The 72089-nt window shown below is 42.1% G+C and overlaps 1 protein-coding gene across 2 annotated transcripts; it reads left to right on the forward strand.

Annotated features, from left to right (window-relative positions):
* Positions 1-785: 785 nt before the first annotated feature.
* OCRL (OCRL inositol polyphosphate-5-phosphatase) lies at positions 786-48491 on the forward strand. 2 transcript variants are annotated; one of them, XM_045537990.1, is made up of 24 exons: positions 786-1344; positions 1601-1680; positions 5680-5759; positions 9024-9062; positions 14951-15061; positions 15475-15564; positions 16217-16337; positions 16422-16583; positions 18176-18277; positions 18813-18927; positions 20017-20133; positions 20233-20420; positions 22392-22503; positions 23876-23985; positions 25489-25624; positions 30611-30721; positions 31375-31540; positions 31804-32039; positions 39872-39895; positions 43043-43159; positions 44058-44142; positions 44804-44931; positions 45729-45840; positions 46041-48491. In XM_045537990.1, the coding sequence occupies exons 1-24, from the start codon at positions 1306-1308 to the stop codon at positions 46163-46165; spliced, it is 2706 nt and encodes a 901-aa protein (XP_045393946.1). In that variant the 5' UTR covers positions 786-1305; the 3' UTR covers positions 46166-48491. The 2 variants fall into 2 exon arrangements, with proteins under 2 accessions (XP_045393946.1, XP_045393947.1); XM_045537991.1 differs by lacking the exon at positions 39872-39895.
* Positions 48492-72089: the final 23598 nt, after the last annotated feature.

Genomic DNA, 72089 nt, shown 5'->3' on the forward strand with positions numbered 1-72089 from the left:
CTAAATACATCATTCTCATTCCCTATTCCAGGATCATAAAGATATTTCCCTATTTTCTTCAGAGAGTTATAAAGTTTTGCTTTTCACATTTAGATCTTTAATCCACTTGGGAGTGATTTTTCCTCTATGGTTTGAGATAGGGATGTAATTTTATAATTTTTCATATGGATAATCAGTAGTCTCAGTACCATTAAGTGGAGAATCCATTCTTTTCCCACTGATTTGAAATGTCACATATGCAAAATATCAACTTTCCATATATGTGTGGGTCTGTTTGGGGCTCTATATTCTGTCCCATAGGTCTATCTTCATAATTAATATAGATTTTAAACCAGTCTTGAGATCTAGTCCATTATAGATTCTGGAGCAAATGAATAACACAATTGAAAAATTACTTTGGGAAGAATATTTTTATGGCTGTCAACAGAGTAAAAAGGTCAAAGGAGAGAGTAGAGCCAATGAGACTTATTTGGGGAAAATGCAATAACCCAGATAGGATATCACAATAGAGTGATGGCAGTGTGAATGGAGGGAAAACAAGGAATTTAAAAGTAATTGCAAAGAAAATATTAACCCGGTTTGTCTGCTGATTGATTAGATACAGAGATTAGATAGGAGAGAAGAAAGCATATTGCTTTGAAGTTTCAACCCTGGGTAGCTGTGTGAAACGATGAGTTAGTTTTGTCACAGAGTGTTCTTCTAACAGTGGGGTGTATTAGGTAGGCGGTCGAAGCCAGGGATATATATTTGGACGTTGCCTGCTCAGAGGTGACCTGGAGGGAACCCAAAGGAGGATCAAAGTTCTGCACTTTGGGGAATTTTCTGATTTAGGGCATAGAAGGAAGAAGAAGGGAAGAACATCTGAGAAGTAGAACAACAAGGTGCATTATAACCTTAAGAGAAATTATTTTTTTTTTGACTGGCTAGTTCCCTCATAGGTATGATTATTTTTTGTTTCTGTGGTAATCTTCAAAGTCCTCAGAACAATTCTGGTGTCACAGGTAGCATTTAAGACACATTCCTTGCTGGACGTGGTAGAGACGCCCCCCGTCCGTCGGGTCTCTCGCTGCAGTTCCTCAGGTTGGCCGCAGGGGGCGGAATCTGCGGCGGCCTGGAAAACTGGCGGAGGCGCCAGGCGCCGCTCTCTCTCTCGAGTCAGGTTCTCAGCTCCCGGCTCCCGGAGCCCGGCGCGGAGCTGCTGCTCAAAGGACCCGCAGCCGAGGCGGGTGGGCGTGAGGACGCGGGACGCGGCGTCGTCTGATCAGCCCGCAGTCCGCAGCCCCGCTGAGCCTGGAAGCCGCCGGGATGGAGCCGCCGCTGCCGGTTGGAGCCCAGCCCCTTGCTGTATCCGCCTGAGAGAAGGGGGAGGGGAGGGCGCGCAGGGCCGGGGGTGGGGGTCGGGGGGGGGACTGCGGAACACGGCAGGGTGGGGGGCCCGTTACGCCCAGAAGCCGAGCAGAGCAGAGGAGGCGGCCGGCGCTGAGGCGACGCCTGGGGGCCGGGGGAGGGTGGCTGGGGGGGGCGGGAGACCCTCTCCGCGCCGCCGCGCCACCCCTCCCCTGTCGCGCTTCTAAAAGAGATCCTTGACTAGCTCCTGCATACTGTCGAGGGTATGGAGATGAAGGGTCCTCTCCGGGAGCCCTGCGCCCTGACCCTAGCCCAGAGGAACGGGCAATATGAGTAAGTAACCACCTGATTCCCACAGAGAAGGGGAGCCTGCCATTACTTCCCAACCCCAAACCGCGACGAGCCACCCACCCGCCTCCCACTGAGGCCACGCGGGCAACAGGTTCAGGCCCAGGTGTGAAGTGCCAGTGCTCTCCAACTCGGGGCTTTGTCTCCAACTTCTAAGCCTCTAGATTGTGCCTGGCAGTGCGGCTCAGTGGAGGGACTCAATGGGCAGGGAAGCAGGAAGCCTGGGTCCTTAGTTCCTGCCCCTTCAACTGACATGTGTTGTGTAACCTTGGCCAAGTCAATAAAGCTTTCTGGGCCCCGGTTTACTCATCAGTTGAATAAAAATATGAACTGCCTTACCTTGTAGCCACAGGAGTTAAAACTCCAAAGGAATAATAAATGCGCAAGTGATTTACAAAAAGCACAAGTGCTGTGGAAATGCTTCATTTAAATGTTAAAGACTTGTTTTTCCCAACCCCATTCAACTGGTTCCTCCAGTCTCCTCACCCTCTTATCCCACTAGCTCCAAGGCATGTTCATTAATTCAGTAATGGTTTAGTGTAGGCCAGTAACTGCCTCACTTATTGACTTGACTGTTGGAAAGAAAAGGTAATGAAATGTGTAGAAACATAAATGACATTTGGCATTCTATCAGTGTGTGTCACCTTCCACTCAGCCTTGGACATAGGAGCTAAGTAAATATTGTTGACTAATTGATCAAAAGATCATTTTGATAAGCTGTCACCATAGCTGCTAGCCTCACTCCATGGCTGCTAGCGCCTCATCCTAAAAGTATCCATGGTGACCATTACATATCATAGGTCCTGATCCTTGTGTGCCCAAGCCACTTTCCTTCGTTGTTCACTGGTTTCTTGATATCAGAGTCCTTCCCAGTTTAAAAGTTGTTCACTTAAATCTTGCCATCTCCCAACACTGGATTCTGCCTAAAAGCAATTTTTCTCAGTCCCCAATTTTAGATCCTCTGTGTCTATACTGCTTAGTTTACACAGAAGAAATTTCCACTGGCCTAGCCTGCTCTTCTCTGAGACTATTGGTGGCATTCTAACTGGATATCGTCTGGTTCTATGAAACAGCCCTTCCCTACATTGTGCTCTGTTGATACGTCAGCTCTGTTGATCTGGGAAGTTCATGCTGTTTTCCCCAGTTTTCATCAAATCCTGGAAGACCAGTTCAATAAAAGTAAATTCAACAGAAAAATGAATTGAAAATGTGGAACACCACTAACATTCCCAAAGGCTAAGATGGCGTAGAGAGATGTGGCCCTTGGGCAAACCAGTAAATTTTTTGTGCCTTGGTTTCCTCTTCTGTAAAAACAAAATTATGAAGATTGAATACAATAGCCACATTATTGAGATGACCACAGCCCAGGGTCTGGTCCCTTGGCTTAGTAGGTTTGGAGCTCTGTTCAGCTAATAAGGGTGTGAGCAGCTGGCCTTGAGAGAATTACCTTGTCCTGTCTGGGTTCTTGTACTAGCATAACCTTTAAACTTGGCAGTGTCGTAGCTGTCCCGACTATTTGTATCCTCCCCACAGAGGAATCAAATTCTTGTGTTCCCATTCTGTATAAGTTATGGGGGTATAGCAACAAGTAATACTTGATGGCTTGATGTGTGCCAGGTACTGCTGAAAGCACTTTTCATTAATTCATTGAACTTGCATGTGGGGATTACTATGAAATAGTAATATTATCATCACCCCCTTTTACAGATATAGAAATTGATGCAGAGAGAGGTTAAGTCGCTTGTTCACAGTTAGCAAGTAGCATAGCTGAGCTCTGAACCTATGTACATATCTCAGAATTAGATTGAGAAGTTTCTTTTGAAGTCAGTTATTGGAGACACATAATACCATCTGTAATCCTCAAATTCTTATCTCTTGGGTGTCTTCTCTGACTTAGGTGTCTAGAACTTTTTACTTTTGGCCTTTTTCTCCTAGAACTTTAAGTCTGTCTTGATCTTTAGGTCTGTGGTTCCTACTATCAACCGTAGGAGAAATTGGCTTGACAGACCAAAATTATAATTAAAAATAAGATTTTGGGGGGAATGGGGAATCAAGCACTAAGATTCATTTTTTTCAAGGATAATAGATTACGACAGAACCTGTTTCTTGAGCTTTCTTGAACAAATCAAAGTATTTCCTAGGGATGATGCTGAGTCCGCATTCACAATTTGTCATTCTTTTCTGTTCAACAACAACCAAATTCTGATTTCCATTGTTTTGCTGTATACCTATTATTTTTAATCTTTCTGTTCTGAAATGAATAATTACATTTAGGTAGGATTTTTATGCTTATCTGAGCCCTATTCTTTTGCTGTAATTTATTTAGTGGCTAACACATAGTAGATACTCAATAAATATTTGTGGAATTCACTTAAATTTTCAGTTTATTTTTGTTTTGTTATGGTTTTTAACATTACAGCCCAGTTGAAGCTTTATTGCTAATGTTCAACATCATTTCTACTCTACATATTTTGAAATTATAGTGGTCCCTGTTCATTATCCTCAAAGTAAGCTCTTCTTCCTTGACCCTTGCTTTCTCAGCCTTTTATCTAGTTTCTGGCTTCCATCTGGGTTTATAAGACTCTGCTCAACTCATGAACTTTCCAGGTTGAAAGGCTCCTGCCCCATATTCTTGTAATTACCTTAAAATACAAACTCCTGCAAATTAGACAAGCAAGATCAAAGCAGAAAAACAGCATTAATATTTTTATTTCCCTTGCTTCTATCTAAGCACTTGCTTACCCCTTATCCCTTTCAAAGTTAACACATTTGGAAAAAATCCAAGAAGCTAAAACAGAAAGCACCCAAAAAAGACAACAAAATAGAAATCAAGCCCTTCAAAACAATGACAGAAGTTGGATAGTTATATTTAGAAATTCACCTCTGCTTGTAGCTTAAACTAGTTAATTTATTTGATCAATATTTATTGTGCATCTGTTAGGCTGTAGACAAAACTGAATATGATCAAGGCCTTGCTTTCAAGGAGCTCAAATCAGTGAGGAGAAATAAATATAATTATAATGGAGTGGGTAGGTGCTCTATTAGAGGGGCAAGGAAAGGGGATAAGGCCACTGGTTCTGCTTGGGGGATGTTGAGGAAAGCTTCATGGAGGAGGTGATATTTGAGATGGATCTCAGGAAGAATAGAGGAGTGTTCCTGCCAAAAACAAACAACTAAAACCACCTGAAGAGTGCTTGACTAGGAAAGCTAGTTGACATTCAGAATGGCTGTTTACCAGTAGGTTATACCTTGATTCTAGGCAACTAAGGATAAATAATAAATGAAAACTCATATTTCTAGAGTACAATATGAATTTAGAAATCTCACATTTCATACTGGGGAGCCAAGTTCAGTCGTGCTTACATAGAAATACAACATGAAGTTAGAAACCAGAGAAAAAATACAAGGGATCTGAAGGCATTCTGATGTCTGCAACTTTGTTGGTCACCAGTATTTTGACTGATCCAGTTGGATAGGCACCCCCTCTTACTCCTCCATGAGCCTGCATGCCTGTTTGAAGACATAGAAACATTCTTTGGTAGAAGCCAGGGAATATAATTGGAAAGCTGGTTTATGAATTTTCTGATTCATTGATTGAACACACAGGAGCAACTGCTATGTGCCAGGCTCTGTGCCAGGAACTAGAGGTACTAGGGTGAAAAGATAGCCATAGTCCCTGCCCTCATGGAGTTCACATCTAGCTGTTAATTCTTCAATCTGGTATGCATACTCTGTACTTCATGCTGTTAAGCTTGTAAGATGTTTTAAGGACATAAGGCATATAGAACAGTGTGGGAATTCAGATATTGATCACCACCAACATCCTTTTAGACCTAGAGCAATATCTAGCTGTCATGATCCTCAGATCCAGGAAACTAGATGCAGCGAGTCTAATGAATACAGACTAGATTTATGTAATAAGACAGCAAAGCATTTTTTTCCTAGACATTTGGGTTTTTCAGTAGCTATTCTTCTGTTTCCTAGGTTAATAATCCAGTTGCACCAGAAGGAACAGCATGTTCAAGATATCATTCCTATAAATAGCCACTTCAGATGTGTTCAAGGTACTAGCTTTAATTGCTTAGCTAATTTTATAATGTTTTTCCTTGGTCATTATTGTCATTATTGCATTGTACCATACGTATTTAAACATGTCATTGCATGTAAAATGAAATGTATTACTCTTTGCAGAAAAAGATAACATTGAGAAGATGGTAAATGCTTTGTCTAAGAGTGCTGAAGGGTTATATTGAAATATATCTATTATATTGCCTAATTTGCAGGGATTTATGTCTCACCCGTTCATCTGGCTGGAGTTAGAGATATGTGTAGACTGTTGCCTATGTAGGTAGTCTTTTATGCTGACTGACCTGTATATGGATTTAAATGATATTCTTGGGCTTAACGGACACAGTACTCGTTGTAAAGTTATCAAGGTCACTTGGATTCACATATATTCAGCACTTTCTCCCCACACCATTTGAAATTAAGATATTTGGCAACACACTTTGCTAGACTGTAATATCTTACATTCAATTGTGCTGATTCTCAAACATTGACATTGGTGAATCATAAGAAAAGCAATTCTGGGGAGGAAATATCTGGCTCCCTGCCCTCAAATTTGGGGCCTGAACACAGAAAATCTGTTGTTTCATCTGCTACAATGAAGCTTAAAAATTGGGAGGTTTGTGTAGGAGGTGTTGCTTCTGTCATCTCACATTGCTCTAGAAAGGAAATTGATACTAGAGAACAAGTGCATCCTGTTTCCAGCAGGTCTGGTGGTTTCATCAGGCAGAAACATTCTGTATCAGTGATAGCTTCTTGGAAAACTTATATTCTACTTTGCATGGATTCTTTCTTGAACCACCTTGAACTTTTTTGTCCACAAAAGTAAAATATACACATAAAGTTTGGAAAGAACAGAAAAGCATTAAAAAAAAGTCACCTAAATTCCCATCCTTCAGAGATAAATGCCTGACATTTTCCTTTCTTCTGCATATAACTTTCAGGGTGGTGGTACTCATCCTACATAATTTTTTGTCTGTTCCACATGCCCTCATATCATGAACACTTTTCCATGACCCTAATGACTGTATACTAGTCCATTTTGTGAAGGGTCCATAATGTAATTATTCCCCTGTGTTTGACATTTGGGTTATTTTTCACTAGTATAAATAATAATGTGACGAACATCTCTCCACATAAATCTTCCTGCACATTTCCTCAGGATTTATTCCTGTAAGTGAAAATACTAAGTCAATGGTTATGACTTTTTAAGACAGCATGTACCAGCCTGAGCAAGAGCGAGACCCCGTCTCTACTAAAAATAGAAAGAAATCATGTGGACAGCTAAAAACATATATAGAAAAATGAGCTGGGCATGGTGGCGCGTGCCTGTAGTCCCAGCTACCTGGGAGGCTGAGGCAGGAGGATCGCTTGACCCCAGGAGTTTGAGGTTGCTGTGAGATAGGCTGATGCCACAGCACTCTAGCCTGGGCAACAGAGTGAGACTCTGTCTCAAAAAAAAAAAAAAAAAAGACAGCATGTATTAAGAATTAAAAATACCTTCAATGAATATTGTCCACATTGTATTGAGGAATGAAGTCATAGCTATTAAGCCTGCTCTGTGTGAGAGAGACATATTAAACAAGGAAGCCACATGCCATAGTAAGTTGCTGTGGTTACCTCACTTTTCAAGGCATACCCCTTTATGGAGGAAAAATGCCGAAGAACGTGACTTTAAATTAGTATCCTATTAGCTTTGTGCCTTTTTGTACTAGTCCTTGGGTCTCTTTTACTCTGTTTCTCTTAGTATTGTTTTTAATAAAAAATAGACAGCTGATTTAGATTATACTGCTACTTCTTGGGATCTGGGAAAATATGTATACACATATACCGTAGTTCCTCATGATGAAAGGAACAGTTATGTCTTTTAGTTTTCACCTCCTTTCTATTTCTCAACCTGTGCATCTATTTTGAAAACTATAAACACTCAGGTTTTACAGAACTAAAAGTTACCGAAGAACAATGGTGAACATACAATACCTGTGTTCTAATGCCCTATTTTCTCTTGCTTCATCATGCTAGTGTAGTATTGAGACTACTTTCTAATATTAGACAACTTAGTTCCTTACCAGTTGTTTCTGTTGTACCTGAATAATGGAGTCAAATATGCAATTCACTCTTGGGAGGAAGATACAAAAGGCTGACACTACTCCATTTGACCAACATAGATCCAGGCTAATCGGGTACCCAGAGTTCATTTAGCCCAGAAGGTCTGACAGGTGCTGTTGGTCAAATCCAGAGAAATCAGAGAGGAAGAGATAGGTTGGGTCTAGACACTAGAGGTAAGGAAGAAAGTCCAAGAGAACCATCAAGAGAAAAGAGAACTCTGAACTTGCAAACTTTTTTGTACTTCTTATTGGGTATGGTAGGCCTTGGGCCCACAGGTATTAATTGTAGCCTGAAGGTATACTTCAGGCCACCTTCAGGTATACTTCAGGCTACCTTCAGGTATACTCTGCTCTTACATGGGGAAGGGGCAGAGGTAATGAGATCATTGGGAAATGTTCCGAGAACAGAGTTAAGAAACTAATTCACCTCTAGGTCTTCAGGGTCACTTCCTTGGCTTTCTGTAAGAAGTATCTAAAGGACACAGATTATATTAAATTAGTATGTTATAGTTAAGGGGAATTAAACTTGCCTTCATTTGAATTAACATGTTGTTATGTTATCTACTATTAATTTGCCATTCCTTGATTTGCTTTGAGGAGTTCCATTTGGTTACCTAGAACTTCATGCTATTAAAATCCTTTTTAGGCCGGGCACGGTGGCTCACGCCTGTAATCCTAGCCCTCTGGGAGGCCAAGGCGGGTGGGTCGCTCGAGGTCAGGAGTTCGAGACCAGCCTGAGCGAGACCCCATCTGTACTAAAAATAGAAATCAATTATCTGGACAACTAAAAATATATATAGAAAAAAAAAATTAGCCGGGCATGGTGGCGCATGCCTGTAGTCCCAGCTACTGGGAAGGCTGAGGCAGTAGGATCGCTTAAGCCCAGGAGTTTGAGGTTGCTGTGAGCTAGGCTGATGCCGTGGCACTCACTCTAGTCCAGGCAACAAAGTGAGACTCTGTCTCAAAAAAAAAAAAAATCCTTTTTAAAATATGCTAAGCAAAAAAAAAAAAAAACACGCAAAGGATTTTTTAAAAAAATGTTTTCTAAGATCTAAGAGTAGTGACTGAGAGAAGCAGTTATTTAGTTAGGAATAGTCTTCTTTTTGCTGTAATGAATGGTTTTCTCTTCCCTGATCCTGTTTTTTCCCCCCTCAGAAGCAGAAGAAACTCTTCTGATTGACATAGCTTCAAACAGTGAGTATATTTGTGAATGGAGTTGATTTTCTTTCACCAAATATTTACTTGATTGAATACTCACTATATTTAAGACACCTTTTGGGGCCCATTTTTTATTTTACCATCTTATCCTATAGTCTCCATTTTCTTAAGGCAGCCATACAAATAAGCATTGTCTCCCAAAACCATTTAGACGAGGCTTAAGAAAAAGCAGGTGGCTGGTAAGAATCTTTATAAAAATTAAAAATATGATCTGCTTTGCTAATACTGAGCTTCTTTGAGCTACCAGTATTGTTGCTATCAAATCATTGCTGTGGAATTGATAATTTTAGGAAGGGTTAGTAAAATGTTTAAAGCACATAAAGTTTATGAGAAGTTTTTTGTTATTTTTTTAACTGCCATTACATTTTAAACTTTCCCTTCTCTGATATTTGTATGTTAAATCATAATGTTTTCCTTATTATATTCTTTTGGAAGTCTGTAAAGTCCCTTAAATTGCTTGTTCAGGCATTCCATTTCTTTCTTAAAATAATTTTGGTCTTTTATTTAAGCCCCATCCCCCCAAGGCATCTCCTTATCAGAGGGAACATAGTCTTTCTTTTCACTGTTTCCATTCTCTCATTTTTATCTGTTTGAATCAAATCATCATCGACTTTCTGTGCAAGCTGTTCTTTATATTCTGTGTTATTGGGAGGAGAAAATGGGCACTTCACTGCTGCTGTGACTACTGTGTGGTTGCTATGGAAAAGAGTATCTGAGCACATTAAATTAAGTCAAATGGGTTGCCTTATCTCTTGGTTGAGTCCTTGGAAGAGTGGAAGTTGGCAGTTAGCTTGTGATTATGGGTTAAACATAATTTTGTTTAGACACAGTCCCTGAGCTTGGCACCATTAATTTGTACTGAATGGTTTAGGTAGGCTTTTTCTGGTTTGGGTTTTATCGTTCTTTTCTTTGGTCATGGATTTTGGAAGTTTTAAGGGCTGATCCTGAAAGACTAAACCCAGCGACAGGTATCCAAGAAAGAAAATGCTTAAAGTCTATGTCTTATTGTGCATAGAAAGGAGAAGGCAAAAACAACACTAAAAAAGCAAAATTAGAGCAAAGACAGTTCTGCAGTAATTGACATTGCTGCTGAAACAAGATACTGAAATGTCTTATAGTTGGTGTGGAATGGTATTTGACTCAATGATGAAAGGTTAAAGTGAGCTATGCCTTTTCTCTTATAAATACCTATTTTTTTGGCATTAGTTTTGTTGTAACCAATCCTGTGTAGAAATTAGCCATGATTGTGTGTCCAGAGTTCAAGTTACTAGATTATAGGGGGAAAATAGTTAAGTGACCACTTGAATAAAATCCTGTTATTTCTGCCCATTTAGTAATATTTGCACTGAAACCATATTTTATCTTGATCCTTGAGCTTCATACATGAACCTTTAGAGCACACAGTATATTGCAGGAGGGGGGCCCTGGGTTTGTCAGGCATGCCTGATTTTAATGTAAATATGTATTTTCCCATTGTATGTTGGTATTAAATGCTTTAAAAATCTTTTTCTGATTATAGAGGTAATATATCTTTGTTATATACAATTATTAAATTCAGAAAAGTTTAAAGTATCAAAATAAAATTATTCTCCTGCAATCTGGAGGTAACTGTGGTTAACATTTTGATGCATTTCCTTCCAATCTTTTATTTATAGTTTTACATAGTTGGAATCCTCATGTGTAGTGTTTATCATGCATCTTCATTTAACATGTGACATTTTCCCATGCCATTTAAAATTATTTAATAACATTTTAATGACTAATATTAAATCATAGGTATGTTCTAAATTTTATCAAATTAACTTCTTTATAAAATTAAGTCACTATCAAGGAACATGTTACATCTCTCTATTCAGGTCCTCTTTTATATCTCTCAGTAAAATTTTGTAGTTTCCTCATATATATACACACACATATACACAATATTTTTAGGTTAAGTATTTTATGTTCAATTTTAATTTATTTGCTACTATTGTGAGTGGAACTTTTTTCTGTTTTCTTCTAATTGCTTATTACTAGTATACAGAATTAAGTTGTGGATATTTACCTTTTATCCAGCCACTTCACTAAAATTTATTTTTAATATTTTTTGCTGTTTTGTTTTTTCATCTTGGTAGATAGCCTCAATCATCTGCAAATAATGATTTTGTCTCCTTTCTAGTAGCTACAACTATTAGTTTTCCTTCATGTCTCACCATGAGAATGAGAATTTAGAGGCCAGTGTTAAATAATGATGATGACCCTTGTTTAGCTCCTTATTTCAGTGGGAATGATTCAAGTGGTATTTCACTGTTAAGGTCATTATCGCCTATTGATTTGACAGATTTTTTTTTTTTAAATTAAGAACTGAATTCATTTTAAGCTTGTGTGTTTTTTAAAATCATGAATATATACTGTATGTTATAAAATATCTTTTCAGTTTTTATTGGAGATGGCTATATTGTTCTTCCTTATTTGACCTATTGATGGACTATAGAGATGGACTAGAGTTGGAGGGAAATACGAGGTGCAGGAAGGTTTTTGTTTTTCAGATGGGAAGGACTTAAGATTGCATGGTAATGGAAAGGAGCCAGTGAAAGGGAAAGGTTAAAGATATTGGGGTGTGTCTAGGGAATGGTTGTGAGTATAAGATTCCTTAGAGGATCGGAGGGGTTGTAAGTCAAAGTGAATGTGACCTTGATAGGAGGCATCTTCTTCCTGTATCAGAAGGGAAAGGAGAAGATGAGTACAAATATAGGTAGGTTTCCATGAAGTATGAGGTGAAGCAGTCTGCTTGGAATGAGAGAGCTTGAGAAGAAGGGTATCCAAAGTTGAACAATAAATGAGAAGATATGAAATAGTTAATAGTTGTTTCAGATAGTAGTACTAGTTGACTGTGGAAAGTTAGATTGCTTCCTATGATAGAAGGCCCAGTTGAGGTTGGCAATCAAGAATTTATAATGATAGCAATCTGTGTGTGTGTGTGTGTGTGTGTGTGTGTGTGTGTGTGTGTGTGTGTGTGTGTGGTTTACTCCTTCTGGTTGCTCGGGTATAAGTACAGAGAAGGCAATTAGTTGGATTCCTGAGGGTTGGAATTTAGCCAAGTAGATGCCGTGGAAGAACAGAGGTAAGGCAGCTCTGGGTTTTTGCAAGAGTGTACTGATGGCATCTGTTTCATAAAAAGGGAAATGAAAGCAGGAGGGAACTGATGGTTAGTGAGAAAGTAGAGGAATGGGCTGGAAGTCCCCATGAGGTCGAAGAACAATTATAGTGGGGATGATGAGCAAGTAAGTCACAAGGAATAACAGGTCAGAGTGGGATGTTTGAATTAGAGGTTTATGAGGTGGTGGTGTTTCTATGATGGAAAAGTCCAGGGTATAGCAGAGAGTCCAGTGGGAACTGAGGGAATGGTGGCTGAGGTGGAGAGGAAGGTGTTGACTGGGTTTTCTGTGCTAATTTTAAAGGGACCTAAAATAATGGCAGGAGTTTGAGTAGAATAGAAGTCTTATGAGTCAGGTATTGAATTCTGGATTCTGAGGTTTCTGAGAGGGTGGTGGACGATCTCATAGATGAGGAAAGGGAAGAAGATAGTATAGCCCAATGGGTGAGCCTCAAAGGAAAAGGGATTTTTCCTGAGGGAGGAGAGGGAATGGTCTGGAGGTGGTATTCGGACAAATAAGGACACAACCTAAATTGCATCAGGTGTGAGACAATATAAACAGCTTCCATTAAGACAGTGGTCCCCAACCTTTTTGGCATCATGGGCGAGTTTCATGGCAGACGATTTTTCCACGGACTAGAGATGGGGGGTTGGGGTGCAGAGCTCAGGTGGTGATGCAAGGTCCTTTTCCTAACAGGCCATGGACTGGGGGTTAGGAACCATAGCATTAAACTGTTTCTTATTCAGGGGAAGTGCCCCCATCAGGCACCAACCAGTTTGCATTTGACTCTGATTTTTAATCTGGACACATTGTAGAATTGCCTGGGGAGTATTTTAAAAACCACCAGTGCGTGGGTTTCACCTCCAGAGATCCTGTTTTAATCGTCCTGGGTGGGACCCAAGTGTCAGTAGTTTTTTAAAGTGCCTCTGGTTATTTCAGTGCATCCATAGTTGAGAACTACTGAGAAGTATAGGAAATATTCAGATGAAGTTGAGGATATAGGAATATTGAAGATCACAGAGGTTCAGAGGGTTTTTAGAAGAGAGAAGAATAATAGAAGGTTGTGTCATGGGATCATTTATTCTCTTTTCCAAGCAACATGGTGAGAGAACATCCAGTGTTATTTTGTAAGCAATTTCTGGAATCTTCTGGCTGTTAAATAGATCAGTTACATATTTGCTAAAACATATCTTTCAAGAATTGTGGGACAGAGAAAATATGTGTTCTTGTTCTAAATTTCTGTCAGATAGGAACTGTTCTTTTTTAAACTACTTTTAATATGAGAAAGGGAGGACTTATTAGGTCCTGAAGGTATTTTCCCTGTATCTTCAAGGCTGCTCCTAATTGACACTTTATTCATTCTCCCTCCGTTTTCTTCCTCCTTACAATGGCACCCTCATTAATTTTATCTCTAGTCCACGTCTTTCACATTTTTTCTCCATTTTTATCTCTTATTCTGAGTAATAATTTTGTTTTCTTTTTTAACTCATTCTACAAAGATAGAAACAACAGGAAATGCAGAGGACAAAAAGAGAGCCAAAGGTTCAGAAGTGGATTTCCACCATAAGAAACGGGATTTTCATTTCATTTTCTCATTTCTTTGTTATTTACAAGTGGGAAAGAGTGCAGCTCAACATTTATTAAATGCCTTCTGCCTATGAAATCTGATGTCATTATCACCAGTAGAATGACCAGCCAGCCCAATTTGCCTTGGACTTTCCCAGTCTTAGCATTGAATGCCCTGAGTCCTAGGAAGTCCCTCAGTCCCAGACAACCCCAGAACAGTTGGTCACCCTAGACCATGGAAAGTGTTGGGTAACCTGTATATGCATCCTTCCTCTTGCCTTTAAGAAGTTTATAGTTTCCAGGTGCAGGAGAAAACAACATATGTAATAAATCACTTAGAATAAGAATATAAACAAGTACGTATGTTTCCTGAATCACCATATCCAAACAGTTGATACAGATTATAACTATAGGGCATCAGAAAAGGGGAGACGGTATGTTATACACATAAGAAATTAAAGTCCTAGATAACTTTGCTTCTAATTCTGCTATTTTCGAGTTGGCTATATTTGCACCAAACCACCCCTGGACCTGGGTTGTTATATTGCTTTTGTAAGTTTATTCAAGACATACATTTTTCACTTCAGGTAATGAAGTGTAGATGCTTCTTTTTGAAATACTTTGAACCAATATCACTGTTCTTTTCTTTTTAATACTTTGAACCAATCTCACTATTCTCTTCTTTTTTAATTAGTTTGTAAATTTAATTGAATCTGTGCCTATGAACAGACAATCCTACTTCCTTTATTCTCTTCACACTTCAGATACTCTTACTGTATGATCTGAATTTGAAATGGTAGGAATTTTCAGCTAAGGGATGGGAGGAGGGTAATTGAGGAATTTAACTTTTGCTAGAAAAGTCCCTACATTAATATCTGAGAGAGAGATCAGAACGTAAGAGGCTATTATTTTTGTATGTATCATACCCCTAGATTGGGCTGATCATTGACACAGTTCATCAGCCCTGAGAGTACTGGTTCCCTCTCTGCATCACCCCCTCCAGTGACTCCCTTAATCTTATATATGTGCTTCCCACACTAGAAGTCTGGCATATTTGTGATCTGGATCTTTGCCTATTAACCTGATAAGTTGAGAATATGACCCCAATAAAACATTGTATCCCATAGCTGTATGTGTATGAATTTCAATTCTTTTTAGGTGGCTGCAAAATTCGAGTTCAGAGTGACTGGACCAGAGAGCGCCACTTTGAAATCCCTGATGAGGAACACTGTTTGAAGTTCCTCTCAGAGGTCTTTGCTGCTCAGGAAGGTAACTCAAGACTCAGTGATTTTCTTTCTACTATTTCAATGGGAGTGAAATTCTGACATGCTGATACAGAGGGAACTAGCCATTAGCAAAGTACTTCACCTTTTGAGCCCTAAAAGCTGATTTCTTTTTCTTCAAGAACGAACACAGGAATAGATCAGGGAACAAATCTATCCAGCTTTAAGGACACTGAGCCAAATTCCAGAATTTTATAAAGCACAGCTTACCGCAGACTAGAATTCTCCTGTTTCCAGATGACCCTCAGAGCTGCACTTATTTCCTTAGTCTCTTCCATACATTCAGAAATGGTGCTGGCCCCTGCATTTAAGGAGTGTTGAAAGAACGGTTTTTGGTTATGGTAAATTCCATTCAATGAAGGGCTCCCCAATTTCTGACCATGACCCTTATCTCCCCAGCTCAGTCACAACTTCTGGTTCCAGAGCAAAAGGAGTCATCCAGCTGGTACCAGAAATTAGACACTACGGACAAACCTTCTGTTTTTTCAGGTACTGAAAGGTTGCTGGTTCCCTGGTTGCTATGATCATTGCGGAGTCAGTAGATTTTATCAGACCAGATGCAATGATGTGGATTAAAGTCAACGTCAGACACATTTTCCTGCAGAGTGGTTTTAGCAAGTTCATGCCCACTGACCAGTGTTTATTCCTAATCCTTTCTGTGGCATGGTAGCTCTTCAGGAGCCAGTTTATCAGAGTAGTAAGAACTACAGGCTCCAGAACCAGACAGCCTGGGTTTGAATCCCAAGTCTAGGACTTCACTATTTATATGACCTTTGTCAAGTTACTCAACAACTCTTAACCTCCATTTTCTGTAACATGGAAGAATTTTATTAATCATAGTACCTACCTCGTGGAGTTTTTGTGATGATTAAGTGAGATAATGATATAATTCAAGAAATGTTACTTATTATTATTCAGGTTCCAGATTATCATAAATTTCTATTGCTCTAGTTAGTTTGTCAGTGCTTCAGGGATGGATGTGCTTCTTCAAATCCCAGTCTAAGTAATTCCTACCCTTATAACACCTTTCCGTTTAGTAATGCCAGTGATCAGATCGTGATCAAATCAAAGCCCTGTCTACCCTGGATATGTTAGATGTTAGTTTTTTTCTCCCTTTGACTTTGGGTTCTGTGTCTTTCAGGCCTTCTTGGGTTTGAGGACAATTTTTCGTCTATGAATTTGGACAAGAAAATAAATTCACAAAATCAGCCTACAGGGACTCATCGGGAACCTCCACCCCCACCCTCTTCAGTGAATAGAATGTAAGTCCTATGTCAAAACATTTCTTCTGTAGGAGAATTATATTTTAGGCAGTTTTACTTTTGAGTTTCTCATTTATTTGCCAGGCTTCCACGTGAAAAAGAAGCTTCAAACAAGGAACAGCCCAAAGTGACCAACACTATGCGGAAGCTGTTTGTACCAAATACCCAGTCTGGGCAGCGGGAGGGTCTCATCAAACATATCCTGGCAAAGCGAGAGAAAGAATATGTCAACATTCAGACTTTCAGGTTAGCCTCTTCTACTTACTGAGTCTAAAAAGTTAGTAGCTACAGCAGACAAAGGGCTTTCGATATTTAAGATTTTAGCTTAATTATGAATCAAAGCATGATAAAAAGGAATAGTTATCTGATTCAAACCTCTGTCTCTAAAACTGTTCAGTAGCATGCATATCTCAAATAAGATAGATGCTACAATTTCCCTTGAATTTTCTAAGTACTGATAATACCATGTCTACTAATATTCATATCTAGTCTTAAAGAACCAAATCAAGTTCACATGTACTAGAGAATTGTCCCCTAGCACGTTCCATAAGAAAGTGTGTTTATGTCTCTGGACTGCTGAGGGTCTTTTCAGCCAATATTAGAAAATTAAAAATCAGGCCGGGCGCGGTGGCTCACGCCTGTAATCCTAGCTCTGGGAGGCCGAGGCGGGTGGATCGCTCGAGGTCAGGAGTTCGAGACCAGCCTGAGCAAGAGTGAGACCCCGTCTCTACTAAAAATAGAAAGAAATTATCTGGCCAACTAAAAAAATATATATACAAAAAAATTAGCCGGGCATGGTGGCTCATGCCTGTAGTCCCAGCTACTCGGGAGGCTGAGGCAGTAGGATCGCTTAAGCCCAGGAGTTTGAGGTTGCTGTGAGCTAGGCTGATGCCACGGCACTCACTCTAGCCCGGGTAACAAAGTGAGACTCTGTCTCAAAAAAAAAAAAAAAAAAAAAAAAAATCCACCATTACTCCTAGCTCTCAACTTACTTTGGTAATTTAACTAAAGAAAATTTCACCCAATCCTCTTGATTGGGAGGCCTGTCTGTCTTAGATTCTTTCCTCTACATTATTTTTACTTCACCGTTACTTGTTAGCATCCCCTCTTCTGGACCTGGCGTGTGTGCCATATGCGAGGCGTGATGTGGCATGGCATGTATCTCCAACATGCGAAGCAACAATACCTTTCTTTGTTATTCATGAACAGAATGTACCCTTCTAATCCAATATTCCAGTCCCATCTGCTATCCCGTCATGCCTCATTTATTCTAATTCAATCATAGCTATATACCTATACTAAAACCTCCAGTTTCTCATATTCCCCATGATGCTTATATTTGTGTGTAAACAGTTAAGACAGTCATGAGTTTTCCCTTCTGCTTTCCCCCTTAATAGTATATCTGTCTCATCAGAATTTCCTACACAGATGTCCTTGTAATCCTTCGGGAAGTGAATTTTTGGATTCAACTACAGCCCCTTATAGAACATTTATTCATATTAGACTAGTTTACAGCACAATGATACCTCTTTCCGAACCATAAGCTCTCCCTTCAAGTATGAGTTTGGATGGAGTTTAACTGAAAGGAAATATGGTAGAGCAATTAACTTTGCATTTTTTTAAAATAGAGACTTCATTTCTTTCTGTAGTTTCACTTAATGTAAAATTTAGAGAAAATAAGCCTACTGCCTTTGTGTCCTTACTTGTGTGGCAAAACATTTTGAGGAATTATGTTAGCATATTGTGAACATACCCTTGTGTAAAAGTGACAAGAGAGGCTTTCTTTTGGTTCATACTTGATCTTTGTTTTCAAATTATTTTTTGGTATTATGTATTAGATTTTTTGTTGGAACTTGGAACGTGAATGGCCAGTCTCCAGATAGCGGGTTAGAACCTTGGCTGAACTGTGATCCAAATCCTCCTGATATCTACTGCATTGGGTAAAGAACACTTATGGAATTTCCTTTTTGCTATAAGTTTGATGTTAGTCTACATGATGTTTTGCCTTCCCTTTTTAAAAAAACAATTTGGTAAAAACCTACCGTAGATTATATGTGGGAGTTAACTTGTGGATCAAATTTGTGAGATCAGAAACGAAGAGCTGCCTAAAATGGTGTAAGGAAGCACCTAATTTTCTTAAAACCCATAGAAAATTGTATTCTTCATAGCAACTGAGACTCAAGGTCAATTCTAACAGTGACTATTCCTAGAATATAAGGGTAAAGCTCTATGTACTGTTACTGGCAGGTTTTTTGGTTTGGTTTTTGCATAGCCTATGAATATGCTGGTGGGGATTCTTTAGAAAAGAAAGCTACTCGTCCTTACTGATAACCTGGGTGAACGGAGCAGTTCTATAAAATCTCTCTCTCTCTCCCCTTCTTTTCTTTGTCTAATGTCTTGGCAAATGGGACAGGAGGTAGGTAGCCGAAGATAATTATGTGATATGTATAGATCTCACATCCTTTTTTTCCTCAGATTCCAAGAGCTGGACTTGAGCACAGAAGCCTTTTTCTATTTTGAATCTATGAAGGAACAAGAGTGGTCCATGGCTGTAGAGAGAGGTTTGCATTCCAAAGCCAAGTATAAGAAAGTAAGCCGCATTTAATTATCTTTTTAAGTATATGACTAAATAGGACTCACTAGGAGTTATTCCATTATCTATAACTTGGTCCAAAAGAATGGTTTAATTGAATTCTTCCCTGTGTGTAATACATGGATAGGGTAAACCAATCCTTCATCTGTATTTCCTAGGAAAAAAAATTGCCCTAAACTTTCTGATTCTATATTTTCATTTCTTAGGTAGTTTTTAGGAGGAAAAAAGGAATTTTATTATTCTCTTATCAATAATTAGCTCAAAATAATTACATATAAGGTAGCTGTGCAATAAAAATTTAAGATTGAAATTGCTCACTGACACGGTCAGAATTGAATGCTTTACAGAAAAGCAGTATGAAGTATGTGGATGCATAGGGTATGCTTTGGAATCAGAGCAAGAATAGCAGTGGTGTAGAATTTAAACGAGTTCTAAACTTGGTTGTAAGTCGAGAGCAGAGTTGACTTTAGCAAGGTGGGCCAATTTGTTTGTCTTTAGAAGGCATGTGGTAGAAGCATTTGGCTATCAGAAGAGTTATTTTAATTACAGGGCTACCATATTAAGCTCTCTAAAAGGAGTAATGTGAGTAATTTTTCTCTACATCTTTTAACAGTTATATAGGTGATAAAACTCCTGACAATATTACTTCTATCATATAGGTCCCTAATACATATCTTAGACATTTCTAGCTGTAGTTCACAGGTTAAAAATAATTGAAGTAAAAAGGATTGCTGTTTCACAGATTTAAATTTCTTAGAAAATTAGAAATCAGAAACTACAAAAGAGAGGTGGAAAGAACAAGCTAGGAGAGTGGCTTTATTATTTGAACTTTTAATAATGATTAAAAGAAAGGATTTAGAGCTGAGTATACTCACTTTTCCTCAAGGCTTTTAATTCTTACTGGTCAGAGTCAGATTAGAGCTTCCCCAGAGAATTTTGGTTTTGTTTTATGGGCTTCACTGGGAAATGTGGATTCAGATTTGGGCATCGGTATGTCACCTTGATGGAAAATTAGTTGTAGGAAGTTAGATATGTGGCAAAGAGTGGTATTAACATTAACCTTTTATAACTCCCCGGAACTCATAGGTTCAACTAGTCCGTCTTGTTGGGATGATGCTCCTTATATTTGCCAGAAAGGATCAGTATCGACATATCCGTGATGTTGCTACAGAAACAGTTGGAACTGGAGTCATGGGGAAAATGGTGAGTTACTTTGGAAATGAACTTGACTATTATTTATGTCCATGTGAAGTTCAATTCTAGTTGTATATACTAACTGTGAATAATTACTCTTGCTAACAGGGAAACAAAGGTGGAGTAGCTGTGAGATTTGTGTTTCACAACACTACCTTTTGTATCGTCAATTCCCACCTGGCTGCACACGTGGAGGACTTTGAGAGAAGGAATCAAGATTATAAGGACATCTGTGCAAGAATGAGTTTTGTGGTCCCAAATCAGACCCTCCCACAACTGAACATCATGAAACATGAGTGAGTGGTTAACACTCTTGTAGCCTTTGAATAGTGGCTACAGGAGAGTTTGAATAGTGAAGAGATTGAATATGTTGAGAAACTATAGAGCTGCAAAAAGTGAAAGATTACCAGTTAGGGATTGGGGTCTCAAAGAAGAGAGGGTTTTTGAGAAGTAGCAGACTCATTGAAGCAGAGAAATTAGATTTTACATCAGAGGAAAGGTTAGTTGTATTAGTAGGGCATCTAGAATAATGCTGCAGGGGTCTGTCAGTTGGAGTCAGTTTTTGTTGTTTTTTATTATATAATAGAAATGTTCATTTAAATGTAATAAACGATAAAATTAAAAGTAAAAATCCCTCATTCCTTATCCTCTATTCTCCCCAGCCAGTCTCTCTCTCCAAAGGAAACCATTCTTAACAATAGAGTTTATATCCTTCTAGATCTGTGCTGTTCAATATGACAGCCAGCAGCCATATGTGGCTATTGGGCACTTGAAAGTGGCTAGTCCAAACTGAGATATGCTATACTCGTAAGCTATATACTGAATTTCAAAGACTTTTAATAGGGAAAAATTTTAAATATCTCGATTTTTAAAATATTGATCACATGTTGAAATGAAAATAATTTGGATATACTGGTTAAAATGAAATTTATTGTTAGTTACTTTCACTTGTTTTTACTTTTTAAACTCAGCTACTAGAAAATTTCAAATTATATTGATGTGCATTATATATAATACTGTTGAACAGTGCTGTTCTAGACTTTTCTCCATGCACATACAAACACACACTTGTATAGGACTCTATTATGCTATTTATTGTGGATCTCTTTCCAAGCCAGTATATGTAGATCTGCATTATTCCTTTTAATGGCTGTGCTTATTACAAATAGGGGTAGCAGAGAGAGGTCAGTGAAGAATGGGACTTAAAAACTATAGAAGCAGAAATCTATTGAGGATGGATTGAGTGGTGGTAGAAAATGATTAGTTGTAAAGAAAGTAATACTGGTCATTGAAATTCTGAGAGGTTGATTTGAAATAAGTGGTTTGAGATGGGAATTAGTAGGAAAGCAACAGATAATTTAGGGGTATTAGGATCAATAGAGAGTAGGGTAATTGAGGAAAGTAGGGAAGGGTAGTGATATTGGACTATTTCCACATTGTCTCAACGATTAGGAACATGTAGAATTCTGTTTCACAGTGGTAAAGTCAAGGCCTTGAAATTTATGGACATGAAGTTGCCCTGAAATTCCATAAATTTATGTCCCTAGGATTCCACAAATTTCATGTTGCATTTGAGAATGGCAGAGTGACCCACTGGGAACTTGAGATAGCTCAAAGGAGAATCCATTTTGATGTGGTAATTTCATGGTCTTCCTTTGTGGGACTCTCAGCATATTTAGGTGCCTGTAGCTATAATTGGGAGCTGAGAATCCCAACATGCCAGGCTCTTCCTGCCTGGAACTTGGACTACAGATTTTGGGAAAGGGTAGACAGATTGGCTACACTGGAGAGCCCTGAATCTACTTTTCCTAGTGGGCCCTGCTTGGGAGAGTTGCTATATGCAGAGCATGCAGACCTTAGCGGAGAGCCGGCAGAACCTCTGGGCTCTGAGAGGGAGAAAACATTCAGATTCTCTTCCCCTAGAGACCTGGCAAGCAGCCAGGCAAAATTTTGAAGCTAGTCCAGCAAATAAACTGCATGCTTCTCAGTCCATTAACTCCTTGGCTTCTGAATCCCGTACATATATTTTGTTTCCTCTTTTCATTCTTCACGTATGGAGTACCTATTCTCCCACCTATTTTATTTCATTGTTTCTCTGAGATGTTGATAAAACTTGCCCCAAAAGGATTAAGTTACTGCTTTAAAACACTTGTCGGATAGTGGTGAATGAACCCTTATCAATAATCTACCTATTTTTCTTCTATCCTTTTCTCACTGTTTTTATGCTAATTACTGCTACTTCTGTTTATGTATTTCTTGATCCTCAGCGTTGTCATTTGGTTGGGAGATTTGAATTACAGACTTTGCATGCCTGATGCCAATGAGGTGAAAAGTCTCATTAATAAGAATGACCTTCAGAGACTCTTGAAATTTGACCAGGTAAGTAAAGTTTTGTTTTATGGGAACTTTCATAGATAAGCAGATGAGATTGTTAGGGTTATGAGGTGGACACATGGGAGGCATGTCTTACTTACTCTAGGAAGAGATGGAAACGTCTTATTGTCTTCTGAAAACAGCGTGACCAGTGATGCATTGACTACATACAAGATTTATAGTGCTTTTATTAAGTGCTTGGATGAGAAGAGGTGAGATAACATTAGTGATAAAAAAATCAATAAAACATTTGGTAAGTCTTTATCAAGAAGAGATTTCAGAGACTTGTATAAATGAATTGGTGAATGGGTGGGGTTAATTGGAGAACACTTCCTGGAGGAAGTGGGCCTTTTCTGCTATGTTGATGTGGTTTGGCAGATGGAACAGGGAAAACTGTTCTGTGATTATTTGGCAGGCTGAGCAACAGCTTGGAGGTAAAAGAGGGAGGCCCCGTGAGGGGGAGGGGGATTGGGAAGCACAGAAAAGAAGTCTGTCTGGGATGAAGAGCATAGGCTATGGGCTAATGGGAATTGGTTGATAAGTTGGAGCAAGCTGGTATATAGCTGTTAATGTTAAAACTTGTGGAAAAACTTTGATTCCATAACATTTATATAAAACCTGATAGGAACCTATATTTGAGGCAGTAAATTTGTCTCAGAACCTGGCATTGGACTTGAATTTTTACTTCAACATGTGGATACTGGCTGCTAAAAGAAAATGTTTTGACTTAATTTGAACGTCTTTAAATCTTTATGAGAGCCTTTTTGACCCTCAGACATGGTCAGAATTCAAGTATCTTGCAGTAGAATTATTTTTGAGTGAGCCTTTCTTGGCGGTGTCTACCTTCACATTGTGGTTGGCTGGCTGATTTCTTTGCCTTTCTTTTTCTATCCTGCCTCCAAAAGGGGTACAGTTGGAATAAATTCTGAATCTTATGTAACTCTGGTAAAATACTTGAGTGAGGATAACTTTCAAAACAATTTGTAACTGTTCACTGAATTTGGTTTATGGAATTATCCGTCCAACATTTGTGTGCTTTTTTTGTTTTTAAATGAAAATTGTGCTGGATGATTCCCTCCCAGCTCCAAGGAACTTATGATTATTCAGATTTCATTTTTCCATTTTATCCCTGACCACTATAGCAATAAAAAACTTAATGATGTGCTATTAACAAGCATCCTGTCTGATGGTATGTTTAGATGCTGTAGGAATGCTGGGATTTAATTCATAAGGCACAGAAATTTTATGTGTATACTCTCACAGTTGTAAAGGCTATAGAACTGGATACTTAGGAATGGGGAAGTGGCTAATCAACTTGATTGTCAGTTATATTAAGATGGTGTTACCCTGCTTATGTGATGTTTCTTTCTATCTGTAGCTAAATATTCAGCGCACGCAGAAAAGAGCTTTTGTTGACTTCAATGAAGGGGAAATCAAGTTTATCCCCACTTATAAGTATGACTCTAAAACAGACCGGTGGGATTCCAGGTAAAGGAATAAGAACTTTCTCACAGAATAGGTTAAGACTTGATCTTCTTTCTTTCTTTCTTTCCATATTGATTGATAAGGGGCCAGGAATTTTAGGTCATGCCATAAGCAGATATGGAAACCTAATGGCTCAGTACTATTACAGAAGAGTTTTTCCTTCATGTGTACTCAAAGGTGAGCCTATCTTAGGAAAGTACTGCTTATACGTCAGGGCTGTTGAAGTTTTATGAGCTGCCTGCAATGCCTTGTTTCTCTCGCCTCAGCAGACTCGCTTAAATTTTTGCCTTCCTGATCTTTCTTACCTATTGCCCTGTTCTGTCTCTTTTTTCCAAACTGCTTCTCACTATTTAACTCAGGCTAGCAGAAGATGAAAGGAAAGAGCCATGAAAGGTTCTTCTAGCACAGTAGCTCTCAATCCTGAGAACACACTAGAATCTCTTGGGAAGCTTTTAAAAATATTGATGCTGAGACCCCACATCTGCCACTGCTGGAGAACACTGAGAACTGCTGTTTCGTAGGCCCTTTGATTTCCTAATCACCCCAGTAAAGTGCTCCTGTCACTAAGTTCTTGGTAACTATTAATATTTGTCCTCTACCTGATATGCATTTGTTTCTTATGGTTTCCTAGCTGGCTGAGCACAGAAACTGGAAAGAGAAAGAACCCCACGGCATATTCAGCTGCTTCAGACTCTGAGAGCACTGGGGTGGGGAGTAGTCTGTCTGTATTCCTGTGCTCTGAGGGAGCTGGTCAGCAAGTGAAAAGTGACACTGCTAGATCTTGTGCACTTTGCCTTGTTTCTTTCACTCACCTGACTTGAGAATCAACTGAAGAGCTACTGATAAGAAATATTTGTGTCACCTGGATCAGGTGTACAAGGTGTTGCTTATTTTAATAGAATGATGAATAGGGTTTTTTTCCCTACCCTTGGTATTCTATGGGCTATTTTCTCAGACTCGCCATGCTTAGATGTTAGTTAATCTCTTTTAGAAGAAGGCTAGACTGGTCTCTAAAAGTCCAGGCTTAAAGGAGAAATCTCTACTGTTATTCCTCTCCAGAGATTAAGTCCAGTCTAGGAATAGAGGATTGGAGTTTTAGACTTGATTAGTTATCTATCTATTGTGAAGTGTCATTGAAGTTCATGGAGCAAAGAGAAAGGAAGTGTTCAGAATATCATCCTGACCTTCTGAGGATATTTTAAGAAGGTACTATTACATTTTCCCCTGTGGTGACATTGTTGAAGATGTAATCCTAATCTGAGGAGAACTGTTTATTCATTCATTAGATAGCTATTCATTGAGCACCAGCTTTGCACCAGATACCGTGCTGGGTACTAGGAGTTCAGTGGGGACTGTAGGCCCTTCACAGAGCTTGCAATATAGTGGGTAAGGAGAAGTACACAGTTCTTCGGGAGCATATAACAGGAGGGCCTAACTCAGGTCTAAACCAGTGTGGTAGGTTCTTGTGTGGTATGTTTTCTTTATAACTCATTTCTTTATTTTCAGCGGAAAATGTCGAGTTCCAGCCTGGTGTGACCGAATTCTTTGGAGAGGAACAAATGTTAATCAACTTAATTATCGGAGTCACATGGAACTGAAAACCAGTGACCACAAGCCTGTTAGCGCCCTCTTCCATATTGGGGTAAACACTTGTTTGTTCATTCGTTTGTGTGTTAAATATCTATTACTAGAGCATTATTTAGACTCAGAACAGACTGGTAATTCAGTGAGCCATAAATGTCCCATAACCAAATAATCATTTGCAGTGTTGAGAAATTGCTGCCCTCAGTCTTCCCAAATGCTGATCATATAGCTCTTAACACTCCAGGCCTTTTAGTGATACAGATGTTTCTCATGGTACATTGTGAGTGGGTGGTAACCTGAGCTGCTTAAAGTCAGTATGCCTAAGGAAGCATTAAAAGCTAGATTTGAAAGGATGAACACCTTTCATCAGACAAACGGTAAGGAAAGGAAGCACAGAGAGAAAAGGGGGTGGGGGTTCTGGGTGGAGGGGTGAGGACAGCAGGAACAAAGGCACAGACTGACCAGAATACAACCAAATCTGTATATTACCTTAAGTGGTGTAGTGTCATCCCTACTATAATGAAGTCTTCTTGTCCAGGAGCATAGGTTTTCTTTTTTTCTTTAATTCTATTGAATCCTGGACTGAATTAATAACCAGTTATTTAATTTTTTGTCTCTATTATGAATAAAATCTTACCCACTGTATTTTAACTATGTGTTATTAGCATGCAGGTTATATCTTATATTAATAATCTTGCTGGTTTAATTTATTGCAGTCAGTACATTTAGGTTATTTCATGCAGATTTTCCAGACATATGGTGATGTAATCTGTCAGAACATATATAGTGAGGTGCTTAATAGGATTGACTTAGTAGGAGACTTTTTGGATTTGCATCCTAGCTCAACCACTTTCTAACTGTGCAATCACGGACAATTTATGTAATATCCCTGTGCCTCGCTTTCCTCCTCTATAAAATGTGGGTAGTAACACTGCCTACTTATGAGGATTAATGAGTTTGAACATGTGAAGAGCATAGTAGAATAGGTTTCTTTCCCCTATGTGTATGTTGATATTTTTGGCTACTGAGATAGGTATCACCAACATGTCTTATCCTGCTCCTATTTTAAAGAAGAATGACTTTGGGGCTTTTCATTTAAGAACAAAATTAGTTCTTGGTCTTAGAATAGATTTTAAATTTTATCAAGACAATCTTGGCTTCACTTTTGAACATTTTGAAATTTTAAAATAATAATGATCAATAAGAGTAAGAATTCCTCAGATAGCAGCTAGTAGCTGTGTGCCAGGGACTGTGCTAGGCAATTTGCACACATCTCATTTACTTCTCACAACACTTTGAGTTAAATGTAGTTGACCCTTGAACGACACGGGTCTGAACTGCACAGTTCCACTTATATACAGACTTTTTTCAACCAAACACAGATAGAAAATACAATATTCACAGGATACAAAACCCAAGTATGACGAGGGCTGACTTTTTCTATCCTTGGGTTCCACAGAGCCAACTGTGAGACTTGAGTATGTGCGGATTTGGTTATATGCAGGCAGTCCTGGAACCAGTCCCCGGTGTATACTGAGGGACAACTGTATTTCCCATTTAACAGATTAGCAGGTGGAGAACCAGCGAGTTTAAATAACTTCTTTAAGAGCATTAAACCAGAAGGAGAGCTGAGATTCAAATCTTAACTCTTCTTAACTCCCAACCCTATGCTCTTTCCATTACCCCAGAGTGCCTCTGTAGTTCTAAAGTACTTATTGACTAAATATACCTTTAGATACTACTTACAGCCCATCTAATTTCTAGTTTGTACATGGGGGCTGTCCTCTTTTTTTCATTTGATTCTCTTAACCCATTTTAAGGGGACTGAAACACTAACCTCTTTGGTTTATCAGCTATACTTGGCTTTTTTTTTTTTTGTATTTCTTTTCAGAATCTTGGAATATTTTTAATACTCCATACACATTAATCCAGAACTCCCAGTGGGATATTTAAAACTTTTCCAGGCTTCCTGTATATTTTTGTGTATCTCTTAATAAAGATTTATCTGTCTGGTATTTAATGATTTTTAAATTGTACATCAATTCAAAAGTGCTTTTTCTTTAAAATAAAAAAATCAAAAGCAGAATTTACAGATAAGGCTGAAGTTCTTTAATCCTTGTTCTGTCTCCTACTCTCAACTTTGCCTAAACCACCACTCCCCAGCCAGGCCACTACCCTTATGAGTTTATATCTTGCTATACCAGCGCTATCCAATAGAGCTTTCTGTGATGATGGAAATGTCCTATATCTGTGCTGTCCAGTCTAGTAGCTACTAGCTGCAGGTTGCTATTTAGCGCTCCAAGTGTGGCTAGTGTGACTGAGAATGGATTTTTAATTGTGTTCAATTTGAAGTAATTTAAATTTAAATGTTCCTGTGTGGCTAGTTGCTGTCGTATTAGGCAGTTCTCAACCTTTGCATGTGCTTTTCTGTTTACCCATAGACAAAATATTGTTTTGTATGTAAGTGTGTATATGTCATAAATGGTCTCATATATATTTGTTGGTCTGCGACTTGCATTTGTTTAAATTCAGTGGTGTTCTTGGAGCGCTATCCATATTATTACATGAAGATCTAGCTCATTAATACTTTTTTATGAATTCCTAATTTTGTCAGTAATTTCCTTTTCTAAAATGGATATATCAGGTGGTGAAATTCTTTGGGGTTTTTCCCCCCCTCATTATCCTTGATGTGCCATAAGTGCTGTGATCATAATAACCCACTGAGGAAAGGTTTGATTTGATTGAGTAACCACTCCATATTTTGGACTCTGGGCATGCTATGATTAACGGCTTTAAAAACCACATTACATTTTCACCACCATTGGCACCAATGACTGTTAACAAAGGAGCCAAGTGCACCATGGCCAATTAATTTCAAAAGACTTGCTGTGGGCTGGCTGAGATTAAGCTGAGATAGAGTTTCACCCCTGCATTTGGTACTGTGATCTGCTGCATTGGTTCTCAGACTTCAGTGGACATAAGAATTGCCTAGAGAGCTTTTAAAAAAGTATAGATGCATGGGCCCCTCCCCTGGAGATTGTGATTAATAGGCCCAGGCAGCTGTGCTTTTAAGACATACTGGAGTTTATTCTATCATATACCTAGTATTTTGGAAAGGGTCTTAACACAAGCAGTCCATAAGTCACCTTCAGTATTAACTATGACAGTGAGCAAGTTTGTCGATCTTTTATATCTTGATGTTCTCAATTATCAGAAAAAAAAATCTCTTGCTGTGGTAGCCTTGTAGGTTGTGAAAATAAAAAGACATGTATAAAATACATTTGGAAATAAAAAGTCACAAAATTTTGTGAAAGTATAAAATTCATCTTAACCTAACACTATAGTATGGACCCTGCTGACACTAAAATAATTGCTTATTTTAGTTCTTGAGTATTATGGTTCAAATATGTGAAAGTCTGAGATACTTGATTCAGCTTTGATGTTATTATTTTCCACATCTGTTTATAACCTTTGCAGCATATATTAATCTTTTTATTTTTTATTTTATTTATTTATTTATTTATTTTGAGACAGAGTCTCACTGTGTTGCCCGGGCTAGAGTGAGTGCCGTGGCGTCAGCCTAGCTCACAGCAACCTCAAACTCCTGGGCTAGCGATCCTACTGCCTCAGCCTCCCCAGTAGCTGGGACTACAGGCATGCGCCACCATATCCAGCTAATTTTTTTCTATATATATATTTTAGTTGGCCAGATAATTTCTTTCTATTTTATTAGTAGAGACGGGGTCTCGCTCTTGCTGAGGCTAGTCTCGAACTCCTGACCTCGAGCAATCCACCCGCCTCGGCCTCCCAGAGTGCTAGGATTATAGGCATGAGCCACTGCGCCCGGCCTATCTTTTTATTTTTTTAACATGGATTTTTCTGAAGTTTTCTATTCTAAGAAAGAAACTAATGTCCCATGTTAAAATTCTTTGTTAATTATGTTAATCTTTGGCATCAGTTTTATGGACTTCTAATATTAAAAAACAGCAATACCAGGAAGCTGAAAGTGCTTTGTCAGGTGGGAAATTTTTTGATCTATTCATTGAGACGATTTGTTTGTCTGTTGTCATGGTTTTACTCTACTCTAGGACATTTTGTGTCAGCTGTTTTCTCAAATGGCCATAGGTTCCATTTAGTAACATGCCTTTGCTATTATATAATCTGAGCAATGATAGTATGATTCTTGGCATTGTGCCTAGCAGCTAATAGAGTTAAATGCTTTAATCATATTTTCTGCTGTTTCACTATTTTATGATGATTATTAGAAATAGTACTGGGTATGTTTTGACACTCATTTTTTGCAATGCAAGAAATCATTTTTACCACAACCATCACATTCTGTCCACCACCAAATGACTTAACAATGGAGCACAAAAATATTCTTTTTTTTTTTTTTTTTGTGACAGGGTCTCACTCTGTCACCTGGGCTAGAGTGTAGTGGCATCATCATAGCTCACTGAAACCTCAAATTCCTGGGCTCTAGCGATCCTCCTGCCTCAGCCTTCTGAGTAGCTGGGATTACAGGTGCATACCACCACACCCAGCTAAGTTTTCTATTTTTAGTAGAGACGGGGTCTCCCTCTTGCTCAGACTGGTCTCAAACTTCTAAGCTCAAGCAATCTTCACTCCTCGGCCTCCCAGAGTGCTAGGATTACAGGCATAAGCCACCGTGCCTGGCCTTGCCAAGCTTCTTAACATAGAAGTTTAACTTTTCCAGGAAGTTAGCCAGTTAACCTTAACTTTACCTTAAAGTATGTGCTTCTGTAATTCTTTGTTCAATTTATGTGTGTTTTACTGACCTTTTAAAAAATTTTTAGAGACCCTTAGAGATACAGAAATTGAGAACACATAAAACTAAAATAAGGTTTCTTTCAGGTGAAAGTTGTGGATGAAGTGAGATATCAGAAAGTATTTGAGGATGTTGTTTGCACTACAGTTTATTTTAAAGGATTGCTGTAATGACCAGTTTTAAATTGTTAGGTAATGTCAAAGTGAGATGAGCTAGGATCACATAAGACTGAAAGGAGAGTTCATTTCCTTTCAGGTGAAGGTTGTGGATGAACGGAGGTATCGGAAAGTCTTTGAAGACATTGTACGCATCATGGACAGAATGGAAAATGACTTCCTTCCTTCTTTAGAACTGAGCAGGAGGGAGGTAAGCAAAAATACCTGGCCTCTCCATTCACTGCCCATTGTGGTTAGCACAGAGGAAACCATGGTATTTAGAAATGGCAACATGGCAAAGTGGTTAAGACAGTGTGTGTTGGAGTCAAACTGCCTCCATTCCAGTCCCAGCACTGCCATTTATTTAGTAGATGCTTGGCCACAGGCAAGGGTCTTACCCTGTCAGAGCTGCAGTTCCCTTTTCTGGATTAAGGGACGGTTGTAAAGATTATGTGAGTCAATACATGTGAAGCTCTCAGAATGGTGCCTGGCACATAGTAAGCTCTCATTCGTTAGCTGCACTTATTTAATTTTTCAGAGTTGCTAGTTAATTTATATCTCAGAAACCAGGACTTGGTCACAGGATGAATGCCCTGGACCAAGGTCGGGTTACCCTCTTAGGATGCCAGGAATAATCAGAATAGCCTAGAGAAGTAGGGAGAGCCACCTAACTCCTTCTCTGCTGGTATGAGTATAATAATATATGCAAGTGGATAGTGTGAAGTTGGCTCAGGTGGTGAATGCATATGGCAGTTGCACACCTGGTTAATAATTACCTTATTCTTCATATCCTCTATGGAATAATACAACTGACTTACTTCCCCTACTAGTGATGCATGTTTGTGTCTGTCTGTTACTCCCCAGTTTGTGTTTGAGAATGTGAAGTTTCGGCAACTACAAAAGGAGAAGTTCCAGATCAGCAACAATGGACAGGTTCCCTGCCATTTTTCTTTCATCCCTAAGCTTAATGACAGCCAGTACTGCAAGCCATGGCTTCGGGCTGAACCTTTTGAGGGCTACTTGGAGCCAAGTGAGTTTTCCCTTTACCATTGTCTCTGCTGGCGATGTACCATCTCTTCATGACTCCCATCCCTTTGGTTTAACTTCCTGTTTTCTAACCATATGTCTCTTACCTTCACTGTCATTATTTTGGTGACACTTCTTTTGTGAGCCCAATCTCTTCCCCTTTGTTCCTTAATGATTTTTTAGAGGACACTTGTTGTGTCGGTCATACCCTTTTTGCTTTTCCACTGGAAGTTTCTCTACTACCATGTATCATCTCTTACGTTTCAGATGAGACAGTGGACATTTCTCTTGATGTATATGTCAGCAAAGACTCTGTGACCATCCTGAACTCTGGGGAAGATAAGATTGAAGATATTCTTGTCCTTCACCTGGATCGAGGCAAAGATTACTTCTTAACCATCAGTGGAAATTACCTCCCAAGTTGTTTTGGTACATCCCTAGAGGCTTTGTGCCGAATGAAAAGACCAATTCGGGAAGTTCCTGTTACCAAACTCATAGACTTGGTAAGAAACATCCTAAGACATAAACCTCCTTTACATATAATTTTCACAATACTTACATGATGTCCTCATTATCTCTGTGCTTTCTCTCTTTTGTGGGGCAGGGAGGAGGCTGTCAGATAAGAAAAAAGAATGTCACTTTACTCTAGCACTGCTTTGATTAGATTAAGCCTAAGAGGAAAGAGGAGAGACTAATCTGTAGTTGGCTCTTGTCAGGACTATAATAGATAATACTAAGCTCACCAAATAAGATTAACAACTCCTTTTTCAAAGATATAATGCTTATTTGTTAAGCTCTTCATGCTCTCAAGTCACTTTTGTATAAATTAGCATGTATGTCGGGTACAATAAGTGGGGCAGGCAGTATTATCCTCATTAAGCATATGAGAAAACTGAGGCACAGAGACATTAACTTGCCCAAAGTCAAATACCATAAGTTAGTGACAAATCTGTCACCCAGATTTTCTGATTTACAGTCTAGTATTCCTCACTATACTACATTATATCTAATCAAAGTAAAACTTGGCTGCTTAGGGAAGCACAGATCTATGATGGAACCTTGGAGTCCCTGCATCAGACTCCACAGGGATGCTTATTAGAAATACAGGTTCCTCTCCCCTCACCTCTGTCAATGGAATCAGAATCTCAGGGTGTGGAGCCTAGGAATCTGCATTTTATCAGCGTCACCGATAATTATCATGTATATTGACATTTGATACTTATTTAATATGATTCACTTAAGAAAAAGGAAAGGATGATTTTCCCGCCCCTCCCCCAAGTCAAGCTATAATATCAATGTTCTTATCTTAGGAAGGAAGTAGTGCTTATTATCTTCAGTAACATAAATTGATTTAGTAACAAGTTCATCTTATTAAGAGCTTTTTTTCAGGCTGGGCATGGTGGCTCATGCCTGTAATCCCAGCACTTTGGGAGGCCCAGGTGGGAGGAGTTTGAGACCAGCCTGGGCAACATAGCAAGACCCCCATCTTTACAGAAAATAAAAATTTAAGAAAGGAACTTTTCTTCTAAATGAAAATATTGTTGGATTTGTATGCAAATTTCTTTGGGCTATAGAAGTATATTCTTGGTCTTTTACCAAAGAAAATTAGGTGAAGTGGGAGCCATGCGCTATCATTACCATTGATACTGATATTGTTCCTTTTGGCCTAGCCAGAGCAAGTGATTGTAACATCTAGCAAAGAGGACTAGACCAACAGGCAGGCTACTGGCTTGTCTGAGTGTGATCTGATCTGTTGCCATGGAATTGCTTTAGCTGTGACTCAGATAGCAGATTAAAACACTTAAGTCCAGCCCCGGCATTCTTTCTTGGAATTATACTTGTTTCCCTAGAGCCCTCATGTCTGAGTGTATCACCTCCGAGAGAAAACCATTGTCTTCAGAAATTCATATCCTGCCATTCTGCTATTTCTCATGATAATTGTTTTTTCTTCCACCACATTTCTGTCTTTCAAATTTAGTATTTCACATTCTAGAATACATTCTAAATGATTAAGTTGTTTTCCTTGTTCTTCCAATCCCTTCCTTTCATCCCAAATACTATCTACAAGCTTTCTTTGTCCCACCTTTTTATTATGAAAAATGTCAAATGTGCAGAAAAATTGAAAGAACAGTACAGTAAACCCCCACGTGCCTTACGTACATATATACACACAGATTTTTTGCTGTGCGATTTGAAATTAAGTGGTAATATGCTGCCTCACCATAAGATATATCAGCCTACATCTCTTAAGAAAAAGGACAAACTTCCATATAGCACAATACGATTATTACACCCAAGAAAGCTAACAGTAATGCATAGTATCATTTAACATCCAGTCCATATTCAGATTTCTCCAATTGTCCCAAGAATTTCTTTCATAGCTTTTTTTAAACCAAAATCCAATCTGGGTTCATTTAGTATATTTAATGAGGTCTCTGTAGTCTCTTTTAGCATAGTACAGTTCCCTACTTTTTTTCTTTAATGACATTGACTTTTTTTTTTTTTTTGAGACAGAGTCTTGCTCCATCTCCTGGGCTAGAGTGCAGTGCTGTCATCATAGCTCACTGCAACCTCAAATTCCTTGAGCTTGAGCGATCCTCCTGCCTCAGCCTCCCAAGTAGCTGGGACTGCAGGTGCATGCCACCAAGCCCAGCTAATTTTTCTATTTTTTGTAGAGATGGAATCTTGGTCTTTCTCAGGCTGGTCTCAAACTCTGTCCTTAAGTGATCCTCCCGCCTTGGCCTCCCAAAGTGCTAGGGTTACAGGTGTGAGCCACCACACCTGGCCAACACTGACTTTTTAAGGGTCCAGTACAGTTGTCCAGTCAAGGGTCCACCATTTCCTAAATTTGTCTAATTGTTTCTTCTTGGTGTTTTCTTAACTTATCCCTTTTATACTATTTCCTTCACCCTCATTTCCTGTAAACTACAGCCTAGCTTTATTTTTGGTCAAAGTTGGTGGAGGCATTATAATGCCATAATTTTCCCATATTCTGAGATTGGCCAAAAGGAGGTTCAACAAGCATAAAAAGTTTGTTTTCTGTAAAATATATTATCAGATAATTCCACCCTGTTTGTCCATAAATAGAAAGTAGCCAAAATCATTAGAGGAATTAATGGCTCTATAGGAAGCCCATTTCTTTTTTGTGCACAAGTGATTCAAGTTTAAAGAAATAGAACCCTGATCTTATTTAATTACAAAATTGCTGAGTTCTTATTAAATTCTATGTGTGTAATCATCGTTAATTTTTTTAAAGTTTTTATTTTGTAAAATTTAGCGTTATTCTTTTCTCAGTCTGTTGCATTTCAGTGTTATTAAATTCCTGTATCTCAGTGATGAGGAAATTATCTTTACAGATTGAATATTTAAAATGCTTAGTACCAAAAGTGTTTCAGATTTCAGACATTTTCAGATTTGGTAATATTTGCATTATATACTTACCGGTTCAGCATCCCTAATCTAGAAATCTGAAATCCAAAACGCTACAATGAGCATTTTCTTTGAGCATCATGTGGACGTGCAAAAAGATTCGGATTTTGGAGTATTTGGATTTTGGATTTTCGGGTTAGGGATACTCAACCTGTATTAGTGTGGGACAGTAAACAAGAAATCTAAAGTAGAGTACCCCATCTTTAATACCCTCCTACTCTGTATTGACTTGATTATGACCTTTTAAAATGATTCCTTATGTCCAATATTTGTTCATGCTTTTTTCCAAGACCGAAGATATTTCATATCTCATGAGATGATGCTATTAATAATGGTACCTGTCCTATATTGTGTTACTTACTCTAAAATTTTGGTGAAGCCAGAAGTAAGTTCAATGTATGTGTTGTCTCTCCATGTACTGTTTCAGAAAGATTCTTGTGCCACACCCTCTCCCCACCAAATGCAGAATGAAATAACTGGCATAATTCCTTTGTCGTTCTTCTGCCCTTCTCAATAAGAGTGACTTTGCCACTCATAGAAGAGTTGGTATTGGCACAAGTGGGAAACAGAATCTACTGTTTTTAATCATCTTTATTCTTTTCCAGAATTAAGAAAGATTTTTCTGTTTTATTAACTAACATATTAAGTAGCAATCATCAATATTTATTGATTACCCACTGGATATGAAGTATTATGGAATTTATGTGAGTTTCTATAATTTAGTAGTGATGAAGGTATACTTGCATGTACAATATGGCTAAATCTTAAATCATGGTTAATAAGGAGTTTGGTTAGAGATAATCTGAATATTAACTACCTTTACTGACTAATGTGCAGTGTGTTTGGTAAGTCAATATTGTGGAAGGTCATTTAAAGTGAATGTTATGGAGATTATAATTTGTATTAACAATAGATTCCTTTCCTGTGCTGTTTACTCAGGCCCTTATATGCTATAAAAGCTTATTGATTGACCAGCTAATCCCTGTAAAAATCAATCTCAGAATCAGCCTATTTTAGTTTTAATGAATATTTGATGCATGTTACATTAACATGACTTAGAAATAAGTTCAGCACGTAAGAATGAAGTAAACTAGGAAAGTGATTTGGGGTTAGTCATAGAAGTATTTTCAGTCAAGTCCAAGTACTTAAGAAACATATGTTAATATATTGGGTGAGCAGTCTCTTCCAGGCATAAGGAACATCTTGAATGAAGGGTGGAAGGTAAAAGTGATTTCCCAGAAAAAGTGAAGATTAAGGATAAGAATGTGTAAAGCTGGCTAGGCAGGATAGGGGCAAGAGATAGAGAGTCTTGAAGTCAACAGATGAGCTTAGGCTTGAGCCAGAGGGCGTCTAGAACCATCAGAAGGCTTTGATGATTAGTATAAGGTTGTAAATTGATGTATTTGGATGAACATTCTGGTGTTTCTTGTAGAATGGACTAATGGAAAGGAGACCAGGCTTCAATTTACCAGATCTGGTTTAGGATTTTGGTTGTAAACACAGAAACAAAAAAAGTTGAGGAATTGGTAGAGAAACCATATTTGCTTGGGGACATCGTGTCTATTGAGAGAACAATATCAAAAAATTGAAATAAAGTAATAACTTGTTGATTAATTTGTCCCCTGTGATCTTTTCATTATGTGTTTACTTTTTACTAATCGAACTATCCATTTCTTATCCTGTTAGGTGTATGGTTTGTGTTTCTTCTCTCTGTATTTTATACGAACTAATCCTTTTTAGAACTTCAATTTCCATGAATTTTCTGCTTTTCATTTTTAAATTTGAATCTTCCACCTCTAAATGACTTTTATATTATTTTAGCTGCATTTAGTACCGGGAACATTCTTGTAAGCAAATGTTGCATTGCATTTGCTATATGCCAGTGTTGCCCCACTGGGGAAATCCTGAACTAAGTTCTCTTTTTTAATGTGATCAATGCATAGCTTTTTGCAGAGAGTGGGCATCTCTATCCTTTAATACCAGTTGAACTAAGTATTAATAATTGGTAGTAGTAACTGTAGTACTACCATAGAAGTTGGCTGTTTACTGATGAAGGTTAAGTGATGTTTCTGTTTTCAAAATTGAGACCAGGATTGAATTAAATATAATTTACATCTACTTTCTTTATACCTGTACGCAGAGAAGTAAACTCTCAGTGTAAATCTCCTACCCCTCCATCAGTATTTAATCAAAGTCCTTTTGATTTTTTTTTACAGTTTTCTCTTACATCCATCTCCTATATCCATTCATCTTATATCCATTCATCTAAAAGAAATATATTATTTTCCATTATTAGTTAGGGTGTTTACCCTCTCCTGCTTGACTTGTCTTGATAGCCTTTGAATGATTCCCTCCCTTTCTCCCTCTCGCTCTCTCCCCTTACCTCCCTCCCCCACCTATATCCCTTCTCCCTCTCTGCCCTTCAGTTTTTCCTATTCAGGGCTGTCAGATTGATCTTTCTGTACTACTGCTTTGGGGCCTATCAAGTCCTTGCTTAAAGGTAGCAGTGGCTCCCCCATGCCTACTGAATACAATCCAAATTCCTTAACCTGTCATTCAAGGTCCCCTAAAGTCTGACTTCAACATACCTGTTCAGATTTATTTCCTACTGTTTTTGGCAACATTCTCTATGCTCCCCACAAACTAGATGACTAACTTCTTCCTAATCTCACGTTGAGGATTACCTTCTCTGTGCCTTTCTTTATTTCTGCCTCTTCCACTTGTAATATAACCCCTCATCTCCACCCTTTTAATATCCCTAAGGGCTGATAAGCATTTATTGAAAATTTTTATTTGTGAATTATAACAATATCAGACTGTAGATTCTGAAACTCCTTACCTCAACTTAGTTGCAGACCAGGGTCAGGGACAAACCATGTCTTTCTCTTTTAGGTATCCTCATTTCTCATTGTCCTCCCCCACAAAGGCATTAGCACAGTGCCTTGTTCTGGTAGATGGCCACTGCTCAAAGAACTTCTTTGAGGACCTGGTTTGGCAAGTTAGTGTATAAAATCTCTGCCTAGTTTTACTCATCATATCATGTGTCACATGTTCATGGGAGGGAAAGTATAAGTGTATCAGATAGGCAATTCTCTATTAACACGTGTTCCTAAATTTTATAAGAGGTTATAGTCCAACATTATATTAAATTAGATGTTTGGCATTCAGAATTAACTGCACATTAAAAAGTATTATAATTATAATACTGTAAATACCATGTACCTTATAAAGCACTACCACTCCAATTATTTCGTGTGATATTTAACAGTATAGGTAAACCCACAAAGGAATGTTTAACTCATAAAGTATCTAATAATACTAAAAAACCTAATTGCCATATATAACAATAGTTGGGGGAAATGCATTCAGCATTGCCACTTGGAGTGTCTGGGAACACATACTACCCCCCTCTACCACCCCCAGCCCTGGTACATCTCAGACAGTAAGACTGCAATTTCTCCTTTTACTTCTCAGACCTGAGATGTATGATTTATACTTGAGTTCTTAGTGGCCCATAGTGGGACTGGGAGGAATCCAGTTGGGAGTCACTGAGGAGGTGTGAGGAGCTTTGAGAGACCCATACCTTCTGCTGGCGTACTGCTTGGTTTTAGGCTGCTTCCTTGTCCCTCTGAGGTAAATATTATTATCCCTGTTTTAGAGATGAAGAATTTGAGGCTCTACAAAGTTTGGCAACTTGTGTGAGGTCTATACAAAATTAATAAGAGGCAGAATAAAGATTTGTACCCAGGACTGTCTAACACAAATGCCTATACTCTTTCCATTAACCATGCTGCCTTGTAAGTGTGGTATCTTACTGTCGTTAACCTGTTACAGAGAATACATTCTCTCAGCTTCTGCCTGCCTATGCATCCAGGAAGCAATCATTGTCCTTTCTGAGTTGTTTAAGGGAACCTAGATGATAATGACTGGGGAGTTGATCAGACCTGGGTTATAATCCTAATTCTGCCACTTACTAATAGTGTGGCCTCGGGCAAATAATTTAACCTCTGAGCCTAGGTTTCTTCATCTGTAAAATGGTAATAATATCTACTTTGCACATATGTGCAGATTAAATGACATTATATGTAAGCACTCTGCACAGTTCCTGGTACATGGCAGATGTTCCCTAAGTAGTAGTAGTAGTTACTGTTGCTGTTATTATTGATTATAATATTAGCATAAAAGACAGGAATATTAAAAAGGTACCTTCTTCCCTCTCCCTCTCCCCTGCTTCTCTTTTCTCTTATACTCAATAGGAAAACAAAAAGAGGGGATAATGATCTTCTGATCCACAAAGATCTGAAATAAAATTTATTTATAGTTCAGAGGAACCTTCAAATCTGGGCACTCTGGGGGCCTTTGAGGAGGGGAATGTGTATGAGGAGATGGAAAGGAGTCTGGGATGCTGCTTAGGAGACTAGCTGGGGTGAGAAGAATGGCAGTGGAAAGGAGAGTAGCCTTACTATCTCCTTCCAAATGGCCACTGTCAGGCCGACAGCCACATTCTTTCATTGAGGTGGCATTAGGATGAGGTGAAAAGCCATGCAGTATAGCGGGCAGGGCCTGCCTCCAAGCAGCAGGTGAACAGGAAGAGACATCAGTGGGCACTTGGCTGGGTCAGCTGGCCACTGCCAAAGGGCAAAGAAGTCTAAAGCTGCACATGTTTCTTGAGTGATAATCTCAATAAACTGCACAGAAATTCAATATGCATTATATAGAGAACTTTGCATATGGAGAATGTGTTCCATTTTCAGTGGTCATAATTTCTTTGAAAAATTCAAAGCTATTTATAGCATATGTGTCTGATAATCTAGTGAGTTCTAATACTGATCTGTTTCCAGTTCTGTATATTAATTCTAATCATTTTCTATCTGTCACTGACTTTCTTTTCCTGCTCTGCTCTCAGGACGAAGACAGCTTCCTAGAAAAGGTAATACAATCCATTGGTGGTTGTGAGAGTTACCCTGTGCTTGATTAACACTTAACTGTGGTCCTTGGAATTTGTCCCTAGGCATTCCCATATCAGAGACCTCAGAGTCGGTGAGAATCCCCTCAAGTCCTGCCAGCTGTCTTTAACATGTTGAATGCCACACACACACACACACACATACAAACCAGAAACTTTTCCTTGGGGCCACAGTGTTTTATTACAAAAATGGAATGAAAACTTTGAGTGTAATGTAAAGGTAAACATAAATAGAAAAATGGAATGTTTTGACTTCTATTCATTTAATCCACCTTTGTAGAATTAAATTGTTAATATTAATTGTAACAATAAGAATATCAGCAAGTAAGATTTTATATCTGCTTCACACCCCCAGGGTCAAAACTAGAGTGAGTTAAATACAACTCTCATGGCAGTCAATGTGTTAAGTATATTTGAAGTACAGGAAAGATATTTATTGCACTAGTCAAGTCACTGAGACTCAGTACAATAAAAACAATAGGACTCAAGTTTCCATATGTGTATTTTTGAAATGAGAAGTAACTATGGAGCTGTCTTAATGTACCTGAAAGCTCATGAATTAAAGGAGGGTACCAGTTAGCTGTCCTCTATTTCCAATGTCAATAAAACGAGAAGATTTCTGTTGCATTAAAAATGATTTGGGGTTAGTAATAATAGCAATTAATTACTGAATGAATACACAGATACAGTCAAGAAACAGAGCATAGAATAGAATCATGGACCTGAATGAGATCATAAGTGATCATCTGGTCCAGCCGTCTGCCTTCAGATGGGGTAAGGTATTTTCTTCTTTCTACCAGATGAGACAACCAAGGCCCTTTCAGTTGAAAAGCTTGCTAAAATCATACTGTTCCTGACAGCAGAGGTGTGAGCTGGAGGGCACTAGAACCCAGGTCTCCTGATTGCCCAGTGCAGCACCCCTTCCTCAGTACCTCACTGCCTCTCCATTCACCCTGAGAGCGCCCGGCTCCACACAGGGACATCAAGTAGTGGAGCATGGGATTGATAAACATGCCTGAAGTACTTTGATAGAGCATCTGATGGGACCTCTCCCCTTGTGGAGTTTAATGCATTTTGATGATGGGGTTGATATACTGTTTTTGTGCTTTAGTTACTAGCAGAAAGGTTACAAAGTGTGGGCTTATCAGGCACTGACCGTGTCTTGTATAAAGAAGACCAAGTGTCTTGGTATCCCTCTGAAAATAAGAGTTCAGGCTTATTTGTGAAATTTTTTAAAGTTATTTCTTGTGCATGATTATTCTCTAGACTTCAGAGACACAAGTATGGCATTCTGTATTATCACACATGAATTTGAAAATGGATAGTGGGTGGTGTATATAAGCTACTGACATTTTATTAACCTTTTAAAACCACTAAGGTCTGAGACAGCTCTGCTTCCCAGCCCTTCTCTCTTAAGAGCAGTTCATGTTCTGTCTTTTTATCTTGGACAGTGCCTTGTGTTGCCTTAATACCTTAGTACAGGAAAACCTCTAGTTGGATGTCAGATTTTTTAAAAAGTACATGAATCAGTGTGAATAATTTATATATGGTAAGTTTGGAGACATCTGCTAAAGAATCTGTACATGTGTTTCATTTGGTCCAGAAAGTTAGCATAGTGCTTTATGGACAGTGTTTAGGCTCAGATATAATGTGGATGCCTGGATTTAATACTTGCAAGTGGAAAAAAGTCAGTAGATAAGCCACTGATAGAAGTTCTGGCAACTATAGGGAACATGAATATCAAGTGATAGAATCCCAGGGAAAGAAAGGAAGCGAACTGTAAAAACATAAAAAAGTAAATTTAAGTGATAACCAACTGTCATGCTCGCTACAGTAAGAAAAAAATAGATTTTAAATGGTAATCAACTGTCCTGCTCCCTTCTCTTCCTTATTCTCTTAGAAAGGCTTTAAAAGGTCATCAGTGCTTATTAAGGAACACAGTGTTAAGAAGAGACCTAAGCTCAGCGTTAGTGTACGTGGTCTCTGTGAAAGTAGTGAAATACTGATTTTCTTTCCCGTAAAGCTACTTGGCTGGGGGTCATGGATGGAATTTACAGGTCGCACAGTGTTGAGCAAGAATTTCCTAAGGTTAAACATACAGAATGTATGACCTTAAGCTGGAGATAGGGGAGAGAGGAGGATGTAAAAACTTGGTCATGATTTTCTCCACTGGAATTTTTCTGAAGGCTGCCTTCAGATGCCTTTACTATTTCAAACGTCTTTTTCATATAATTTATGTTTGACTACATAAACATAAGACAACTGAGTTTATTTCCTAGCCATATTCAGATTCAAATTATTCCTTGGTCTAATTTATGTCACTTCTGGATTTTTCTCTTATGTTCTTTCAGAAGAATCTGATAGTAGAAAGGTAGGGGAAAGGAGTAAAAGCCCATAGACATTTGTGCTGAGCTATTCATATAGACAATAACTTTTGGACTCAGACTCTAGACTTTTCATGGTATTTCTGGTTCTTGATTTGCTGTATTCAGTTTACTGTTTTTGGATCTTAACACTTATGAGTGTTGGTGCCTTAAGTTTAGAACTTCTGTCAAACCTAAAGTATTCACGTATGTGGGTCTAATGTGGAAAATTCTCTTTAGTTCCTGAGAGCCAAAAAACCTCATTTAAATCAACAGTGAAAACAGTAGTATTTGTGCTAAGACCTGAAGGAAGAATAAGTTAAAAGTAAACAAAAACCTAAGTGTAGACCCTAGTCTCTCAAAGTATGATATTGACAATTGTAATTTAATGGTCCCAGAAGTCACCAGTGGTGTGCAGACTCTACTATGATTGTATCACTGGAGCCTTGGCTCTCAGTGTCACCCTTGAAAGGATTTAGGCACAATGCATCCATGTGATAAACATTGTAAACCCAAATGAAATGTTGAACGATTAAGTGAAGCATTTAGGAAAGGAGATGCTTTAGCTCTGTGTGCATCAGTGTCAAGTGCCTTCTGACCAGGGGTGTCCCCCGTGAGAAGAAATGAAAAATCTTAAGAGATGAAGATCACATTGTACCCACATGACCAGAATTTGAAGGAGATTAAGTTACACAGAGAAGTCTTTATTCTGAGACCCATTTGATTCTCATCCCTTTTCATCTATTAGGAGAAATCCCTCCTACAGATGGTTCCTTTGGATGAAGGTGCCAGTGAGAGACCCCTTCAGGTCCCCAAGGAGATCTGGCTTCTAGTAGATCACTTATTCAAACACGCCTGTAAACAGGTAAGTGACACTAGACCTTCCCTACAACTTTGGAAGGTGTGCAAGTCCTGTAGGAAATGACGATACCTCATATCAGCATAGTGTTTTTAACTTTCCCAAGCTCCCTCCACACAGCAGCACCGTCAGATTGCCTGGGCAGGTGAAAATGTCCCTATTCACAGATGTGACAGCTGAAGAATGCAAGCTAAGTTGTTTACCTAAGACCACGGTCTAGATGGGGTGGCAGAGCCAGGGCCAGAACTAAGAACACCTGTCTCCTGGCTCCACACTCTTTTCCCCTGGACAGCTTCAGACCTGAGTCTATAATGCCTACTTTGGCTGTTACAGATTTTAAAGTCCAAAGCAGACCTTAAACCCATTTCTTTAACTTGGTCCTGATTTTTCTTTTAAATCCTATTTAAAATACTAATCATCCCAACCCATTCCCACCAAAAGGAGAACTTTCTTGGGACCGAATTGAAGGGTAATGTTCTCTTACCTACTGAAGAGTAATATAACTTGAAAGCAAGGCTTAATATGAGCATGCCATTTACCCCTTCCCCAGACTTAGTGGTATCAGCATTTGAATGTGGTTATACCGTTTGGACTCTGCCTTTTACTTCTTGTCAAGAGGCTGGAAGTGGAACAGCTGGTTTCCTGATCTAGCCATCTAGTCCCCTGCCTTATCAGGTATAGGCTAAAACCTTTGAAGACCATTTTCTTATTTGAAATAAAATTTCAACAGATTATTGAGATGATATAGGAAAAAGGTACTGGTTTTTACACCTCCATTACTAATCATTAATACACATATCACCCTTCCCTTTTGCTTCCTGCTGCTGTTTCGATCCCTGGGTTATCTGCAGAACCTCAGAGCTGATTATCTTGCCTATTCCCGTCATTCTGATTTCTTTGCCAGGAGGACCTGTTCCAAACCCCTGGGATGCAGGAAGAGTTACAGCAGATCATTGATTGTCTGGATACCAGCATTCCTGAGACAATCCGTATCCTTTCTAACCAAGGCTTAAGAAGCTGCATGAGTACTTGGCCAAACTCTTCTTTGTACCTACGTTTGATTTTTGTGGTTCCATATTTATTTTCTTTGTAATTGCCTTTTATTATAAGATAATCACTGCCTATTCAGTTGCTTCTTAATTCCTTTCAGGAACTTTTGGCCTCTCTCTGTATCAGGTTCTTACTAAAAGGAAGCAAGAGGTAGGTAACAACGATTTTTAATAGGCATGGAACATAGGAGCCACAGCACTGGTGCTGTTCTCCTTCAGGTGATCAATCACTCTTGCCACCACATGTACTGTCACTAGGGCAGGGAGAAAGACTGGATACACTGGCAGTTAGGTTATAGGACTGGTCTACTGTGAACTCCCATTCTGTAGGCTGTATTCCCCTGACTCTAAAATTTGGCCCCAGAGTCTTTGACCAATTCTTTATTCCCCTGACTCTAAAGCTCTCAGGAGTCTTTGACCAGTTCTGTAACAACTGAACCGCAGAGTACATGGACCAATAAAATATCAAACCCCAATTAGGGTCAGTGTGCCCTGAATAGGAGGAGGGAAATAGTCCCTGCAGGACCTTGAGGAAGGGAGCCAGTCAGGTCTCAGCTCTCTCTCTCCTGGAGCCCCCTTCCCTTGACTTAAGTTGATTCAGCTGGTAGTAATCACTCTGTGGCTGAAGCACTGCTCATTTTCCTGGAAGCCCTGCCAGAGCCAGTCATCTGTTATGAGCTATATCAGCGATGTCTTGATTCTGCTCATGATCCCCGGATCTGCCGACAGGTGAGTTCTACTGATCTGAGGATGTGTTTGGTGCAGGTCCCCCCATAGAGAAATCACCAATTTTACAAGGCCAGGTAGGCAGCCAGCTATGAGGTAGAATAGGTCTGGATCTGTTATTCATGGCAAGACAGCAGCATTGAGAGTTGAGACCCTTAAATTTTAGGTTGTGTTATTTCCTATATTTGCCACCTTTTCCCAGTTAGCATATTTCTGTTTACAGAAAACATAGTAGGGTGGATACCTCTACTCTAGGGTAAAAGTGGTGAAGCTGATTGTACATGGAATTCCAGCTGACATTACCAGGAAGGGTGGATGACACTTGGGAGCCTTTCTTCTTTTTTCTTCTCAGTGTGTATTTTTAATCCTGAAATGATTTTGGTACACAACAGCTGAGACTACCTGTGACTCGGACTAGTGAGTATTGGGAGGAGGTCCCCATCCATGCTAAGTGACATTGTAAGGAAAACCATTCACCTTGGTAGATACCATGGCTTCCTGTCTGGGGAAATGGAAAGAGAACAGATTAACACCAACCTGCTTGTGAGGCAGGGTGTGCATGTGAATGTGTGATGACTGCGTGGCCTGGGCACTGAGTGGACTGGAACCAAAGAGTATGACTAATTTGGCAGGTGGTGTGTTGATCAGATATTTTGTCACTACCCAAAAGAGGGTAGTGATAGATGAATGGGGTCCTGTAAGGGTTGGATTATAAACTACTTTTATAGCAGCTATAAAGTTCTTCTTACTCCCTTCTGCCACCTGTTTTCCTTACTGCCCACCCCTTTTATTAAAAACAGGTGATTTCCCAGCTTCCAAGATGCCATAGAAATGTTTTCCGTTACTTGATGGCGTTCCTTCGAGAACTCTTAAAATTCTCGGAATACAACAACATCAGTGCCAACATGATTGGTAAGAGTGCCCATGAGAATGGCTGCATGGGGCTGTTTGTCAAGGACAGTCTGTGTGCAGTGTATACATTACTGGATGTCCAGGCACGTGGCAGTCACTTCCCTCCTACTGTCCTCATCCCCAGGGCTCCTAACCACCAACCCTGAGGTTTTGCTTAGGTTATGTCTGACAAAGGTTTTCCCTTTTCTTTCTTTGTCTAGCTACTCTCTTCACTAGTCTTCTTCTAAGGCCTCCACCCAACTTTATGGCAAGACAGACTCCAAGTGACCGCCAGCGTGCTATTCAGTTTCTTCTGGGCTTTCTGCTTGGGAGTGATGAAGACTAAGGTTTTTCCTCTTACTACTCCGAGATTCTAGAGGTGGAAGATCTCGGGCTCCAAGTATTTCAGAATGGTTTAAAAAGTCATACCACAGGAAGGGTCTATTGCAGAATTTCAAGTTCTGTTTATAGTGCAAAAGGAAGAGAGTTTCCTAATCCCTCCTTTACCATATCCTACACAGCAAAATACTTTTAGATTTACATTGCCAAGCCAAAGTTACCATATTTTGGTGTTTTTGTGTTTTCTCTTTATAAGGCAAAGAGATCTGTATCTACACTCCTTTACCTGGGGATGCGTTTGTTACCCTCCTACCCAATCTTCATGTTTGTCCTTGGTACCCTAGGCCTAGATTCTGAGATGGTTCCATTCTAGGCCTACAAGCACTACTTGCTGTAGCTCAGACTTGTCTGTAGTCCTTCATATACGCACTTTTGACTCACCCCCTCCCCGTATCACTCTTTGCACTCCGCTCCCCTCGTTCTATCACTTTGAATGAAGTCTGAGTGAGGCTAGTGACTCCTTGGGTGTGCTCAACGGTGAGTTCACCATCTACATATGGTCGATACATGCGTTTGTGCATTTCTACTACAATGGCATCTTTATGTCTCTGTAACATTGGCCTTTTTGTGGCTCCATACTGGGTGGAACCGTATTCTCTTATCTCAGATCACATTTAGTAGCATAACTTAAGGGACTATTAGAGATGACATCCCATTGATGTGAGAGAATCATGATCAGAATGGAAGCACTTTGAGTATTTCAGGAGTGAGAGTATTCATGTTTGACAGGTCCTGCATCCCACTATCCCTTTCCTGTCATTCAAATTTTACATGAAGACTAATCCTGGGTGTCTGTGGGACCCATCTCCTCCTTAGAAATCCACATCCAGAACAACACTTGCACCACTGTATAAAAGGGGGTCTGTACACCTCAGGCCTGTCTAGAGCTATCACTCCTTCTCACTGCAAGGGTAACAAGGATGACCCTTAGAACCCCTTCTCTGGTCTTCTGAAGTACCAAGGGGCAGATGTCACCTCCTCCCTCAGCAGGGCTGACTCTGGGCTCCACCACCAGCTCCTGCAAGAAAAGGGTTTAGAGAATCCCCTTGGCTCCCGGTCACCGTGCCCAGTGCTGTTCGAAAGACTCACCAGTGTGACCAACCGCGTACCTTACCTTTCCCACCCAAGATGACCCTCTGAGCTTTTCATGTATTCAAGCTCTGTGGGACAGCCTTTAAAAAAAAAAATCTATGATGGTTGACAAAAAAGCCACCAGCCACTGATTGCAGAACTGCCTGATGCAGTTGGCTTCCTCCTGGTTTTCTTTAGTTAAAACCACCCTGAAATGACTCATTCTTGCCTGGTAACATCAGATGCAAGGAGCAGAATGCACAAGCTCTGTGTACAATCTCGAGCATTGACTCCATGACTCTTCTACCGTATCCAAGGCACTGCTACCAAATGAGTCTCCAATCCCCGTCTCTTGAGAGTTGAGTTCTTTAGCGAAAAGAAGGTACGTATTCTGCAATATACTGGCAAAACCCTTTCCTGATGGGGAGTTGGGGAAATAGGAGTCACATTACTGGTGCCAAATAGCTGAAGATCTGATAGGTCAGGGGCTGGGTGTTGAACTTAGTTAATGGAAGACTGAGAGCAGAACAGTTTTGTCATCTCCACTAGGCCAGAAAGTGATCACAAAAAGAGGCAGATGATAGACACTGGGGCAAGGTCATAACACGGGGAAGTGCCTTTCTTGGGCCCATTTTCTAGTATGTTGCCAACCCGGGATCTTTGGGTGATCAAGAGTGTGATTAGTGGGGGCTCTGTGCAGCATGTGTACAGTGTCCCAGCTCTTTCTCCATCTGATCGAAGCACTGCATTGGTTTACTGCCGCAATCTTTTCAGCTCACCATGGGATGTATACAGGGTCAAGAGTTTTAGACAATCTCTAGATGGGGGAGACAAAACATAGACTAGACGGAAGAAATCTGCTTCCCTACCATGCCTATTCCAGTACCCCAAACTCTAATTCCTAAGTCCTCTAAGGTACTATTTCATAGCTCCTCTGAAGTAAGGATTTCAGATCCAACTGGTAGGGAAGGACTCTGCACTTGTTGTTTTAGGGAAGAAATGGTTCAAATCCATGTGGTGACATTGCATTAGTCTCCCTTTCGCTGTTTTCTGATTCTTCTTCTGTAATCATTTGTTATAGTTCCCAAAAACGTCTTGATCACTAAGCAAAGCTGCTAGTGGGATTCTGTATTTCATGTCATCTTTTTTATTATAATTTATTGCGAATTTTTTTTCTGAATAAATATATGTTGTGTGAAAAAGTGAAGTGTGATCTTAGTGAGGAATAACTGAGGAGGGTGGGCTTATGCCACTGGGTCCACTTGACTTTGCTGCAGTCCCCATCAACTGTGCCTATACTGTCATCACCTGTCTTACAGGGAAATGTCATTTATAAGACTTCTCAGTATATTTGCCCTCAGAGATGAAAAGAAGCTATACATTTTCAGAGGCCAGCCAAATACCCTCATTTTAACCCTAAGGATTCAGGCAACAAAATGACTCCATTAGAGGAAAGGATGTTGATTCTTAGTGCATGTAAATGTCATACTAGGTCAGATCTGTGATCCCTCCAGCCCCAGAAATGTGACAAACACTAACATACACATTTGGGGAGGACCCAGTTGTCCTTGCTGACATAGCCTCAGTAGTTTAGACATGTCCCCCAAAGAGCCTGTTTTCACATAATCCATTTTGCAGCTCTTGAAAACCAATTTTGAACTTTCATTACCTTTTGGGGTGATGAAGTCCATAAATTTACTACTTTTTTTGCTCTCATCTGAACTCTAACACTTCAAGAGGAAACCCTGATTTGAGCATGGTTCCATTTTTCCCCTGCCGATCTCCATTATGAATTCATGAATTCTGATTTTGTTCCCTTGAGACTGAACAGGCCTCAGCTGGAGGTTTCTTCTCAACCAAGGCCCTCTTCCAGTTCCCTCCGACTGTGAGCTTGACCCTGGTGAATGTGCTGACTCAATGTTGTCATGAACAGTTTTTCTAGCCCCACCCAAAGCCTTGGCAGAAGAAGGGGTTTCTTTTTGAGAGTGATTTTCCCCCCGGCAGATGGAGACTGACACCCAAAAGTTTTTACCCAGAAGCTGGCAATGTGGCATACAGGTACAGTGGCCATTTTTTCCAGAGGTTAGAGAGGAAATGGCATCCCCGGCTGCTGGGCGTCTGTTATAGAAGACCCATTAGGACCTTTCTGATTGCAGGGCAAGTTGAGGAACTGGCTCTTGGTGTAGCCTAATGATCTAAAGCCACACACTGCAACAGTGGAATCATGAAATGTTAGAGAAAGAACCTTAGTGATGATTTAATCCAATCTCATTGTTTGGGTGGGGAAAGCCTCAGAGGGGACAATGACTCACCTAAGGTCACTTAGGTTAGTGACACAATGTGGCATAGTGGCATTTTTTCAAACAATTCTCTGTTTGTCCACAAATTCCTTTCATAGCATCTCATCACTTTCTGTAGCTTTAAACACAATGTGTTACTACAATGCCCCTGACTCCAAATGCTGTATCTCCAGCTCATAACCTCTCTTCAGAGTTTCTGCCCAATATATCCAATTAGTTAGCTGACATCTCCCCTCATGTGTCTCACAGGCATGCCGAGCTTCATGTGTCCAAACTGGAGTTCTTTTACTCCTAGTTCTTTTACTGCCACCTAACCCAGATTCTCTACCAGTCTTCAGTCAGCTCAGAGAATGTCAATGCCATCCATCCAATTGCTTGGGCTAAGCATGTAGCAATTAGCCTTGATTTCTCTCTTTCCTACCGACCACCTTGACCACATGCTCCACATGCATCTACTTCTCATCACCTCCACTGCCAATTTTATTCTAGGCCACCATCATCCTTTCCCACAGGGTTGTGATAGCCTCCTAGCTGGTCTTCTCATTTTTGACTTTGCTGCCCTCCAATCCAGTCTCCACACAGCAGGCAGCATGACCTAATTACCCCAATCTCATCACTCCCCTGTTGCTGGCCCTTCAGTGACTTCCCAGTACATTTACAATAAAACCTAAGCTTTCCCATGGCCCACTAGGCCCTGTGTCTGTGGGTCTCAAATCTTAGTGTGCAGAAGAATCACCTGGAAATGTTAAAAGCAAGTTCCTAGGCCCCACCCCCAGAAATTCTGATTCAGTAGGTCTGAGATAGGGCACAGGAGTCTGAATTCTAAATAAGCACCCAAGATCTGAGCCCTGCCTACCAGAACCGCCCCCAGCCCTGCCACTATACTCCGTCACTGTTTTACTCTGCCCAATGAGCTGAGCTCTTCCCTACCTCAGGGCCTTTGCACATGCTGTTTTCTCTCTCACACACATAGTTGGCCCTCATCTTTGCTGTACCTAATCCTAAGTCACCTGGCCCTTCCCATTTACTTTCTCTGCTCCCATTCCTGGGCTTCCTGGCACAGCACGCTGGCTGACTGCCCGTGGGCCTGCCACGTACAGCTTCACAATCTTCCTCTTCATCTCTTGCTGACCCTTCATATACCTGCTCCACAGGGACTGGGGAGGGAGGAAACTGTAGTGGTTCTTCCCATAGGCTCCAATGGTCAGACTGCCTGAGTTCAAATCCCAGCTCTGCCACTTCCTAGCTATGTGACCTCCTTGTGCCTCGGTTTCCACATCTTTCCCCCCAGTTTTACTGTGGTGTAATTGACAAATAAAAATTGTATATGTTGAAGGTGTATCCATCCACATCTTAAAAATAATGATAGTACCTTTCCTCATAATACCATCCTGAGGATGAAATCAGTTAATACATTTAAAGGGCTTGGAACAGTGCCTGATGCCTAAGTGCTAAATAAATGGCAGCGAGTGTAATTACTCCCAAACCCTCCGTTGGCCTCCAGGCCCAGGCCCCTCTTCTGCTGCCCTTCAGATCTCAGCAGATGATGGCACCCTTTCCTTTGTGAAAATGTCAAAGCCATCCTGCAGAAGCAGCCCTCTCAAGGCCCTGCCCTGCGCATCAAAATGTCTCTAAGCTTTGCTTCATCCTTCCCGCTGCCCGCCTGTCTCAGAAATAAGTGGCCCTGCGCCTCGCCATGGCCAGCTCTTCCACCTGTGTTTTTGAGCCTTTCTCCTCCCACCCTCTCTGGACGTTTCCTCCTCACCATCACCCCTCCTTTTGCATCTTCAATATTATTCTCTTGACAAGTATTTATTGAGTGCCTCCTGTGTGCCTGGCACTGTTCAAGGTGCTGGGGATGTAGAAGGAAATGAGACAAGGTTAGGTAGGCAGATATGCAAATAAGAGTACCCAAGGTAACTCTGGATCGTGACAAGTACTGTGGAGAGAAGAAAGCAGGGAGATGCACTAGAGAATACAGAGGGGGCACTTGGTCATGGGAGGTTGCTTTGAGGAGGTGATGTTTGAGCTGAGACCTAAATCAGGAAGCCAAAAGACACCGTATCTTTTTTTGGAGCGGGGGAGACAGTCTCACTCTGTCATTCTGGCTAGAGTGCAGTGGCATCGTCATAGCTCACTGCAACCTCAAACTCCTGGGCTCAAGGGATCCTCCTGCCTCAGCTTCCTGAGTAGCTGAGACTACAGGTGTGCACCACCATGTCCAGCTAATTTTTCTATTTGTTTTTGTAGAGGCGGGGTCTTGCTCTTGCTCGGGCTGGTCTCGAACTCCTGGCCTCAAGCAATCCTCCTGCCTCAGCCTCCCAGAGCCCTAAGATTACAGGCGTGAGCCACCGCGCCCGACCCACAAGACACTATATCTTGATTTGAATGGTAGTTACATTGTACATACCCCCCAAAAAAGAGCCAGACATGCAAGATCTGGCAAAGAACATTCCAAGCAAAGGAAAGAGCAAATGCAAAGGCCCTAAGGCAGCAAAACAGCTTGCCATATTCAGGGGACATCCAGGCAGAGCACAGTGAGGGGCAGCATGTGCTGGACGAGAGGTGGGCAGGGGCATGATCATATAGGGCCTCAGGAGCCTGCATTATATTCCACATGCCACAGGAGGCCACGGCTGGCTTTAGTCAGGGGAGCGACATGATTTAACAGTTCTCTTTCCTTGTAATAATAACTAATAACTCTAGCTGTCATTTATCCCCAGTGCTGTACATTTAACATCACCTTTAGCCTTGACAATAACCTTGAAAAGTATTGCTTTATCCCACTTTTACAGATGAGAAAACTGAGGTTCAGAGAGACAGTGTAACTCAGTACTTGGCTAGTGGCCGACCAGAATATGACCCCAGAGCCCAGATTTGTTCTCTTAGACACAGCCACTGTCTCCCCAGCTGAAGTAGGGGTGATGGTGGGGATGCTCCTTAAAATCCCTGTCTCTTCTAGCTACATCCCAACATTTCATGTCAGCTTGATTACCAGCAGCTCAAACTCAGCCTGTCTTTGACCCTGACCAGCTTCTCCTGGCATCCTCCTCTCTCCATCACCCAGACCTAAACCTTCAGTGAGTTTTGGCCCCTGCTCCACTTTTTTTTTTCTTTCTTTTTCTTTTTTTTTAAATTTTTATCGCAGGATATTATGAGGGTATATTTTGGTTACATTTTATGTCTTTGCCTCACCCAAGCGAGGATGAGAGGCATGCCCTTCCCCTCTGCAATGCTCACCGTGTCCATTAGTTGTGAGCTTACCCCCGCAACCCTCTAATCCCTGGAGAATATTACTACCGTGTGAGCACCGTAGTGTTGATCAGTCAGTGCCAATTTGACGGCGAGTGCATGTGGAGCCTATTCCTCCAATCTTGTGATACCTCACTGCGGATAATGGGCTCAAGCTCAATCCAGGAAAATATAAGAGGTGCGAGGTCACTGTCGTTTCTTATAATTGAGTAATAGTCCATTGTATACATATACCCTGCCCCACTTCTAATCAGTTCCCAATTGTAATTCAACAAGTATTTATCAAGCACCTGCTAAGTGCAGGCTGAAGGTTCTGAAGAAAAGGAGACCAATCATTATGAGACAGACATATTTTTTTAAAGAAGGAAAAAGGAAGGATGAATGGAAGAAAGGCAGACAAGAAGGAAAGAAAAGGAGGAAAAGGGGGTTGAGGGAGGAAGGAAGGGAAAGAGGAAGGAAGGAAGAAGGAAGGAAGGAAGGAAGGAAGGAAGGAAGCAGGGAGGGAGGGAGGGAGGAAGGAAGAAGGGAGGGAGGGAGGAAGGAAAGAGGAGATAAGGTGTGATGGGACCTCTAGGGAAAAGGGGACAGGGGCGGGTCAGGTCATTCACAGTCTCCATCCAGCCCCACCACCAAATTCAAACCCTCATTACCTCAGGCCTGGGGGATTTAACCCCTTTCTAACTCATTTCTCAGCTGCCAGTTTATGTCCCTTTCAGTCTACCCTACACGTCACTGCTTTGAAATCACTCCCACCACCACTTACCATGGAAGTTCCAATTCTTCCACATTCAAAGTTATCCCCAGTTTCTTCCACCCACATCTCTGGCAGAATCTGCCACTCTTGACCTCATGCCCTCCCCTTCCCTAAACTCACTCACGCTCTGCTTTGGCTCAGTCCGTGCCAGCCACCTGGAACCCTCTAGACCCTACCTCTCCATCTGCCCAAACACTAGCAAAGCCAAATGTCACCTCCTCCAGGAAGCCTTTCCCCACGACTCCTGCCTCCCGTGAACCCCTAGAACCTGCCCTTTGTGCCACTATTTTAACATACCGCACACCCAAGGGTGTTGTTGCCCCTTGGGGACTGGAGGTTTCAAGAGTGTGGGAACCAAGTTGGACATATTCTGGATTTCTCCACGATGCCTTGCAGAGAGCAAGTACTCAAGGATATTTGGTTAATAAATAAAGATTATCCCTCAAAACACTTAAAGACATAAATCTGTATGCAGTATGTGTCCCTGAAATGTGTAAATGTGTATACATTGAATTATTCATTCTGAGCTCTATTAAGTTTAGGGGAGTTCGTGTGTGTGTGCATGTATGTGCATGCGCGTGTGTGTGTGTGTGTGTGTGTATTTAGTGAATTATAATAATGTAGTCCAAGAAGATAATAGTTTTAGCAAGCATATAGTACTGTTATCTTCTATTGTTTTATAGGCAACAAACTCAGCCTTGTTGAATTTGCTTCCTAAAAGTGATTCTCAGGCCGGGCACGGTGGCTCACACCTGTAATTCTAGCACTCTGGGAGACTGAGGCAGGAGCATCGCTTGAGCTCAGGAGTTCCAGACCAGCCTGAGCAAGAGCAAGGCCCCGTCTTTACTAAAAATAGAAAAATTAGCCAGGCATGGTGGCGGGCGCCTGTAGTCCCAGCTACTGGGGAGTCTGAGGCAAGAGGATCACTTGAGCCCAGGAGTTTGAGGTTGCTGTGAGCTACGATGACACCACGGCACTCTAGCCAGGGCAACAGAGCAAGACTCTGTCTCAAAAAAAAAAAAAAGTGATTCTCAAAGTTCCTCAGAAAATTAAAAATAGAACTACCATATGATCCAGCAATCCCACTTCTTGGTGCATAGTCAAAAGAATTGAAAGCAGGGTTTCAATGATATATTTGTATTCCCATATTTGTAGCAGCATTATTCTCAATAGCCAAAAGGTGGAAGCAACCCAAATGTCCCTTCATGGATGAATGAAAAAACAAAATGTTTAATTTACATACAATGGAATATTATTCAGCCTTAAAAAGGAAGGAAATTCTGACAGGTTGCAACATGGATGAACCCTGAGGACATTGTGCTAAGTGAAATATGCCAGTCACAAAAAGACCAAAAGACAAATACTGTATAATTCCACCCATATGAGGTACCTAGAGTAGTGAAATTCATAGAGACAGAAAGTAGCATGGTGGTTGCCAGGATCTGGGGAAGGGGAAAAGGGCAGTTGTTTAATGGCTATAGAGTTTCGGTTTTCTGAGATGAAAAATTTTTGGAGATCAGTTGCACAACAATATGAATACACTTTTGAACTGTACACTTAAAACAGGCTAAGATGATAAATTTGTGTTTTATGTTTTGTTTTGTTTTGTTTTGAGACAGAGTCTCACTCTGTTGCCCGGGCTAGAGTGCCGTGGCGTCAGCCTAGCTCACAGCAACCTCAAACTCCTGGGCTCAAGCAATCCTACTGCCTCAGCTTCCCGAGTAGCTGGGACTACAGGCATGTGCCACCATGGCCAGCTAATTTTTTGTATATATTTTAGTTGTTTGACTAATTTCTTTCTATTTTTAGTAGAGACGGGGTCTCGCTCTTGCTCAGGCTGGCCTCGAACTCCTGAGCTCAAACGATCCACCCTCGTCGGCCTCCCAGAGTGCTGGGATTACAGGCGTGAGCCCCTGTGCCCGGCCAGTGTTTTATGGGTTTTACCACAATTAAAATTTTTAAAAAATGTTTTAAGTGACTCTCAAAAGTCAGGTCTGATCACATCACCCCTCTGTTTAAAACCACCCAGTGGCTTCCCAGAATTCTTACTGGGACTCACAAGGCCAGGCTAGTCTGATTGTCGTGGATCAAGCCTCCTCCCACGTGCTGCCGCCCCCCATTCTCACGGCCTCAGCCAGCTGGACTTCTGTCCTTGACCACTCTCTTCTCCCTCTCCCCACAGAGCCAGCTCCTCCCCAGGCCTCAGTCTCAGCAGAAACATCACTCTCTCTGAAGAGCCTTCCCTGGCCACCCACCAGATCACATCCTTGTGACATGCTCTCCTCTCATCCTTTCATCTCTTTCAGTTTGTAATTATACTGTCATTATCGGGTCAAGATCGCTCTTTCCCACCAGGTCAGGAACTCCACGGAGGCACAAACCATATCTTTTGTTCCCTTGCTATCGTATCTCCAGCATCTAGCCTAATGCCTGGCACCCAATAATCTTCGTCATTGATTACTCCAGTGTATTGGCAAAGGCAGGGGAAAACACGTACATCTGCTGTTTGGAAAAGAGTCACCTTTCTTTCTAGCAGCAATGTGGCAATGTGTATTAAGAGCCTGGAAACATTTACACTAGCAATGCCGCTTCTAGGAGACGATCCGAGAGAAGCATGAAGGCATAAATCCACGGATGTTCATCCCAGCATTATTTATTAGCACGAAAAACTGGAAGCAATTTACCTAGCCTTCATAACCAGAAGGTGGGTAAACACACTGTAGATTCTTATGGATATAATATTATGGAGCCTTTACAAATATTGTTTTTGAGGAATAGTGACATGGAAAAATGTCGGGATATAACATTAAGTGGAGAAGGCAAGATATACGTAGGTATGTATGACCGAATGTTCCTAAATTTTAAAAATCAGATATAAAGATAATACATAGGCACAAAAATAGGGAAGTTGATGCTCCAAACTGGTAATACTAGTCACCCCTAGATGGTGGCATCATGGGCAGTATAGTGACTCCAGAATGTCTACCTAGGAAGGTTTAGAAGCCACAAGATAAGCTAGGGAATTTGCCTTGAAGCTGCAAGTTGCCTTTGCACAGCAAGCTGAATTTTGCCTTGTATTGCAGAGTGGCTTTGAGGGTGCTGGTGGGGACACCTCAATGGTTTTTTTTTTTTTTTACTTTTATATCTGTCTGGTTTTCTAAATGCTTTACAGTGAAGATGTATTACTATTATAATCGCAAAAAGATTAAGGAAAACATTATTTCATGAAAGAAAGAAATGTCTGTGTGTTGCAATGAATGAACACAGTGTCCTGCTCAGGCACGTAGGCGGCTGGCGAGGGCCTTGCCAGCACGCATCTCACAGGCCTGCCCTCCCCCTGCACCGCTCGTGGCTCCCCTCCAGATCCCATCTTGAGCGTGCACCTTGGAGGGAGCTCCATGGAGCGTGGAGCTCTGAGGCACATCCATCAGCAAGCACACTTGCAAGGGCCATCTGGCAACGGTGGGCCACTCTACCTCTAACGGTGGCCCTGGCTTTGAAGAGCAAGGATCATTTGCTGGTTGTAGCTGTGGCCAGTAGATGGCAGAGTAGCATGATTGTTTCTAGTTGTAAAACTGGTATTTAAAGCTGCAGTTACTTTTCTTAGTTCATGATCATTTCTTTCTATTTTGGGGAATTCGAGTGACTATTCTCCTTACAGTCTCCTACTTATGGCCTAAAATGTGCACAACAACAAAAACACTTTTTTTTTTTTTTTTGAGACAGAGTGTCGCTTTGTTGCCCGGGCTAGAGTGAGTGCCGTGGCGTCAGCCTAGCTCACAGCAACCTCAGACTCCTGGGCTCAAGCGATCATCCTGCCTCAGCCTCCCGAGTAGCTGGGACTGCAGGCATGCGCCACCATGCCTGGCTAATTTTTTCTCTATATATTTTTAGTTGGCCAGATAATTTCTTTCTATTTTTAGTAGAGATGGGGGTCTCGCTCAGGCTGGTCTCGAACTCCTGACCTCGACCCATCCACCCACCTCGGCCTCCCAGAGTGCTAGGATTACAGGCATGAGCCACCACACCTGGCCCAAAAACACTTTTTAAGGACTAGATTGAAACTGTCCAAAGGTCATGGAAGTTTTAGCCCTATCTTTCACTGAACACCAGGCAGAATTAAGTAACATTTTCCTCTCTTGCCTCCTTCACTGTTCCTTGGTATTTCAAGTTATTTACAAAGTGTCAATGGCGTTTGGGAGGTATCTATCTCGCTGCTGAAAGCTAATGACTTAGACCTTCTCTGGAGAGTGGTCAGCTAGGAAAGAAGGATGGAGGCGACTGAGGCAGCTGGAGCGCGGGGGTGGAGGGGGGGCGGTGGTTGCGGCAGGAGGCGCAGATAGGAGCTGGGAAGAAACGGAATGATCCCTGACCAGAAGATTGCACAGGGAAGTGGAAAGAAAGGAGACCAAAGGGGAACAGGGCTTGTCATGGGTTGAATTGTATTCCCTCAAAATGGATGTGTTGAAGTCCTAACCCCCAGTACCTGTTAATGTGACTGTATTTGGGAATAGGGTTGTTGCAGATATAAATAGTTAAGTAAGATGAGGTCAGACTGGAGTAGGATGGGCCCTGATCCAATAGAACTAGTTTCCCTATATAAAGAGGAAATTTGGACACAGAGACATGCGCACAGGGAGAATGACCTGTAAAGATAAAGGCAGTGATCAGGGTGATGCATCTATAAGCCAAGGAATGCCAAAACTCGCCAGGAAACCATTGGAAGCTAGGGGAGAGGTATGGGACAGATTCTCTTTCACAGCCTTCAGAAGGAAGGCTCTGCTGACCTTGACTTCGGACTTCTGGCCTCCAGAACTGGGAGACAATATATATCTGTTGTCTAGGCCTCCCACCCTGTGGTACTTTGTTATGGCAACCCTAGGAAACTAATACGAGGCTCTTTGGGACAATGAAATGATGGCAAAACAGGGATGGAATTCCTTCACTCAGCCCCCAGGACTGTTAGACCTGATACGAGGGGGTGCTGGCTGAAGGAGAAAACCTTCCTGTTCTACCAATCTGTCACCACCTCCACAGCCACACTTCTTGAAAGAGTGTTTCCTCTTGCTGTCCCTACTTTCAACCCTCAACCTTGTGGTCCCTACCTCAACCCTCTCTAGCCTGTTCCTCTGACATGCCTCAGCAACCTCCATGCCACCAAAGCCAAAAGTCATTTCTGAGTCCTCACCTTATCCGATCTCTTGGCAGCATTCTGGAACACTCCCTTCACCAGGCTGCCAAAACCCCACGCTCTTCCTGGTTTCCCTCCTCCCTCGCTGCCCACTACATGTCAGTTTCCATTGCAGGCTCCGCTTCCTTCTTGTCCCCACCGCTAAGTGATGGCATGGGCTGGGGCTTGGGCTTGGGTCCCTTCTCTTCTACTGTACATTCTCTCCCCACAAACCCCACTCCTTTCTCTGCAGTTGCCACCTATGTACTAGCAAGTCCCCAAACTCCGTTTGAAGTAGAGTCCATCCCTGCCACCATATACTTCAGACTCACTTCCAGTGGCATCTCATCCCCTTCAGGTTTACAATTACTTAAGGCAAAATTGAATATGCCCAGAAAAAAAAAATCTCACCAGTACCCTAAAAGTGAAATAATGCTCCCAGGATATTCATTCATTCATTTCTCTCTCTCTCTCTCTCTCTCTCTCTCTCTCTCTCTCTCTCTCTCTCTCTCTCTCTCTCCCTCTCCCTCTCCCTCTCCCTCTCCCTCTCCCTCTCTTTCTCACTCTCTCCCCTTCTCCCCACAATAAGCATCTTTAAATACAAGAACCATCGCCTAGGGAGATGGTCATACCATAAAAGGTGTGTTAGAATGGAGACCCACCAAAAAAATAGCAGACCCACTTCGTCTATCTCACATTCATTCCAGAGCACATGTTCACTTGGCCAAAGGGCAGGAGGAGTTGCTAGAACACTTTCCATTGTCATTTTATTTTGCTTTGAAAGCATGGGTAGAGTTGAATTTCGATATAGTTGAATGCCTATATGGTACTACCTGCTGGAGATTTCTGCTTGGATGTCCCACGGACGTCTTAAACTCAGCACATCTCAAACTGAACTCCCTGCCCCCATGAACTTCCTTTTCCTCCTGTGTTCTCAGGGAATGGCAGCACCATCCCACCCTGACAATCCTCATGTCCCGTCTCTCCTTAGACAGGTGACGGGAGGCCCGGCATTGCCTGGTGGTATGCTTGGGATCAGCCAGTGAGCTAACTTAAATGGTTTGGTGGAGGCAGGGGTGACACACCTATGTGCAGTGGCCCTAGTTGAGATTTAGACTTAATCCAGTGACAGCTTGGGAGGCCCAGAATGCCAAGATGGCCTACTCTGAGGCAGTACACAGGACATACTGTCGAGAGACCTGAGTCAGAAGCTCCGCCCACCTACCTAGCCACAAAAGGCCCATTGAAGATGGCCATGAGGACTCTTGATGACCCTGTGTTTGATATGACACTCTCTTGTGTGACTGAGGTGTAATTCACCTCTGGACAAACCCTGTACGATTATGTCTCAGTTGCTCTCAGGGGGTGGCACACTATGGCCTGGAGGTCAAATCCAACCCACCATCTGTTTTTGTAAATAAAGTTTTATTGGAACACAGCCACACTCATTTCTTGACATGTTGTCTATGGTGGCTTTTGTGCTACAACAGCAGAGTTGGGTGGTTGCTACAGAGATTGTAGGGCCTGCAAAGTCTAAAATACTTACTATCCAGCTCTTTCCAGAAAGTTTGCCAATCCCCCATCTAGACTGTGGTCTGAGCTCATAGCACTGAAGGCTGAGGCCCCTTAGCACAGCACCTGCAAGCCTGGAAGTTGGCCTTGATAGTAGGTACATATTATATAGCATTTAACTCACAGGCATTCACATACAACTGCTCAGAACAACAACAGCAACAAAAGAGATCAAAATAATGATTTAGTGCAGCAATTTCACCCCCTGCCACTCAATGAGCATGTGAGATAAACAGAAATTGTGAATGTACCCCTCTGTTCATCTGTCTCAGTTCCTGCTTCTCACTGTGCATGATGACTTGATTCTAGTGTTTACTATTCAATAAATACTGCTGGGACAACTGGGTAGCCATCTGGAAGAATATAAAGTTGGATCCATACCTCACACCTAAATCAAGATAAAATTCCAATCATCAGGTACCAAGGAACTCCCCCTGCCTGAGGAGGTCATTGGCAAGATGGCCAGGTTGGAGACACATGAAAGATGCCTGATGCCTTGTGGGACTCGGTGACTGCAGGGGATTTGGGTCTGATGGAGCTGGTCTGCAGCAGGACAGAAGGTGGCCCAGAAACTCCCAAATGTGTATCTCTCTGAGCTGGCCAGGAAGTGGCGCTAAAGCAGACAGTCTGGGGGGAGCAGGCCAGTGGCTCACATAAAGAGTACATCTTAGGCCGGGCGCGGTGGCTCACGCCTGTAATCCTAACATTCTGGGAGGCCGAGGCGGGTGGATGTTCTGAGCTCAGGAGTTCGAGACCAGCCTGAGCAAGAGCGAGACCCCGTCTCTACTAAAAAATAGAAAGAAATTATCTGGTCAACTAAAATATATGTAGAAAAAATTAGCCGGGCATGGTGGCACATGCCTGTAGTCCCAGCTACTCGGGAGGCTGAGGCAGTAGGATCACTTAAGCCCAGGAGTTTGAGGTTGCTGTGAGCTAGGCTGACGCCACGGCACTCACTCTAGCTGGGCAACAAACCGAGACTCTGTCTCAAAAAAAAAAAAAAAAAAAAAAAAAAAAAGAGTACATCTTGATGGCAGAGACAGGCCACAGCCCCTAGCAAGGAGATCAGGCAAAGCACTGTTCATCAGTTACTGGAAGATAGCTGGGATGTTGTACAACCCAATGACCGTGACCGTGGGGCCTCCCTTCATCCACAGAACCCCCAGAGGTCTCCTTCTACACGATTCACAGCCCATGGATCTGGTCCAGGAGCTGAGAGAGTCCTGGAAAAGATGGGGCAATTCTTATTTCTTTCATTTTTCAAGTAGACAACAGGAGACCCTGAAGGGAAGGGGGAAGGAAGAGAGTTGGAGGAACTTCAGACCCAAGTTATTGTCCAGATCCCTGTAGAGACTCAATCTCAGACTCTGAGAAGTATTAGTAATAATAAAAATAACAACAAACACAAAGCACTTTACATGCATTAACTCATTTAGCCTGGATGTCCACCTTATGAGGTGAATATGTTTATTATTTCCATTTTGTAGATAAGACACACATGATAAGTTGTATAATTCTCCAAAGTCCTGGGCCCAGGAAAAAAAAGGGGAAAGGGCCCCCAGGAGATATGGCAAAGACTAATGGGCCAAACCTGAGAGAAGGCAGAGGGCAGAGGGCAGAGGGCATGCCATCCCTAGAAACCGAAGGAAGATGCCAGCAGTGGCTCAGTGATAGCCTCGGCCTCTGCACCACAGCCCGAGGTGTCCCCAGGCCCCCATGGCAAGTGCATGGAATCTGAGGTCAAGGGGAGAGCTGAGTTTCCTGAGCCGGGCTCCTTTAGAAGTCTCATTCAGTCCCTCCGGACCAGCGTTGAGCTCCAGCCCACAAGGTCATCTGAGGCCTGGTTGTCTCTCAGCTCCCCTCACTGGGGCATAGAACCTCACCTGTCACCACACACAGGTTCTGGTGTGGAGGGGATATGGATGGGACATTTGGAGGTTCTTTCCAACTGGCTAGGACCCCAAAGAGGTAGGTGGCATGCTGGAGAATTGGGCAGCCACCCTCCATGGTGGCCAACCCTGCCATCTCACCTGGCAACAGGCTCCCTGTGGGGAGCCCAACTGCATAATTCTGCCCCCCTCCCCTACTCCAGTTTTCTGGGTGGAGGGGTCCACCAGTAGGTGTGGGTGGGTTCTCAAACACATCCAGCTGTATTTGTAGGCTGGTATCTATGGAATATGGAAGGCTGGGGATTTTGGAGACTCTGAGCAGTTCAATCTGAAGCATCTTCCTGAGTTCTGCCAAGAACAAAGACCTCAGGGCTTAGCTGTTTGCTTCTTTGGATGTCATCTTAGGCTACCTCTTTACCGGGTCCACTGAACAAATGTGGTGCTCAGATCCTTAGAGTTGAGGAGCGCCAACAGCACTCTTGATGGATGGCCAGTGGCAGAGCAGGGGTAAGACCGGTGTGTCCTGCGGGGGGAGAATCAGGAATGTAAAAGCTTTCCCAGCGGTTATAGATCCGCCTCCCATCTCACCTCGACCTGCAGCATTCTGTGTGGCCACTGGGAGGCACTGTGGGGTGACAAGAAGCTCGGAGAAGCCGGGCCACCATTTCAGTCACCAGCCTTCCAGAGCTGAGAAAGCCCCTAGGGAAACTTGCAGGGTTCTGGGACTCTGGGGTTTCCCTGCATGGCATGAAAAATCTGTCCTGGTCAGCAGTGGAGGGTCTGGGCTTGGCATCTCATGCTAGCTGTTGCGAAGGGCGGTGCAGAGAGGCAAGGAACAGAGACGTAAGGGGGCCCTAGCTTCATCCTAGGCGCCAGCCCCTGGCAGATCACCTGGACCAAAGCCGGGGAGGGCCACAGGGCAAATTGTCTGTTCATCTGAAACTCAAATTTAACTGGGCATCCTGGGTTTTGTTTCTAAAGCTGGCTACCCGATCGAGAGCCTCCGCAGCCCTGCACCTCTATAATCCATTCTCTGTGGAGCAGCCAGAATGAACTTACAGGAATTCAGATCTACCCAGCTCACTGCCTTGCTTAAAGCCCCTTGATGATTTCCTGATTCCCGATCACTGAGGGATCAGATCCAAGGCCCTCCACACCCTGGCCGCCTGCCAGCTCTCAACTCCATCTCCCACTGTTCCCCCAAACCCACACCATGCCACAAACATACCAAACACTCTGTAGCCTCTTAAGCAAGCCTCCCCGCCTCCACACACCCATCTCTGTCCAGCCACCCAAAGAACTCAAGCTCGGTCATCAAACTCAGCCACCAGCAGTTTGTGCCGAGCTCTTCCCAACATGTTCCTGCCTCCCCCAAGCCAAGCCCACCCTTTTTGCACTGTATAGTGGCCTTTTACAGAGCACTTAACTGTATCCAAATGATCTGCTAATGTGTCTGTCTTCCCCCACTGGACTGTGGCCTCTTTCAACGAAGGATCCCAGTGTTACTCATCTTTGTAAGCAGGTGGACAGCATAGCGCCTGGCCCAGAGTGGGGCACTCCATAAATCTGTGAGGCATGATTGACTAGGTGAAGGAATGACTGAAAATTAGTGATTCTCAATCTCCAGAAACCTGCATGGACCACTGGAAGTGACTGCAGTGACAACATGGAACACCAGGGGGCAGAAGAACCTCAGCTTTCTTTGGTGGGAAGGGGAGTGGTGCAGAAAGCTGACTCCCTGGCTCTAGGCTCCTTTCTCCAGTTCCAAGGAGAGGCATTTTTATTGTTTTGTTTTTTTAAATCACGGAAACACAAAACAGGAAGGGACCTTAAGAAATCATTTGGATAAGTCCTCTGCTTTCATGTATAATGGTCAAAAAATTCTTTCCATTTCCATTTCCACTACCTGCTTTCATGTTGTGGAAAACATCCTTTGATTTGTTGCAGACAAATGACAGAGAGGTTAGGGGACTTGCTCCAAGCTACGCAGCAAGGGGGTGGTACAAGGAGGCCTGGGGCCCAGTGCTTGGCAGACAGGATCCCGTTTTGTCCTCACTGCAGCCCCACGAGGAAGGCGCTATCATCTTACAGATGGGAAACAGGTGTGGCGATGTTGTCACCTGGCTGGATGACACAGTGGTAGAGCTGGGACTTGGATGGATGCGTGTCTCCAGCCTTCCTTTCTAGTGCCCTTCCTTCCCTCACACTCATGAAATTTGTTTGGCCTTTTTGGGGAATGAGGGTGGTGGGGTTGCTATTTCCAGGAGAGCTTTGCTGCAGGTATCATCTTGGGTTCCCCCGTGGGAAAGCCTGTCTGTTCTGGGGTCGAGGTTGGCTGTTGTGCTAGATCCTTAGCACCCAAGCCCACAATATCCTTGTGGGCCTGAAATGTTCAGTTAATCCCGGGGGAAACCACTGGGCCCCGGCCAGCCACAAATAGCCCTGTGGCAGCTACAAATAGGGCCAGGACAATGGCGAGGCAAGTGAGGTGTCTGGGGTGCAAAATTTAGGGAGGTGATTGCTGCCCTGCAGGACCATGCAAGGGCAGGGTGGGCCCCTGAGAGTGGGCACCTCCCAACACCTTGTGCCCTAGGGGACTCACTTGCCTCATTCTTGTCTCAGCTCCGGGTACGTTTCAAACTGAAACCCAGTTCTCCCTTCCTCCAAGTGCCAGGCCAGCTTCACCACGGAGAGGCCACATGGAGGCAGGGGCCACTGAAGCTCTTTGAAGGAAGGTGAGATGGGTCACAGGGAATCAGGGAGTGTGTTTAACACTGTGTAACTGCTTCATTGTACAGTCTCAACTCAGTGGGGTACAAACATACAATGATTTTCTTTTTCTGCAGTCACTGACCATCTTGGAAGGCTTCTGGAGGCCTCTGTTCTTGCGAGTTCCCTGATGTGGGAGAAGCTATTCGGCTACTGCTTCTTCCAACCACCACCGCCCCCCACCCACACATACATACACCTGCCCCCAGCAGTATCCCCAAAGGCTTTTGCTCCTAGGGACCCTTCACCCAACAGCCAGTCCTCTTGGATGGGACAAGGTAAGACAACTCAAACACGTGACCTTCTGAGGCATCCACCTGCTCCAAGGAAGACTGGCACCACTGGCCACACCACTGCTGCCCCCGCTCTCTACCCTGCCCTCTCTCCACGCCCCTTTAGTTTGCTCTTGGAGGCTCAGGGCAGAGCCACAAGTCAGCCACCCAAGCAGATGTCCAGCCAGGAATGAAATGACATTCTTCCCCCCTTCTCAGCCCAACTCCCCACCCCAATCTTGATAGCATTCTCTTGAAACCCCTCACCTGGCCACAACACTAGGCCAAAGGCTCCTGATCTCAATGATGCCCCCCAACCTTCTGCTTTCACAGACAAGGTGGGCGAGGTGGGCGCAGTAGAGGCAGTGCTGTAGGCTCTCAGTAAGCCCTAAGGAAGCGCAGGTCCCCTATTGATGGAAGTTCCTTGGCAGTTATGTCTTGGGATCTGTCCTCAGCTTTGGGCCCTCGTCGCCCGTTTTAGGGTCTACAGAGTCCCACTCACATCCTGTTGAATGTCAGTTGCATAACTTTTTATGCCTCTGCTCCAGCTCCCGGGCATTAGAGGTAAAATGAGTGCCGCTTATTGACCTCAGCTATTTTAAACTGGGTGGAAATGAGGCTTAGAATACCAAGGTGCCAAGGGAGGACAAAGGGAGTAGCTGGGACCCATTCCCAAGTAAGAGGACCTTGGGGTAGCAGAAAGAGCAACTCATTGTCACTCATTGGATGCATGCCTCATGCAAGTCATGGAACTCTCTGAGCCTCAATTTATTCATCTGTAAAGTGGGGATAGCACAAATGTCTCAGGAATGTAATAAAGATTAAATGAGTTTGTGTATGTAGAAGCCCTATATTAACTATAAAGCACTGTTTTAAAGGAGAGAAACTAATTATTTATTGGTCAGAAGAAGCTGTCCCTACCCTGAAAGAGCTTGCAGGGATTGGGGAGCAGTTCAAAACATATTGTAACAGAGGGCTGGGCTGTGGGAGGCAGTAGAGAGCAGTGATTAAGCAGGGGCCTTGGAATCAGACACGCTTGCTTTCAGCTCTGCCACATGCTAGCTGTGTGACTTTGGATAGGTCACTTCCCCTCTCTGAACCTCAGTTTCCTCCGACGTAATGGAATGACAACAACACCCATCTCGGGATCTGGGCAGGTCCGATGAGATAGCATACAAGAAGACTAGCCCAGGGCTTGTACATAATGGTACACGATAAATATTGGTTGTAGCTAGTGTTACTAGGAGATCAGCAGGCGTTCCAAAGGGAAGAAGGAGTCAGGGAAGTTTCCCAGGGGAGATTGGGCTTGAGCTTGGCCTTGGAAGAGGAGACAAATTTGGAATGTCAGATGGAAGAAGATGCTTGAGGGTAAGTCTTGCCAAGCATTGAAAAAAATAGCAAGGCCTCAAAGTTCACTTCCACCCTCTCTCATGGATGGTGTAGAGAGATGGTCATTCAGGTGGCCTGGCCCACGAGGGGCAGAACAGTGAGAAGTCATGGGGAAAGTGAAGTAGTGACATGGCCTTCCTACTCCTGATGAAATTCGAACCTCCTCATGGGGCAGTGGAGGGATAACTGTGGGCCAAGCTGGATGGTCAGCCTCCTACTCAGGGTGGCCCTGAGGCCCAGGGCCTGTCGCTCCATCCCTCCCTCCCCTGAGAAATCAGTCTGTAAGAATGTGCCTGTTGGTTGTCAGTGGGTAAATGCAGGACCCCTTCCAGGGAGCTGGTATGCATTTCAATGGGGACTTTCTAGAAACAATGCCTTACCTCCCAGGATTTCCTAACATTCTAGCAGCTGGAGCTCTTGTTTTCTTACTTGAAACCTCAATGGATTCCTTGAGCAGTTTAAATATTCATTGTTTGCTCAATCCAGGACCCAGGAACCACAGTTTGCATCTGTCTTAATTCCCAGGGCTCCCTAGGGCCACACTCAATCTTAGGGGCAAGCTGGGCCAGAGGGAGAACAGCTGGTGACACTTATTGGATTTTTCTCTTGTTTGGACAAAAATGGTATACCATGCCTATTCTCTGCCACTATGCATTGGTCAGGATAGGCTGGGTTATGCTGCAGTAACATAGAAACCCTGAAATCTCAGTTGTTTAACACAGGAAAGGCTTGTTCACACCAAGTCTAGTGCAGGTTGGACCACAGGTAGCAAAACCATCTGAAAAATGTGGCCTCCAAGAGCTCCACAGCAGGGGAAGAGAGAGATGGAGAAGCACACAGTCTTAGCTGGCTCAGGCTGCCATAACAAACTATCATAGACTGGGTAGCTTAAACAATAGGAATTCATTTCTCACAGTTCTGGAGCTGAGAAGTCCATGATCAAGGCAGTGGCAGATTCAGTGACTGGTAAGGTCCTTATATCTGGCTTGCAGATGGCTGACTTCTCACTGTGTCCTCACATGGCAGAGAGAGAGAGAGTGCTAGCAAGTTCTCTGGTATCTCCTCTTACAAGGGCACTAATCCTATCAGATCAGGGCCCCACTCTTATGACCTAATTTAACCTTAATTACATTCTAATTCCAAATACATCCACACTAGGGAGGTAGGGCTTCAATATACGAATTTGGGGGGGACACAATTCAGTCCATAACAGCACATGAACTGCTAACTACCTCAGTCCGGAAATGGCACACATTACGTCTGTTGACTCTCCATTGGTCAGAATTAGTCACATGGCCTAAACTTAATTGCAAAAAAAGCTGGGAAATGTAGTGGAGCAAATGAACATTTGTTGAGTACAATCTATGTCACACACTGTCTTCTGGGCTGAGCCTTGCTGAAGAAGGAAGGTCTCGAAGGTCAGAATGACGGCTCTGAGATGTAAGGTAGGAAACACACACACCTGGGACTGTCTGCCAGGCAGGTTCAAGGAGCAAAAGTCTGGAACCTGATTCTGAATAGAATTCTTGGGAGGAGTAGGGGAGTAAGGAACTTGTCCTTGTGTTTGGTGTATTTCAAGGTTTACTATGTCTCCTGACTAGCATGTGAACACAAATGTTTCATCATAGGTAGATGCTCAGGAAATTCAGATGAACTGGGCAGAGACCAGGCTTTTGGTTCTATTTTTAAAATTTGATAGATTGAATGTTTCCCCCCAAAACTATGTATCTTATTTTTTTAACAATCATTTTCCAATACATATCATTAGGAAGAGAGATAACAAAGCGATGCCAGATAAGAGTTTTCAGGAACTGGCTTTAATGAAGACATAAGCCTGACGTGTAAGCTGCACAGCCATGGCTGATTTCCAACTTGCTGGAGAGCCTGTTCTTTTAAACAGATGAATGGGAGACAGTATAGCAAACGCACTGTCTCATAGTCCAGCCTCTGTATGAACTAGTTCAAAGTTTGCATTGCTGAAGTCCAAAATGGAGCAGCTTTGCTGTTCCGACACGTCCGTGACTATGATGGGAAAATGGGTGACCAGGTGCCACATCTTTCCTCTGTTCTGATAGAATGTAGATTACTTGAGCAACGTGTGGTGACAGAGTGTTTTAGGGAAAGGTCTCAGTGGTGTGAATTGCTCTTATGCTCGTGACCCTCCCTTACCATGGCTTAAAGAGCCCAGCAGGATCAGCCCACACCTGCCTCTCCAAACTCTTCTCTCGGTCTAGCCTCCCAGGCATACCAGCCTCCCTTCCACTCCGAGAGACCCCAAGCCCTTTGCTGCCCAGGGGCTTTTGTACTTGCTGTTCCCTCTGCCTGGAATGTTCTTCCCACAGATCTTAGCACGATGCCTCCTTTTCATCTTTCAGGCCTCAGCTCAAATGCCACCAGCTCATAGAGGTCTGATGACCCACAAAAAGTCAAAGTCTCCCCACCTCTCCTCTGCCCCCCCAAACACATATACCCTTTATGACCACCCAATTTATTTCTTTGTTAACAATGATCACAATCTGCCCCTACCTTGTTCAATTACTTACCTACTTACTTATGAGTGCCTTAGAAGTGATTTCTCTGGGCCACACCTGAGACTATGAGTTTCCCAAGGGAAAAAAGGCCCTGAGGTCTCTATAGCCTTTGTTTCCCCCACAGTAGGGAGAGGCAGTGCTGACTCATGTTTACAGATATTTGAGGTAGCAGTGAAACTATCAAAGCCCCGGGTAAAAGTCACTCACAAGGTTCAACTGAGCGCCTCCTGTGTATAAGTTTAGCATTCACTATGTTCTACAGCTCTAGGCTGTCATGGTTGGTCCTGCCAGCCTTCATGGAGCTTGCAGTTCCTATGGAAAAAGCATAAGTTACCTAATTACAATACTACTTTTGATTATCAATATCATCATTATACGGATAGTCGTAATGGCTAATACGTATATTGTGCTTACATATTTTGTGCTGGGCACAGGGAGGGAGGTTATAGATCCTCTCTAGACACACTCACTGTCTAGAAATAATGCAAATAATAAATGACACTTATGTAGCATTCATTATGTGTCATGCATTGCTCCCAACATCTTGCATCTATTAACTCATTTAAGTCTCACAGTGACCTTATGAGGTAAGCACCATTATTATCCCCATTTTTACAGATGCGGACACTGAGGCCCAGAGAGGTCAAGTAAGTTGCTCGAGGTCACACAGCCAGTGAGTGCAAAGTGAGCTATTATTGGTCATTAACGGGGAATTCCCGCTTTTGTTGTGGTTGTTGTTGACCCAGGTTGCTTAGGAAGTGCTACATCAAATCCTCCCGCAGTTTAGATCCTGTCTGCTGATAGTCGTGATAAACAAACAATGCCCTAGACACCGCTGAGTTTTCCCATTGATTTTGTATGTGATTGAATAATTTTGAACCTCAGTCAGTGAGGCCCTTCTTCAAGAGTGAAGATTGCAGTAAGTCATCTTGGCAGGGAAGTCATGTTTAGAAGAATGTTTCTTTGTTCTAAGTTAGGATCTCACACTAGCCAGTTTAATAGATTTTGCATAGGCTATGTTCCCAAACACTATGTCTCCCCCCATGGAATGGCTGAAAATGCATTACAATGTAAATATCCTCATATTTTGTACACTTCTTGCGAGTAATTGAAATTTGTGAATTCATTCATCCAGCAAATTCTTCCTGAGCTCCAACTATGTGCAAGGTACTATTCTTGCTACTGGGACTACAGCAGTGAAGAAAACAGCCTAAAACCCCATTCTTTCGTGGTACATATGATGTAATAGAGAAAGAAAATAAAGAAAACAAACAAGTAAAACAGTGTCACTTGATGTTAAATGCTATTAGAGACAAATATAGCATAAAAGGGCAGTAGGGAGAGTGGGGGATGGGTGCAATTTTAAATGGGGGGAGGCAGGGTAGGTCTCACTGAGAAAGTGAAGTCAGGGGAGAGCGCAGTTCCAGCAGCCTAGCTTGAGGCCCTTGTATATCGCGGGACCGAAGCATCAGCCTGGCTTGCCCTAGGTGGATCCCTTCTGAGTCTGTTCATGTTTGTCAGCTATTGGGTGGGGCTTGGCACAAGCAGTTCAGCCCAGTGGCATCTACCCACCCCGCCTGGGCTTGGAAAGCAGCTGTGCTGAAATGACCCCATCCCCATGCCCCTCCTGTGACTTACAGGCACAGGTAAAGAACCGCAAGAGGCTCCCAAAAGTTTCAAAGTGATAAACCCCCTCCCCGGTGCCATATCTGTTTCCAGCTGCAGGCACTGCTGGGGACCTCAGCTGTTGTTTGTCCTTCTGCATTTGTATTTTTAGTGTGAAGGCAGCCCTGGCGCAGGCCTTCCCTCCCCCTCCAACCCCCAGCAGCCAGTGTTCTGCAGAGTCATTTCCTTGCTAGGAGTTGCAACATTTGCACCAAAGAGATGTTTTCAAAGCCCAGGGTGTGTGTGTGTGTGTGTGTGTGCACATGCATGCATGCATTGCAAGGGGAGTGGCTCTCACACCCTCACATTTAATCAATTCGTATGTCTTTTGCTTCAAGCATAGAGCTAATGAAGTCATAGTCGTGGATTCCAGTTCTTTCATTCATTCAACAGTATAGCATGGGGTTATGAGCCTGACTCTAGCATCAGATAGACTTGAACTTGAATATTAGCCCAACCATGTACTTGCTGTATGACCTTAGACAAGTCACTGTTAACCTCTCTGAACCTCATTTTCTCATCTGTAAAATGGGGCTAAAATGCAGTACCTTCCTCATACGGTTATCAAGATTAAATGAGATAATCTTTGTAAAGCACCAAGTACCATGTCTGACACATAGTATGCCGGACAGCCGCTGTGTGCCAGACACAGTGCTGGCTCTAGGAGAGTCAGGGGAAGGAATTCAGAGATGAGTCAGACAAGGCCCTGCTTGGCTCTGTTCCTCACCCAGATGCTGCCCCAATCCAGCCGCCTCATCCAGGGAACTTGCCGCCAAGTGTGCAAGCACCTGGTGCCTAGTGTGGGGCCCACGGGGTCCAGGCCAGGGAGTGTCGCTGGCTTGGTGCAGCACCCACGCCCCCACCCCCACAGCCCCTCAGCCCCCACGCTGCCAGAATCCCACCTGAGTGCTAAGTGCCAGGCCCACCCCAGAAGGCATCAGACAGGGCTCGGTGCCAATGCAAGGAGCTGTTTGGGACTCGGTAGGGGTCCAAACCGAGTCAGCATTCGTCTATTAATATTTACCCTCTTCAGCATCTCAGCCATTGGCAATGCATCGTCACTCTGTCTTTTTTCTTGAGAAGTGGCTTCCCATCCCTTTCAGAGACTCTTCCTATTATCTTTTGTGCCCCGTTCTTTGTGCCACCCACCCAGTCCCCAATCCCTGTCCTCAGGCAGTACTAGCCTCAGTGGTCAGTTGATCCCCATGTCAAGAGGGGGGCTCACTGGGTCACCAAT

Source organism: Lemur catta, chromosome X, assembly GCF_020740605.2.
Source record: "Lemur catta isolate mLemCat1 chromosome X, mLemCat1.pri, whole genome shotgun sequence".
NCBI classification, from domain to species: domain Eukaryota; kingdom Metazoa; phylum Chordata; class Mammalia; order Primates; family Lemuridae; genus Lemur; species Lemur catta.

Excerpts from the sequence above, each read along its gene's own strand:
- OCRL (XM_045537990.1), top strand. The coding sequence starts at position 1,306 with ATGGAGCCGCCGCTGCCGGTTGGAGCCCAGCCCCTTGCT. Across the intron at positions 9,063-14,950 it reads GATTGACATAGCTTCAAACA|GTGGCTGCAAAATTCGAGTT; the intron begins GTGAGTATATTT and ends AATTCTTTTTAG. Across the intron at positions 16,338-16,421 it reads CCCTCTTCAGTGAATAGAAT|GCTTCCACGTGAAAAAGAAG; the intron begins GTAAGTCCTATG and ends TTTATTTGCCAG.